Here is a 55,786-nt window from a genome sequence, read left to right on the forward strand (position 1 = left end):
CCCCCATATAACCATATAACCATACCCCAAATCCCCCATATAACCCCATATCCCCCCATACCCCCATATACCCCCATATACCCCATAAAACCCCATATACCCCCCATATAACCCCCATATACCCCCATATAACCCCATATAACCCCATATACCCCCATATAACCCCATATAACCCCATATACCCCCATAATATAACCCCATATCCCCCATATAACCCCATATACCCCCCATATACCCAACCATATACCCATATCCCCATATACCATATACCCCCATATACCCATCCCCATATAACCCCATATACCCCCATAACCCCCATATAACCCCATAACCCATACAACCCCATATAACCCCATATAACCCCATACAACCCCATATAACCCCATATAACCCCATATATCCCATATAACCCCATATAATCCCATATACCCCCATATAACCCCATAAACCCCATATAACCCCATATATCCCCCATATAACCCCATATAACCCCATTACACCCATATAACCCCATATAACCCCATATAACCCCATATACCCCCATATCCCCCCATATAACCCCATATACCCCCCATATAACCCCATATATAACCCCATATAACCCCATATAACCCCATATAACCCCATATATCCCCCATATAACCCCATATAACCCCATTACACCCCTATAACCCCTATATATCCCATATATCCCCCATATAACCCCATATAACCCCATATAACCCCATATATAACCCCATATATAACCCCATATAACCCCCTATAACCCCATATATCCCCTATATCCCCTATATCCCCTATAGGCTCTGGCTCTGGACTCCATTCACTCCCACCATTGGTGTATCTATGGCTGCAGTGCAGTGACGGGGCTCAACCTGTTGCTGGGCATTGATTGGCTGCTGGACGACATCGCGGCCAGGGTCTTTACTGCTGAATGAGACCCCCCACGTGGGACCCCCCACGTGGAGACCCCCCACGTGGAGACCCCCCACATGGGACCCCCCATAATGAGACCCCCCATAATGAGACCCCCCACATGGAGACCCCCCACGTGGAGACCCCCCGTAATGAGACCCCCCACATAGAGACCCCCCCCCACACATTAATTGGGACCCCCCCCCTTTAAACTGAGACCCCCCCCCAAATTAATGGAGACCCCCCATAATGAGACCCCACATAATGAGACTCCCCACATGGAGACCCCCCACATGGGACCCCCCATATTGAGACCCCCCACATGGAGACCCCCCACGTGGGACCCCCCATATTGAGACCCCCCACATGGAGACCCCCCATAATGAGACCCCCATAATGAGACCCCCCACGTGGGACCCCCCACGTGGAGACCCCCCACATGGAGACCCTCCACATGGGACCCCCCATATTGAGACCCCCCACGTGGGACCCCCCACATGGAGACCCCCCACGTGGAGACCCCCCATAATGAGACCCCCCACATGGGACCCCCCACGTGGGACCCTCCACATGGAGACCCCCCACGTGGAGACCCCACACACACACAATGAGGCCCCCCCCCAGAATGGGACCCCCCCCCCACCTTTAAATTAGGACCCCCCCCAAATTGAGACCCCCACACACACAATGAGAACCCCCACCAGAATGGGACCCCCCCCCCAAATTAATTGAGAACCCCCCCCAAATGGGACCCCCCACATGGAGACCCCCCCCCAAATTAATGGAGACCCCCCCCAAATTGAGACACCCCCCCTACCTTTAAAATGGGACCCCCCCACTTTAAACTGAGACCCCCCCCAAATTGAGACCCCCCCCCAAATTAATTGAGACCCCCCCAAATTGAGACCACCCCCCCCTTAAAATCTGGACCCCCCCACCTTTAAACTAGGACCCCCACCCAAATGGGACCCCCCCAAAATGGGACCCCCACCCCCCCCTTTAAACTGAGACCCCTCCCCAAATTGGGACCCCCCCCCAAATGGAACCTGGAAATGGGGGGGGGGCTCATAAAGTGATGGAACCAGCCCAGTGTTGTGTTATTGGGGGGGGGGGTCTTATAGGGGGGAAATAATGGGGTCAAATGGGGGGGGGGAGACCCCATAGAGGGGTATGGGACCCTATAGTGGGATATAGGGACCCCATAGAGGGATATGGGACCCCATAGTGGGATATGGGACCCCATAGAGGGATATAGGGACCCCATAGTGGGATATGGGACCCCATAGAGGGATATGGGACCCCATAGTGGGATATGGGACCCAATAGAGGGATATAGGGACCCCATAGTGGGATATAGGGACCCCATAGAGGGATATAGGGACCCCATAGTGGGATATAGGGACCCTATAGAGGGATATGGGACCCCATAGTGGGATATGGGACCCAATAGAGGGATATAGGGACCCCATAGTGGGATATAGGGACCCCATAGAGGGATATAGGGACCCCATAGTGGGATATGGGACCCCATAGAGGGATATAGGGACCCCATAGAGGGATATAGGGACCCATAGTGGGATATAGGGACCCCGTAGTGGGATATGGGACCCCATAGTGGGATACAGGGACCCCATAGTGGGATATGGGACCCCATAGAGGGATATAGGGACCCCATAGAGGGATATAGGGACCCCATAGTGGGATATGGGACCCCATAGAGGGATATAGGGACCCCATAGTGGGATATGGGACCCCATAGAGGGATATAGGGACCCCATAGTGGGATATGGGACCCCTAGAGGGATATGGGACCCCATAGAGGGATATGGGACCCCATAGTGGGATATAGGGACCCCATAGAGGGATATGGGACCCCATAGTGGGATATGGGACCCCATAGAGAGATATAGGGACCCCATAGTGGGATATAGGGACCCCATAGAGGGATATGGGACCCCATAGTGGGATATGGGACCCCATAGTGGGATATAGGGACCCCATAGAGGGATATGGGACCCCATAGAGGGATATAGGGACCCCATAGTGGGATATGGGACCCCATAGAGGGATATAGGGACCCCATAGTGGGATATAGGGACCCCATAGTGGGATATGGGACCCCATAGAGGGATATAGGGACCCCATAGTGGGATATAGGGACCCCATAGAGGGATATGGGACCCCATAGTGGGATATAGGGACCCCATAGAGGGATATGGGACCCCATAGTGGGATATGGGACCCCATAGAGGGATATGGGACCCCATAGAGGGATATAGGGACCCCATAGTGGGATATGGGACCCCATAGAGGGATATGGGACCCCATAGTGGGATATAGGGACCCCATAGAGGGATATGGGACCCCATAGTGGGATATGGGACCCCATAGTGGGATATAGGGACCCCATAGAGGGATATGGGACCCCATAGTGGGATATGGGACCCCATAGTGGGATATAGGGACCCCATAGAGGGATATGGGACCCCATAGTGGGATATAGGGACCCCATAGAGGGATATAGGGACCCCATAGTGGGATATGGGACCCCATAGTGGGATATAGGGACCCCATAGTGGGATATGGGACCCCATAGTGGGATATGGGACCCCATAGAGGGATATAGGGACCCCATAGAGGGATATAGGGACCCCATAGAGGGATATGGGACCCCATAGAGGGATATGGGACCCCATAGTGGGATATAGGGACCCCATAGAGGGATATGGGACCCCATAGTGGGATATGGGACCCCATAGTGGGATATAGGGACCCCATAGAGGGATATGGGACCCCATAGTGGGATATGGGACCCCATAGTGGGATATAGGGACCCCATAGAGGGATATGGGACCCCATAGTGGGATATAGGGACCCCATAGAGGGATATAGGGACCCCATAGTGGGATATGGGACCCCATAGTGGGATATAGGGACCCCATAGTGGGATATGGGACCCCATAGTGGGATATAGGGACCCCATAGTGGGATATGGGACCCCATAGTGGGATATAGGGACCCCATAGTGGGATATGGGACCCCATAGAGGGATATAGGGACCCCATAGTGGGATATGGGACCCCATAGTGGGATATAGGGACCCCATAGTGGGTTATAGGGTCTTGTGGGGCAGCTCTTTATTGTGGGGTCGGGGGGTCCCTGAAGGCCGGGGGGGGGGGCAGCGGCCCCTCCTCATTGTCCCCATTGTCATCGTGTGGGGTCCGACCCCATGGGGAAATCTGTGGGGTGAACAACAACGTGTGACCCACATCGACCCCATAGAGACCCCATAGAGACCCCATTATCCCCATAGAGACCCCATTGACCCCATAGAGACCCTATTATCCCCATAGAGACCCCACTGACCCCATAGAGACCCCATAGAGATCCCATTATCCCCATAGAGACCCCATTATCCCCATAGATACCCCACTGACCCCATAGAGACCCCACTGTCCCCATAGAGACCCCATAGAGACCCCATTATCCCCATAGAGACCCCATTATCCCCATAGAGACCCCATTATCCCCGTAGAGACCCCATTGTCCCCATAGAGACCCCATTGTCCCCATAGAGACCCCACTGACCCCATAGAGACCCCATTGACCCCATAGAGACCCCACTGACCCCATAGAGACCCAACTGACCCCATAGAGACCCCATTATCCCCATAGAAACCCCACTGTCCCCATAGAGACCCTATTATCCCCATAGAGACCCCACTGACCCCATAGAGACCCCATTATCCCCATAGAGACCCCATTGACCCCATAGAGACCCCATTATCCCCATAGAGACCCCATTATCCCCAGAGACCCCATTATCCCCATAGAGACCCCATTGACCCCATAGAGACCCCATTGACCCCATAGAGACCCTATTATCCCCATAGAGACCCCATTATCCCCATAGAGACCCCATTGACCCCATAGAGACCCTATTATCCCCATAGAGACCCCATTGACCCCATAGAGACCCCATTGACCCCATAGAGACCCTCTTATCCCCATAGAGACCCCATTGACCCCATAGAGACCCCATTATCCCCATAGAGACCCTATTGACCCCATAGAGACCCCATTATCCCCATAGAGACCCCACTGACCCCATAGAGACCCCATTATCCCCATAGAGACCCCATTGACCCCATAGAGACCCCATTATCCCCATAGAGACCCCACTGACCCCATAGAGACCCCATTATCCCCATAGAGACCCCACTGACCCCATAGAGACCCCATTGACCCCATAGAGACCCCATTATCCCCATAGAGACCCCACTGACCCCATAGAGACTCCATAGAGACCCCATTATCCCCATAGAGACCCCATTATCCCCATAGAGACCCCACTGACCCCATAGAGACCCCATAGAGACCCCATTGACCCCACAGAGACCCCATTATCCCCATAGAGACCCCACTGACCCCATAGAGACCCCACTGACCCCATAGAGACCCCATAGAGACCCCATTGTCCCCATAGAGACCCCAATGTCCCCATTGACCCCATTGACCCCAATGTCCCCATTGATCCCATTGACCCCAATAACTCCAATGTCCCCATTGACCCCAATGCCCCCATTGATCCCAATGTCCCCATTGACCCCATTGACCCCATTGACCCCAATGCCCCCATTGCCCCCATTGATCCCATTGACCCCATTGATCCCATTGACCCCATTGACCCCATTGACCCCATTGATCCCATTGCCCCCATTGACCCCATTGATCCCATTGCCCCCATTGACCCCATTGACCCCATTGATCCCATTGACCCCATTGACCCCATTGATCCCATTGCCCCCATTGACCCCATTGATCCCATTGATCCCATTGCTCCCATTGCCCCCATTGTCCCCATTGACCCCATTGACCCCAATGTCCCCATTGACCCCAATGCCCCCATTGACCCCATTGACCCCATTGACCCCAATGTCCCCATTAACCCCATTGACCCCATTGATCCCATTGCCCCCATTGACCCCAATGTCCCCATTAACCCCATTGACCCCATTGATCCCATTGCCCCCACTGACCCCACTGACCCCATTGATCCCATTGCCCCCATTGCCCCCATTGACCCCATAGAGACCCCAATGTCCCCAATGTCCCCATTGCCCCCATTGACCCCATTGATCCCATTGATCCCATTGACCCCATTGCCCCCATTGCCCCCATTGCCCCCATTATCCCCATAGAGACCCCATTGTCCCCATTGACCCCAATAATGTCCCCATTGACCCCATTGATCCCAATGTCCCCATTGACCCCACTGACCCCAATGCCCCCATTGCCCCCATTGCCCCCATTGCCCCCATTGCCCCCATTGACCCCATTGCCCCCATTGACCCCATTGACCCCATAGAGACCCCAATGTCCCCATTGCCCCCATTGACCCCATTGACCCCATTGCCCCCATTGACCCCATTGCCCCCATTGACCCCATTGATCCCATTGCCCCCATTGACCCCATTGCCCCCATTGACCCCATTGATCCCATTGACCCCATTGACCCCATTGATCCCAATGTCCCCATTGACCCCATTGATCCCATTGACCCCATTGACCCCATTGACCCCATTGCCCCCATTGACCCCATTGATCCCATTGATCCCATTGCCCCCATTGCCCCCATTGACCCCAATGCCCCCATTGACCCCATTGCCCCCATTGCCCCCATTGCCCCCATTACCCCCATAGACCCCAATAACCCCCCTCACCTGTGGCCCCATATCCTGCCCCATTTGGGGTCTCCCCATGAAGTGTTGAATGGCCTCAGCCAGACCCTGGGACAGCGCCACCCTCTGGAGGGACACGGCCTGCGCCTATAGGGTCAATATAGGGTCACTAAACCCCATAGGGTCCCCTCAGCCCCATATATGGGACCCCCCCCCTTATAGGGTCACCCCCTTATAGGGTCACCCCTACCAGCCCCTGCAGTCGCTGCTCCAGGACCCGGTTCAGGCGCTGAGAGGCTGCAAAGTCCTCCTGGAGCCTGGGGGATAATGGGGGCGTTATGGGGTCTCTATGGGGTCAATGGGGTCTCTATGGGGTCAATGGGGTTTCTATGGGGCTTTGGGGTCTTTATGGGGTCGTTGGGGTCTCTATGGGGTCAATGGGGTCTCTATGGGGCTTTGGGGTATTTATGGGGTCAATGGGGTCTCTATGGGGTCGTTGGGGTCCCTATGGGGCATTGGGGTCTCTATGGGGTCAATAGGGTCTCTATGGGGTCAATGGGGTCCCTATGGGGTCAATGGGGTCTCTATGGGGTCAGTGGGGTCTCTATGGGGTCAATAGGGTCTCTATGGGGCCAGTGGGGTCTCTATGGGGATAATGGGGTCTCTATGGGGTCAATGGGGTCCCTATGGGGTCAGTGGGGTCTCTATGGGGTCAATGGGGTCTCTATGGGGTCAATGGGGTCTCTATGGGGCTTTGGGGTCCCTATGGGGTCAATGGGGTCTTTATGGGGTCAATAGGGTCTCTATGGGGTCAGTGGGGTTTCTATGGGGCTTTGGGGTCTTTATGGGGTCGTTGGGGTCTCTATGGGGTCAATAGGTCTCTATGGGGTCAATAGGTCTCTATGGGGTCAATGGGGTCTTTATGGGGTCAATGGGGTCTTTATGGGGTCAATGGGGTCTCTATGGGGTCAATGGGGTCTTTATGGGGTCAATGGGGTCTCTATGGGGTCAATGGGGTCTTTATGGGGCACTGGGGTCTCTATGGGGCACTGAGATAACTATAGGGTCAGTAGGGTCTCTATGGGGTCAATGGGGTCTCTATGGGGCACTGAGATCACTATAGGGTCAGTGGGGTCTCTATGGGGTCAATGGGGTCTCTATGGGGATAATGGGGTCTCTATGGGGATAATGGGGTCTTTATGGGGTCAGTGGGATCTCTGTAGGGTCAATGGGGTCTCTATGGGACTTTGGGGTCTCTATGGGGTCAGTGGGGACCCTATGGGGCATTGGGGTCTTTATGGGGTCTATAGGGTCTATGGGTTCTATGGGGTCTCTATGGGTCTCTATGTGTCTCTATGGGTTCTCTATGGGGTCCATAGGGTCTATGGGGTCTCTATGGGGTCTCTATGGGGTCTACAGGGTCTATGGGGTCTCTATGGGTTCTCTATGGGGTCTATAGGGTCTATGGGGTCTCTATGGGGCAGGTAGACCCCATAGTTTCCCCTCACCTCTCCATTTGTTCCCTCAGTTCCTGCAGTTCCCGTTGTGCCGTGGGGGGGCTGTGGGGGGGGGGGGACACAAAGCACTGAGTGACCCCCCCCCCCCCCCCATTTAATCCCCCCCCAAATTGCCCCAAAATCGGCCCTTTTCACCCCAAAAATCCAACTCACCCCCTGGCAGCTGCAGCCGCTTCCGGGTCCTGTTTGAAATGGGGGGGGGGCAACATTAGGCCCCACACGGCCCCATAACCCCCCCACAACCCCATATACCCCCATATCCCCCCATAACACCCCCATATCCCCCCCCATAACCCCATACCCCCCTTGTATCCCCCCCCACAACCCCATATCCCCCCCCATGTCCCCCCCATCCCCCCCACAACCCCATAACTCCCCCATATCTCCCCCCCATACCCCCATATATTCACCCCCCACGACCCCATATCCCCCCCATATCCCCCCATATTCCCCCCCCACAACCCCATATCCCCCCATATCTCCCCCCCACGAACCCATATAGCCCCCATAGCCCCCCATAGCCCCCCATATCCCCCCCCCACGACCCCATATCGGCCCCCCGACCCCATATCTCCCCCATATCCCCCCATATTCCCCCCCACGACCCCATAACCCCCCAATAACCCCATATCCCCCCCTATAACCCCCCATATTCCCCCCATATCCCCCCCATACCTTCCCCCCATGACCCCATATCTCCCCCATATACCCCATATCCCCCCCCACGACCCCATATCCCCCCCTATATCCCCCCTATTACCCCCTATATCCCCCCCCACGACCCCATATGCCCCCCACGACCCCATATAGCCCCCCATAGCCCCCCCCACGACCCCATATCCCCCCCGTACCCCCCCATATTCCCCCCCCACGGCCCCATATCCCCCCCTATATCCCCCCTATCCCCCCATAATCCCCCCCCACGACCCCATAATCCCCCCCCACGACCCCATATCCCCCCATATCCCCCCCCGACCCCATATCTCCCCCCACAACCCCATATCCCCCCCCACGACCCCATATATCCCCCATATCCCCCCCATAACCCCATATCCCCCCCATATCCCCCCCCACGACCCCATAACCCCCCCTACATCCCCCCATAACCCCCCCATATCCCCCCCCACGACCCCATATATCCCCCATATCCCCCCCATAACCCCATATCCCCCCCATATCCCCCCATATCCCCCCCCACGACCCCATATCCCCCCATATCCCCCCCATAACCCCCCATAATCCCCCCCCACGACCCCATATCCCCCCCTATATCCCCCCTATTACCCCCTATATCCCCCCCCCACGACCCCATATCCCCCCCACGACCCCATATAGCCCCCCATATCCCCCCCATAACCCCCCATATCCCCACCCACGACCCCATATCACCCCATATCCCCCCCATAACCCCCCATAACCCTCCCATAACCCCATATCCCCCCCGTACCCCCCCATATTCCCCCCCCACAACCCCATATCCCCCCTGTATCCCCCCATATCTCTCCCCCACAACCCCATATCCCCCCCATAACCCCCCATAACCCTCCCATAACCCCATATTCCCCCCGTACCCCCCCATATCCCCCCCCACGACCCCATATCCCCCCCATATCCCCCCATAACCCCCCATATTCACCCCCCACGACCCCATATCCCCCCCATATCTCCCCCCCATGACCCTATTTCCCCCCCTACGACCCTATATCCCCCCCATATCCCCCCATAACCCCCCTCACGACCCCATAACTCCCCCCATTACCCCCATATCCCCCCATATCCCCCCATAACCCCCCCATATCACCCCCACGACCCCATATCCCCCCCACGACCCCATATAGCCCCCCATAGCCCCCCATATCCCCCCCCACGACCCCATATCCCCCCATATCCCCCCCATATCCCCCCATACCCCCATATATTCACCCCCCACGACCCCATATCCCCCCCATATCCCCCCATATCTCCCCCCCACGAACCCATATAGCCCCCATATCCCCCCATATCCCCCCATAACCCCCCCCCACGACCCCATATCTCCCCATATCCCCCCCAAAACCCCATATCCCCCCATATCCCCCCATATCTCCCCATATCCCCCCATATCCCCCTATATCTCCCCATATCCCCCCATATCCCCCCATATCCCCCCATATCTCCCCATATCCCCCCATATCCCCCCATATCTCCCCCATATCCCCCCATGCCCCCCTATATCCCCCCATATTTCCCCATATAACCCCATACCTCCTCCTCCTCTTCCTCCTCCTCCTCCTCCTCCTCCTCCCTCAGCCCCCCCCGTCGGGTGGGGGTGGCTCTGTCGGCCATATTGGGGGGGGGTCTCTGGGCCATATTGGGGGGGGGTCTCTGGGCCATATTGGGGGGGGGGTCTCTGGGCCATATTGGGGGGGGGGCTCCAGCCCAGCTCCTTTAACTCGGCCGGACTCAACAACCTTTGAGTCAATTCATCCAAGAACCTGGAGAAGCCGCTTCTTTCTTGGGGGGGGGGTCCCCAACATGTCGCCCCCTCCCCATATTTCTCCCCCCCCCCCCCTCCAAACCTGGATCCCTTCTGAGCCCCCCCCCCCCCTTTCATGGGGGTCCCCCCTTTAAGCCCCCCCCCCCCCATTGTTTCCATTGACCTCCATCTCCTCGGGCCCCCCCCCCCCCCATTGAAGCCCCCTCCCCTATTAAACCCCCCCCCCCCATTATACCCCAACCCCTCCTGGCTTCGGCTCTGCCCCCTCCTCAAAGCCCCCCCACCATTTCCCTCCCCCCCCCCCACCTTCCTCCGTTGTTTGGGGGGGGCTTCAGGCCCCATAGCCCCCCCCATAGACCCCCCCGTACCCCCCCCCATAGTCCCCCCTATACCCCCCCCCAGCCCTATAGGCCCCCCTATACCCCCCCCCAGCCCCATAGACCCCCCCATAGACCCCCCCGTACCCCCCCCCATAGTCCCCCCTATACCCCCCCCCAGCCCTATAGGCCCCCCTATACCCCCCCCCAGCCCCATAGACCCCCCTATAGCCCCCCCCATCGACCCCCCTATACCCTCCCCTATAGCCCCCCCCATAGACCCCCCTACACCCCCCCCCAGCCCTATAGCCCCCCCCATAGACCCCCCTGTACCCCCCCCCATAGACCCCCCCATGCCCCCCCCCAGCCCCATAGCCCCCCCTATAGCCCCCCCCCCCATAGACCCCCCTATACCCCCCCCCAGCCCTATAGCCCCCCCCATAGACCCCCCTGTACCCCCCCCTGTATCCCCCCCCATAGCCCCCCCTTTAGGGACCCCATAACTGGGGGGGCTCTGGACCCCATAGGCCCCCATAATGGGGGGGTTGGTGACCCCATAGGCCCCCATAATGTGGGGGGGTCCATGACCCCCCCTCCCACCCCCCCCATCCCCTCCGGGGGTCTCCAAGATGGCGCCCCCCCCCCCTATAGAAGAACCTGACGATGATGATGATGATGATGATGAAGCCGAGGGGGGGGGGGAGGTAAAGAACCGCTCCAGGAGCTGCAGCTTCCCGGGCGGAACCGAACCCGGAACCGACCCCGGTACCGACCCCGGTACCGACCCCCCCCCCCCACCCCGCGACCCCCGGCGCCGCCTCAATGGGGACCCCCGAGGGACCCCCCCACTCATTGTAACCCCCCCCCAACAACAAACGGAACCGGGAAATGGGCCGGTTCTGGTTCCGGTTCGGGATGATGATGGATGGATGGAGGCGGAGCCCAGCTCACGTGGGGCCGGGACGGGGCTGACCCGGTTCGGTTCTGACCCGGTTTGATTCCGATCCGGTTCGGTTCTGACCCGGTTCGGTTCTGAGCTGGTTCTGAGCTGGTTCGGTTCTGATCTGACCCGGTTCTGATCTGGTTCGATTCCGATCCGGTTCTGTTCTGACCCGGTTCGGTTCTGATCCGGTTCTGATCTAAGCCGGTTCTGTTCTGATCTGACCCGGTTCGGTTCTGATCCGGTTCAGTTCTGATCCGGTTCTGTTCTGATCTGACCCGGTTCTGACTTGGTTCTGATCTGACCCGGTTCGGTTCTGATCCGGTTCTGATCTGATCTAGTTCTGTTCTGATCTGACCCGGTTCTGATCCGGTTCTGTTCTGTTCTGACCCGGTTCTGATCTGACCCGGTTCGATTCCAATCCGGTTCTGATCTGATCTGGTTTGATTCCAATCTGGTTCGGTTCTGATCCGGTTCTGATCTGATCTGCTGATCCGGTTCGGTTCTGATCTGGTTCTGTTCTGATCTGACCCGGTTCTGTTCTGACCCGGTTCTGATCTGATCCGGTTCTGATCTGATCTAGTTCTGTTCTGATCTGACCCGGTTCTGACCCGGTTCTGTTCTGAGCCGGTTCGGTTCTGATCTGATCTGCTGACCCGGTTCTAATCTGAGCTGGTTCGGTTCTGATCCGGTTCTGATCTGACCCGGTTCTGTTCTGATCCGGTTCTGTTCTGATCTGACCCAGTTCTGATCCGGTTCTGTTCTGTTCTGACTCGGTTCTGATCTGATCTGGTTCGGTTCTGATCCGGTTCTGATCTGATCTGCTGACCCGGTTCTAATCTGATCTGGTTCTGTTCTGATCTGATCCGGTTCGGTTCTGATCCGGTTCTGATCTGACCCGGTTCGGTTCTGATCCGCTTCTATTCTGTTCTGATCTGATCCGGTTCTGCTCCAATTCAATTCACTTCTGATCCAGTTCTGGTCCCGATCTGGTTCTGTTCTGACCCGGTTCCGACCCGGTTCTGGTCCCGATGTGGTCCTGTCCTGGTCCTGGTCCTGATCTGGTTCTGATCCGGTTCTGTTCTGATTCAGTTCTGATCCGGTTCCGCTCCAATTCAATTCACTCCTGATCCAGTTCTGGTCCCGATCTGGTTCTGTTCTGACCCGGTTCTGACCCGGTTCTGGTCCCGATGTGGTCCAGTCCTGGTCCTGGTTCTGATCCGGTTCTGTTCTGATCTGATCCGGTTCCGCTCCAATTCAATTCACTCCTGACCCGGTTCTGGTCCCGATCTGGTTCCGTTCTGACCCAGTTCTGGTCCTGATGTGGTTCTGTCCTGGTCCGGTTCTGTTCTGATCTGGTTCTGTTCCAACCCGGTTCTGGTCCTGGTTCTGTTCTGATCCGGTTCCGCTCCAATTCAATTCACTCCTGATCCAGTTCTGGTCCTGATCCAGTTCTGTTCCGACCCGGTTCCGACCCGGTTCTGCTCCTGCTCTGGTTCTGATCCGGTTCTGGTTCTGGTTCTGGTTGTGGTTCAGGTTCTGGTTCTGGTTCTGTTTGTCGTTGTCCTGTTTCCCCCTTTGAAGGTCGAATGGGATCAAACCCAAATTCGCCCGCGGGGATTTTCCATTGGAGCCCATAATAGTAACCCCGTAAAGACCATAATAACCCCATAAAGACCATAATAACCCCATAGAGCCCATAATAACCCCATAGAGCCCATAATAACCCCATAACAACCCCATAACTACCCCATACAGCCCCATACACCCCATAGCCACCCCATACAGCCCCATAACCACCCCATAAAGACCATAATAACCCCATAAAGACCATAATAACCCCATAACCACCCCATAAAGCCCATAATAACCCCATAAAGACCATAATAACCCCATAATAACCCCATACAGCCCCATAGCGACCCCATACAGCCCATAATAACCCCATACAACCCCATAATAACCCCATAACCACCCCATAAAGCCCATAATAACCCCATAAAGACCATAATAACCCCATAATAACCCCATACAGCCCCATAACCACCCCATACACCCCATAGCGACCCCATACAGCCCCATAATAACCCCATACAGCCCATAACCACCCCATAGCCACCCCATAGAGCCCCATAATAACCCCATACACCCCATAGCCACCCCATAATAACCCCATACACCCCATAGCGACCCCATACAGCCCCATAATAACCCCATACACCCCATAGCCACCCCATACAGCCCATAGCGACCCCATAATAACCCCATAATAACCCCATAAAGCCCATAATAACCCCATAACCCCATACAGCCCCATAACCACCCCATACACCCCATAGCAACCCCATACAGCCCATAACCCCATACACCCCATAGCCACCCCATAGCGACCCCATACAGCCCATAATAACCCCATAATAACCCCATACAGCCCCATAACCACCCCATAACCACCCCATACACCCCATAGCGACCCCATACAGCCCATAATAACCCCATAATAACCCCATAAAGCCCATAATAACCCCATAATAACCCCATACACCCCATACAGCCCCATAACCACCCCATACACCCCATAGAGACCCCATACAGCCCCATAACCACCCCATAGCCACCCCATACAGCCCCATAATTACCCCATACACCCCATAGCCACCCCATACAGCCCATAGCGACCCCATAATAACCCCATAACCACCCCATAAAGCCCATAATAACCCCATAACCACCCCATACACCCCATAACAACCCCATAATAACCCCATACACCCCATAGCGACCCCATACAGCCCATAATAACCCCATAGAGCCCCATAGAGCCCCATAACCACCCCATAAAGCCCATAATAACCCCATAATAACCCCATTAATAACCCCATACAACCCCATAGCGACCCCATAATAACCCCATAACCACCCCATACAGCCCCATAACCACCCCATACACCCCATAGCCACCCCATACAGCCCATAGAGACCCCATAAAGCCCCATAATAACCCCATACAGCCCATAATAACCCCATACAGCCCCATAACCCCATACAGCCCATAATAACCCCATAACCACCCCATAGCGACCCCATACAGCCCCATAACCACCCCATAACCACCCCATAGCGACCCCATACAGCCCCATAATAACCCCATACACCCCATAACAACCCCATAATAACCCCATACACCCCATAGCGACCCCATACAGCCCATAATAACCCCATACAACCCCATAATAACCCCATACAGCCCCATACAGCCCCATAACCACCCCATAAAGACCATAATAACCCCATACAGCCCCATAACTACCCCATAGCGACCCCATACACCCCATAACCACCCCATACAGCCCCATACAGCCCCATAACCACCCCATACACCCCATAGCCACCCCATACAGCCCATAATAACCCCATAATAACCCCATACAACCCCATACAGCCCCATAACCACCCCATAGCAACCCCATACACCCCATAGCCACCCCATACACCCCATAGCCACCCCATAATAACCCCATACAGCCCATAATAACCCCATAACCACCCCATAGCGACCCCATACAGCCCCATAATAACCCCATACAGCCCATAACAACCCCATAAAGACCATAATAACCCCATAAAGACCATAATAACCCCATACAACCCCATACAGCCCATAATAACCCCATAACCACCCCATAGCGACCCCATACAGCCCCATAATAACCCCATACACCCCATAACAACCCCATAATAACCCCATACACCCCATAGCCACCCCATACAGCCCCATAATAACCCCATACAGCCCCATAATAACCCCATACAGCCCATAATAACCCCATAATAACCCCATAACCACCCCATAGCGACCCCATAGCAACCCCATACAGCCTATAATAACCCCATACACCCCATAATAACCCCATACAGCCCATAGCCACCCCATACACCCCATAGCCACCCCATAATAACCCCATACACCCCACAGCCACCCCATACACCCCATAGCGACCCCATACAGCCCCATAATAACCCCATACAGCCCCATAGCCACCCCATAGCGACCCCATACAGCCCATAGGGCCCCATAGCTACCCCGTAAGGTCCCATTGCCACCCTATAACAGCCCCATAAGGCCCCATTACACCCCATAGGGCCCCATAACCACCCTATAAGGTCCCATTACACCCCATTGCCACCCTATAAGGCCCCATAACCCCCCCATAAGGCCCCATTTCAACCCCATAAGGCCCCATAACCCCCCATAACCCCCCATAAGGCCCCATAACATCCTATTGCCACCCTATAACCCCCCTATAAGGCCCCATTGCCACCCCATAACTACCCCATAAGGCCCCATACCCACCCCATAGGCCCCACAGCTCCCACCCCACAACCCCACACCCCATAGGACGGTTATGGGGCAGCACAAACCACAGCTCCCCATATAGGACAAAATATGCCTTTATTAGGGGGAAGTTATGGGGCTGAGGCCGCTATGGGGCAGCCCCACACATTGTTATGGGGCCGAGGCCGCTATGGGGCAGCCCCACACATTGTTATGGGGCCGAGGCCGCTATGGGGCAGCCCCACACATTGTTATGGGGCTGAGGGCTCTATGGGGCAGCCCCACACATTGTTATGGGGCCGAGGCTGCTATGGGGCAGCCCCACACATTGTTATGGGGCTGAGGCCGCTATGGGGCAGCCCCACACACTGTTATGGGGCTGAGGCCGCTATGGGGCAGCCCCACACATTGTTATGGGGCTGAGGCCGCTATGGGGCCACGTTCTCCGTCCATTGGCAGAACCTATAAAGACAAAGCAGAGCTGTGAGCCCCCGACCCCACAGATCCCATATAGGGGGTCCCAAACCCCATAGCCCTATAGGGCTCCCTAAACCCCATAGCCCTATAGGGCTCCCTAAACCCCATAGCTCTATAGGGCTCCCTAAACCCCATAGCCCTATAGGGCTCCCTAAACCCCATAGCTCTATAGGGCTCCCTAAACCCCATAGCCCTATAGGGCTCCCCAAACCCCATAGCCCTATAGGGCTCCCTAAACCCCATAGCCCTATAGGGCTCCCTAAACCCCATAGCTCTATAGGGCTCCCTAAACCCCATAGCTCTATAGGGCTCCCTAAACCCCATAGCTCTATAGGGCTCCCTAAACCCCATAGCCCTATAGGGCTCCCTAAACCCCATAGCCCTATAGGGCTCCCTAAACCCCATAGCTCTATAGGGCTCCCCATGTCCCTATAGGAGGCCCTATGGGGGTCCCAAACCCCATAACCCTATAGGGCTCCCTAAACCCCATAGACCTATAGGGCTCCCTATGGGGGTCCTTAAGGGGGGGGTCCCAAACCCTATAGCCCTATAGGTCTCTTTATGGGGGTCCTATGGGGGTCCCAAACCCCATAACCCTATAGGGCTCCCTATGGGGGTCCTTAAGGGGGGGGTCCCAAACCCTATAGCCCTATAGGGCTCCCTATAGGGGTCCTATAAGGGTCCCAAACACCACATCCCTATAGGGCTCCGTATAGGATTCCATATGGGCTCCCTAATGGGTCCCAATGGTTCCCTATAGGTTCCATATAGGAACCTATGGGGTTCCTATAGGTCCCAATGGGATCCCTATAGGTTCCTATGAGTCCCAATGGTTCCCTATGGGGTTTCTATGGCTCCCTATGGGTCCCTATAAGTTCCTATGGGATTCCTATAGGTCTAAATGGTTCCCTATGGGATCCTATGGGGTCCCAATGGTTCCTTATAGGATCTTATGGGTCCTTATGGGGGTCCTATGGGTCCCAATGGTTTCCTATGAGTTCCTATGGATCCCAATGGTTCCCTATGGAGTCCCTATAGGGCTCTATGGGTCCCAATGGTTCCCTATACGGCTCTAAGGGTCCGAATGGATCCCTAAAGGGCTCCCTATGGGGTTCCTATAGGTCCCAATGGATCCCAATGGGATCCTATAGGTTCCTATGGGGTCCCTAAGGGTCCCAATGGATCCCTATGGCTCCCAATGGGATCCTATATGTTCCTATAGGTCCCAATGGTTTCCTATGGGGTCCCAATGGTTCCCTATAGGGCTCCCTATGGGCCCCAATGGTCTCCTATGGGTCCCTATAAGTTCCTATGGGATTCCTATAGGTCTAAATGGTTCCCTATGGGATCCTATGGGGTCCCAATGAATCCCTATGGGGTCCCAATGGATGCTTATGGGGTTTCTATGGGTCCCAATGGGGTCCCTATAGGGCTCTATGGGTCCCAACGGATCCCTATGGGATTCCTATAGGCCCCAATGGATCTCTATGGGGTCCCTAAGGGTCCCAATGGTTTCCTATGGATCCCTATGGGGTTCCTATAGGTCCCAATGGATTCCAATGGGGTCCCTATAGGACTCTATGGGTCCCAATGGGTCCCTATAGGGCTCCCTATGGGGTTCCTATGGGTCCCAATGGTTCCCTATGGGGTCCCTAAGGGTCCCAATGGATCCCTATGGCTCCCAATGGGATCCTATACGTTCCTATAGGTCCCAATGGTTTCCTATGGGGTCCCAATGGTTCCCTATGGGTCCCTATAAGTTCCTATGGGATTCCTATAGGTCTAAATGGTTCCCTATGGGTTCCTATGGGGTCCCAATGGTTCCCTATGGGATCCTATGGGGTCCCAATGGTTCCCTATGGGGTTTCTATGGGTCCCAATGGTCCCCTATGGGTCCCTATAAGTTCCTATGGAGACCCAATGGTTCCCTATAGGGCTCCCTATGGGATCCCAATGGGATTCTATAAGTTCCAATGGTTCCCAATGGCTCCCTATGGGGTCCCAATGGTTCCCTATGGGGTCCCAATGAATCCCTATGGGTCCCAATGGGGTTTCTATAGGTCCCAATGGATCCCTATGGGTCCCAGTTGGATCCTATAGGTACCAATGAATCCCTATGGGGTTTCTATGGGTCCCAATGGATCCCAATGGGGTCCCTATAGGGCTCTATGGGTCCCTATGGATCCCTATACAGATCCCTATGGGGTCCCTATAGGATCCTATGGGTCCCAATGGTTCCATATAGGGCTCCCTATGGGTCCCAACGGATCCCAATGGGTCCCTATAGGGCTCTATGGGTGCCAATGGATCCCTATAGGGTTCCTATAGGTCCCAATGGCTCCCTATGAATCCCAATGGATCCCTATGGGCCCCTATAAGTTCCTATGGGATCCTATGGGGTCCCTATAGGTCCCAATGATTCCCTATAGGGCTCCCTATGGGGTTCCTATAGGTCCCAATGGATCCCTATGGGTTCCAATGGATCCCAATGGAATCCTATATGTTCCTATAGGTTCCAATGGATCCCTATGGGGTCCCAATGGTTTCCTATGGGTCCCTATGGGGTTCCTATAGGCCCCAATGGATCTCTATGGGGTCCCTAAGGGTCCCAATGGTTTCCTATGGATCCCAATGGTTTCCTATGGGTCCCAATGGTTCCCTATGAGTCCGAATGATTCCCTATGGGGTTTCTATGGGTCCCAATGGATCCCAATGGGATTCCTATAGGCCCCAATGGTTCCCTATGGGTCCCAATGGTTCCCTATGGGTCCCTATAGGTCCCTATAGCCGCCATGTCCCGGGCCGGGAGGGCAGACGCCGCTTTATACCCGCGGTTACCGAAGACTCGTCCCGGTTCTTTGTTCTCCCTCCTCACATCCAGAACCGGGCACAGACACAGCCCGGCCCCGCCAAGAACCGGAGGAACCGCCGCCATCTTGTTTCCATCCCCCCCCCCCCCCACCCGGTACCCACCGGAACGACGAGCGCAGACAAAATGGCCGCCGTCTCCTCAGGAGAAAGCTTTTATAGCCCTGCTCAGCCAATGGGGTAAGGGGGTGGGGAATGAGAGCCAATCACAGGAGGCGAGAGGGAGGGGGCAGCCAATGGGGTGAGAGAGAGGGCGGGACTAGAGGTGAGGAGCGGAAGTGGGGTGAGCGGAAGTCGGATCGACCGGAAGTGGGGCGAGCGGAAGTTGGATTTACTGGATAGTTGGATTGACCGGAAGTCAGATTGACCGGAAGTTGGACTGACCGGAAGTTGGATCTACAGGAAGTGGGGTGAGCGGAAGTTAGGCTCAACCGGAAGTAAGCACAACCGGAAGCGGCAGATTCGCCATGGGGATCGGCGGAAAAATCAACCGGCCGAAAACGGTTCGTGGCGGGAAAACGGGGAGGGGGGGGATGTTTCCGGTTCCGGTTCCGGTTCCGGTTCCGGTGTCGGTAACGGTTCGGTCCCGTAGGAGCTGCGCCGGAAGTTGTTCAAGAGGCGGCGGGAAAACGGCAAAGCCAAGAGGAGACAGAAATGGTGACGGAAACCCCATAGAAACCAATGGAACCCATAGAAACCAATGGACCCTATAGGCCCCATTGACCCCATAGGCCCCATTGACCCTATAGACCCCATTGACCCTATAGGCCCCATTGACCCCATAGGCCCCATTGACCCTATAGGCCCCATTGACCCCATAGGCCCCATTGACCCTATAGGCCCCATTGACCCTATAGGCCCCATTGACCCTATAGACCCCATAGGAACCAATGGAGCCCATTGACCCTATGGGACCCATTAACCCCATAGACCCCATTGACCCCATAGGCCTCATAGACCCTGTAGGCCCCATAGGCCCTATAGACCCCATAGAAACCAATAGACCCCATAGAAACCAATAGACCCCATAGAAACCAATAGACCCCATTGACCCTATAGACCCCATAGAAACCAATAGACCCCATAGAAACCAATGGAACCCATAGAAACCAATGGACCCTATAGGCCCCATTGACCCTATAGACCCCATAGAAACCAATGGAGCCCATTGACCCTATGGGACCCATTAACCCCATAGACCCCATTGACCCCATAGGCCTCATAGACCCTCCCATAATACACCCCATATATACCCCATATATCCCATAATACCCCCCATAATACCCCATATATCCCATAATACCCCCCATATATCCCATAATACCCCCCATATATCCCATAATATCCCCCATATATCCCATAATCCATCCCATAATACCCCATATATCCCATAATACCCCATATATCCCATAATACCCCCCATATATCCCATAATACCCCCCATATATCCCATAATACCCCCCATATATCTCATAATACCCCATATCTATCCCATAATACCCTATATATCCCATAATACCCCATATATCCCATAATACCCCCCATATATCCCATAATCCATCCCATAATACCCCATATCTATCCCATAATACCCCATATATCCCATAATACCCCCCATATATCCCATAATACCCCCCATATATCCCATAATACCCCCCACATATCCCATAATACCCCCCATATATCCCATAATACCCCATATCTATCCCATAATCCCCCATATATCCCATAATCCATCCCATAATACCCCATATCTATCCCATAATCCCTTGCAGTGTCCCCATTCCGGTTCCATCAGCCAAACGGCGCCGGAAGCTCCTGAAACGCCTCCGACATTCGGCCAATGGTGAGAGAGAGTCATTGTGACGTCACAATGGGGGGCATTGTGATGTCATCATGACGTCATAGATGGGTCACAATGGGGGGCGGGGCTAATGGAGTATTATAGGTTCCTATGGGTTATTATGGGGTCCTATAGGTTCCTATGGGCTCTTATGGGGACTTATAGGTTCCTATGGGGTTCTATGGGGTATTATAGGTTTCTATGGGGTCTTATAGGTTCCTATGGGGTTCTATGGGGTATTATAGGTTTCTATGGGCTCTTATGGGGTCTTATAGGTTCCTATGGGGTTCTATGGGGTATTATAGGTTTCTATGGGGTCTTATGGGGCCCTATAGGTTCCTATGGGCTTTTATGGGGCCTTATGGGGTATTATAGGTTCCTATAGGCCATAAAGGGGTCTTATAGGTTTCTATAGGTTGTTATGGGGTCTTATGGGGTCTTATAGGTTTCTATGGGGTTCTATGGGGTATTATAGGTTCCTATGGGGTTCTATGGGGTATTATAGGTTTCTATGGGGTCTTATGGGGTCTTATAGGTTCCTATGGGGTTCTATGGGGTATTATAGGTTTCTATGGGGTCTTATGGGGTCTTATAGGTTCCTATGGGGTTCTATGGGGTATTATAGGTTTCTATGGGGTCTTATGGGGTCTTATAGGTTCCTATGGGGTTCTATGGGGTATTATAGGTTTCTATGGGGTCTTATGGGGTCTTATAGGTTCCTATGGGGTTCTATGGGGTATTATAGGTTCCTATGGGGTTCTATGGGGTATTATAGGTTCCTATGGGGTTCTATGGGGTATTATAGGTTCCTATGGGGTTCTATGGGGTATTATAGGTTTCTATGGGGTCTTATGGGGTCTTATAGGTTCCTATGGGGTTCTATGGGGTATTATAGGTTTCTATGGGGTCTTATGGGGTCTTATAGGTTCCTATGGGGTTCTATGGGGTCTTATAGGTTCCTATGGGGTTCTATGGGGTATTATAGGTTCCTATGGGGTTCTATGGGGTATTATAGGTTCCCATAGGCCATAATGGGCTCTTATGGGGTCTTATAGCTTTCTATGGGTTCTTATGGGGTTTGGTGGCTTATTATGGTCTGTTTCGACTCCCAAGGTCCCCTTTGTGCTCCCGGGGCCATTTTAGGACCATTCTGGGCCCATTTTGGGGCCATTTTAGCCCATTTTGGGCCATTTTTACCCCCTTTTTACCCTCCCCCCCCCCCCAGGTGTCCCCAAGAAGCCGCAGCCACGTGACGTAGAGATGGCGGAAGCTCCAACCCAAACTGACCAATAAAAACTCTCGCTGCTGTCACGTGTCCGTGTGCTCTTTCATCCCCCCTCGTGTTGTTTCCGCCCGGACTCATTTCACAACCGGAACCATTCGACGAGTCACACTTCCGCATCGGACCTCATTATTTAGAACACTCGCTTCCGGTTCTGGGCGGAAGCGCTCACGCCGCGCATGCGCACTGCCCACCAGCGGCCTACACTCCGCCTTCCGCCATCATGGCCGCGCATGCGCACTGCCCACCTGCGGCCTAGTCCCCGCCTTCCGCCATCATGGCCGCGCTGTGCGACCCCCCCGGTGCGGGCAGCCCCCCCCGGACCCCGATCAGGTACCGACCCCCGGGACCCCCCCACGACCCTCGGGACCCCCATTGAGCCCCATTGACCCCCATTGAGCCCCATTGAACCCCCATTGAGCCCCCATTGAAGCCCCCGGCCGCCATTACCCACTGAGGCCTACCCCCGCCTATGGAGCCTGCTAGGCCTCAACCCACCCTTAATATTAATAATGTTGGGCCTTTTTTAACCGAATTTGGGCTTTTTTACCCCATTTTGGGACCATTTAACCTCCTCTAGGCCCCATTTAACCCCGTTAAAGCCCATTTAGGGCCCATTTAACCCCCTAAAACCCCATTTAGGCCCCATTTTAATCCCCTTTAACCCCATTAAACCCCAGTTTTACCTATTTAACCCCATTTAGGCCCCATTCTCACCCCTTAAACCCCATTAAACCCCATTTAAACCCCATTTAAACCCCATTCTCACCCATTTAACCCCATTTAGGCCTCATTTAGGCCCCATTCTAATCCCTTTAACCCCATTAAACCCCATTTTTACCTATTTAACCCCATTTAGGCCCCATTCTCACCCCTTAGACCCCATTAAACCCCATTTAAACCCCATTCTCACCCATTTAACCCCATTTAGGCCCTATTCTGCCTTTATTTAATCCCATTTAGGCCCAATTCTGCCCCTTTGACCCCATATAGGCCCCATTCTCACCCCTTTGACCCCATTTAAACCCCATTCTCACCCATTTAACCCCATTTAAGCCTCATTTAGGCCCCATTCTAATCCCCTTTAATCCCATTAAACCCCAGTTTTACCTATTTAACCCCATTTAGGCCCCATTCTCACCCCTTTGACCCCATTTAAACCCCATTCTCCCCCATTTAACCCCATTTAAGCCTCATTTAGGCCCCATTCTGCCCCTTCTGACCCCATATAGGCCCCATTTTCACCCCTTTGACCCCATTTAAACCCCATTCTCCCCACTTTAACCCCACTTAGGCCCCATTCTCCCCCCTTAGCCCCCATTTAACCCCATTCTCCCCCATTTAACCCCATTTAAGCCTCATTTAGGCCCCATTCTACCCCTCTAATCCCATTTAAACCCCATTCTCCCCCATTTAACCCCATTTAGGCCCCATTCTGCCCCTATTTAATCCCATTTAGGCCCAATTCTGCCCCTTTGACCCCATATAGGCCCCATTTTCACCCCTTAGACCCCATTAAACCCCATTTAAACCCCATTAAATCCCATTTAAACCCCATTCTCACTTGTTTAACCCCATTTAGGCCCAATTCTCACCCATTTAACCCCATTTAGGCCTCATTTAGGCCCCATTCTAATCCCTTTAACCCCATTAAACCCCATTTTTACCTATTTAACCCCATTTAGGCCCCATTCTCACCCCTTTGACCCCATTTAAACCCCATTCTCCCCACTTTAACCCCATTTAGGCCTCATTTAGACCCCATTCTGCCCCTTTTACCCCATTTAAACCCCATTCTCCCCCATTTAACCCCACTTAGGCCCCATTCTCCCCCCTTAGACCCCATTTAACCCCATTCTCACTCATTTAACCCCATTTAACCCCATTATAATCCCTTTAACCCCACATAGGCCGCATTCTCACCCCTTTGACCCCATTTAAACCCCATTCTCCCCCATTTAACCCCATTTAGGCCCCATTCTCCCCCCCTTAGACCTCATTTAAACCCCATTCTCCCCACTTTAACCCCATTTAAGCCTCATTTAGGCCCCATTCTACCCCTCTAACCCCATTTAAACCTTATTCTCCCCCATTTAACCCCATTTAGGCCTCATTTAGGCCCCATTCTGCCCCTTCTCATCCCATTTAAACCCCATTCTCACCCCTTTGACCCCATTTAAACCCCATTCTCCCCCATTTAACCCCATTTAAGCCTCATTTAGGCCCCATTCTGCCCCTTCTGACCCCATATAGGCCCCATTCTCACCCCTTAGCCCCCATCTAACCCCATTCTCACCTATCACCCCCCTATATTCCAGCCCCCAGGACCTTTCCCATGAGCTCAAGGCCTTCCTTACCGGCTCGGACCCGACTTTAGGCACCCCATTATCCCCCCCTGACCACGCTCGTTGTGCCCTCCGTCTCCTCCGCCGCCTCCCGGCCGCCCGTCACGCCGTCCTCCAACACCTCGCCGGCCTCTTTGACGACCACGTCAGCTCCCACCTCCGCCTCCGCTCCGAGCTCCATCCCCCCCCGGCCCCACAACCCACCCCCCATCTCCCCCCACCTCCATCATCCCCCCCATCAGCCCTGACCGAGGTGATCCACGAAGCCCAACGTCTCCTCTTGGCCTTTATCAAAGCCAAACCCAACGCGTGGGCTCCTCTATTGGCCGCGTGGGCTGTGGAGCTGCTGGGGCAGCTGAGCAGTAAATACTCGAGCCGACACGGAGCTCGTGGGCTCAACGAGCTGCTGCAGCTCTGGATGTCGTGCGAATCCACCCGCACCCTGATGGAGATCTACGCTCAATGCCTGGCTGCTCTTATTGCGACCTGCCCCGACGCATGCGTGGATGCATTGCTGGATACATCGGTGCAACACTCCCCCCATTTCGATTGGGTTGTGGCTCATATCGGGGGGTCTTTTCCTGGTACCATCATCAGCCGGGTTCTGTCCTGCGGCCTCAAGGACTTTTGTGCCCATGGGGACGCAGTGGTTGCAACGGGTGCTGCAGACAAACGCGTCCCCAAACTGGCTTCAGTTGTTGGGATCCTGGGTCACTTGGCGTCTCGACACGGAGCCAGCATCAAACAGGAGCTGCTGCGGATGTTCCACGAGGGTTTAAGCCCAGGGCAGCACAAAGGCACCGTCCCCTTTTTGCTGCAGTTGGCCTTAATGTCCCCCCCATTGCTGGGCACGGTGGCTGCGGAGCTGGTGGAGTCTTTAAAGCCTGCGGTGCTCAACCAGCTGCACCAACGCTTCTCCCCTTTACCAAGGGATGAACTGGAAGCCACCGTGTCCCTCCTGGTCCGTCTCATTTGCCAAACCTCCTGCGGCGCATTCCGCACGTTGCAATTCCTGCTGGATACCGCCATGCCGGCCTCCGTTATCACCCCTCCGGGCTTGGCCCTTCACGACGGCGTCCGCGAGGCCTGCGACCGCCTGGTTGCGTTGCTGCTGCTGCAGCTGCAGAAGCTGGTTCACAACCGACCCGCCCCATCCCTCACCGACGGCCCGCAGCGCTGCATCCCCTTCCTTGAAGCTCTAAGGGGTCGCGTAGGGGAGCTGTGCATTGAGACGCTGCGGCTGGAGAGGAAGCGTTACCTGTGGCTGCATCAGCTGCTGGGGCTGCTGGCTGTGTATGCAGCCCCGCATGGCGCCCCCGAGGCTCTATTCCACCTCTTGGCTGCAGCTAAAGGCCAGGAGGAGCTGGCTCTGGCTGCACAGTTGCATGCGGTGCTGGCTGCGAGCCTGGCCGACCTCCCCGCAGCCACCGCAGCGCTCTGCGTGCGGCAGATCCATGCGGGCGCATTGCCTGCGCCGCAGTTAGCGCGGCTCCTGCGCAACCTGGCTGCGGTGGCTGCGGATGAAGGCGCAGACGAAGCTGCATCGTTGGGTGCTCAGCTGGCACCCGCGTTAGCGTCGCATCTCCCCGAGCTGGCCCGGCTGCTGCTGCACCCTGCACCCGACGCATGCGAAGCCGCTGCATTGCTGCTCTGCTCGCTGCCACCCCCGCGCGGCCTCCGTCCCGCGCAGCTGCATGCGGCTCTGCGTGCAGCCGTGCATCATTTCTTCCTTGCATTACGTCGTGCAGGTTGCGACGGCGGATCCGGGCTATGCAACGCATGCAGGCTGCTGGAGAAACTGAGCTCAGGTTCGCCCAGCGCAGGTCGTGCTGCATTGCAGCTGCTGGTGGAGGGGGCGCTGCGGGGCCGCAATGCGCAGCTGTTTGGCGGCGATGCAGCAGGAGAAGGAGGAGGAGGAGGAGGGGGGGGGGGCAATGAATGCGACGCTGCATCTGCTGCATCGTTATTAGCCACCAACCGGCGCTTTACGGCCGCAGTCGATTTCTCCGCCGGCGTCTGGTCGGTGTTTCACGCCGGCGTCATCGGCCACGGCTTAAAGATGGAATCAGACCCTCCATCATGCAACCAAGACGAGGTGAATCGCAATATATATGTATTTATTAATGTCCTGCTGCGCTGCTGCCGCGCCGCAGAGCCCAACCCCCCCCCACCCCCGTGCATCAGCCCCGATGCAGCCAAAGCCGTTGCATCGGCCTTAGTGGACAGCGTGTGCCCTGCAGCCGCAGCTGCAGCGGGTGGGGAGCTGTGTTGGCCGCCGGAGGAGCAAGCGCGCAGCACGGTGGAGCGCGACCTGCGCATCCTGCGACGCTTCAAGCAGCAGCCATTACTCTTCCCATTGCTGCGGGTGGTCGCAATGGGGCGCCCGGCTCTGTGTTATTGCTCCGTGTTACTTAGGGGGCTGCTGGCCACGCTCATGGCGCATTGGGATGCGTGTCGGCATGCGGATACCGCATCATCTCCGTGGCATCTACATGCGTCGTGTGCATTAGTTGCATGCATGGCTGAGGGTTCATTGCTGCCTCCGGTGCTGGGGGAGGTGCAGGAGTTGTTTCCATGCTTGGCTCCGTTCGAGGTGCGGCTGCTGCTGCTCAGTGTATGGGAGTATCTACGCGAGCACAGCCCCCTGCCCCAGAGATTCAGCTTCCAGCCCCATAGAGGGATGTTCCAAAGGGATTTTGCCAGGGAAGGGGATCCCGCAAAGTATTTGGTGCCGTTGCACAGCGTCCTGCATCGCAACGTGGAACGGCTCGGGCTGCTGGCGGGGAGGTTCCGCACGTGATTGTAAAGGGGGTGGGGGGGGGAATAGGGGGGGATGGGGTTGGTAATGGGGCTGGGAGTGGAACTATTGGGGTCTGGTCTTTATAATGGGGCTGGGAGTGGAAATGGGGGGGTCTGGTCTTTATAAGGGGGTATGGATTGGAATAGGGGGGTCTGGTCTTGATAATGGGGCTGGGATTGGAACTGAAGGGGTCTGGTCTTATAATGGGGTATGGATTGGAATAGGGGGGGTCTGGTCTTATAATGGGGCTGGGATTGGAAATGTGGGGGTCTGGTCTTTATAATGGGGTATGGATTGGAAATGGGGGGGTCTGATCTTGGTAATGGGGCTGAGAGTGGAAATAGGGGGCTCTGGTCTTGGTAATGGGGTGTAACTTGGAACAGGGGGGGTCTGGTCTTTATAATGGGGCTGGGATTGGAAGTAGGAGGGTCTTCTGGTCCTGATAAGGGGGAATGGATTGGAAATGGGGGGCACTTGTGTTAATAGTGGGACTGGAATTGGAATAGGGGGGGTCTGGTCCTGATAATGGGGCTGGAATTGGAATAGGGGGGGTCTGATCTTGGTAATGGGGCTGGGATTGGAAATGGGGGGGTCTGGTCTTTATAATGGGGTATGGATTGGAAATGGGGGGGTCTGGTCCTGATAATGGGGTATGGAATGGAAATGGGGGGGACTTGTGTTAATAATGGGGCTGGGATTGGAATAGGGGGGGTCTGGTCCTGATAATGGGGTGTAACTTGGAACAGGGGGGGTCTGGTCCTGATAATGGGGCAGGGATTGGAATAGGAAGGTTCTGGTCTTGGTAATGGGGCTGGGATTGGAACTGAAGGGGTCTGGTCTTATAATGGGGTATGGAATGGAATAGGGGGGGTCTGATCTTGGTAATGGGGCTGGGATTGGAAATAGGGGGGGTCTGGTCTTTATAATGGGGCTGGGATTGGAACTGGGGGGCTCTGGACCTGATAATGGGGCTGGGATTGGAATAGGGAGGTTCTGGTCTTGGTAATGGGGCATGGAGTAGAATAGGGGGGGTCTGGTCCTGATAATGGGGTGTAACTTGGAACAGGGGGGGTCTGGTCCTGATAAGGGGGTATGGATTGGAATAGGGGGGGGCTGGGGTTGGTAATGGGGCTGGGAGTGGAATAGGGGGGTCTTCTGGTCCTGATAATGGGGAATGGATTGGAAATGGGGGGGACTTGTGTTAATAGTGGGATTGGAATAGGGGGGATCTGGACCTGATAATGGAGCTGAGATTGGAATACAGGGGGTCTGGTCCTGATAAGGGGGCAGGGATTGGAACTGGGGGGGGTCTGGTCTTGGTAATCAGGCTGGGAGTGGAAATGGGGGGGTCTGGTCTTCATAATGGGGTATGGAGTGGAATAGGGAGGTTCTGGTCTTGGTAATGGGTAATGGATTGGAAATGGGGGGGACTTGTGTTAATAGTGGGACTGGGATTGGAATAGGGGGGGTCTGGTCTTTATAAGGGGGTATGGATTGGAAATGGGGGGGAACTGGTCTTGGTAATGGGGCCGGGAGTGGAAATAGGGGGCTCTGGTCCTGATAATGGAGCTGGGATTGGAATAGGGGGGGACTGGTCTTGGTAATGGGGCTGGGAGTGGAAATAGGAGGGTCTTCTGGTCCTCATAATGGGGCTGGGATTGGAACTGGGGGGTCTGGTATTATAATGGGGCATTGAGTGGAATAGGGGGGTCTGGACATGATAATGGGGTATGGAATGGAATAGGAAGGTTCTGGTCTTGGTAATGGGGCTGGGATTGGAAATGGGGGGGTCTGGTCTTATAATGGGGCCAGGAGTGGAAATAGGGGGCTCTGGTCTTGGTAATGGGGTGTAACTTGGAACAGGGGGGTCTGGTCTTGATAATGGAGCTGGGATTGGAAATGGGGGGGACTTGTGTTAATAGTGGGGCTGGGATTGGAATAGGGGGGGTCTGGTCTTATAATGGGGTATGGAATGAAATAGGGGGGTCTGGACATGATAATGGGGTGTGACTTGGAACCAGGAGGGTCTTCTGGTCTTGGTAATGGGGAATGGATTGGAATAGGGGGGGTCTGGTCTTGGTAATGGGGCTGGGATTGGAACTGGGAGGGTCAATAAATGGAATCTAATGGACTTTAATGGCCCCCAATGGGATTTAATGGCGCCCAAGTGGCTTATAGGGGCAATAAATGGCGTCTAATGGACTTTAATGGCCCCCAATGGGATTTAATGGCACCCAATGGGATTTAATGGCACCCAAATGGCTTATAGGGGCAATAAATGGCATCTGGTGGCACCAAAGTGGCATCTAATGGCTCTTAATGGCACCCAATGGGATTTAATGGCCCCCAATGGGATTTAATGGCCCCCAATGGGGTTTAATGGCCCCCAATGGGATTTAATAGCCCCCCAATGGGATTTAATGGCCCCCAATGGGGTTTAATGGCCCCCAATGGGATTTAATGGCCCCCAATGTGGTTTATAATGGCACCCAATGGGATTTAATGGCACCCAATGGGATTTAATGGCCCCCAATGGGACTTAATGGCCCCCAATGTGGTTTATAATGGCACCCAATGGTGGCCGGCTGTCACTGGCTGTCCGCTCTGTCAATCACTCCAGCTCATCCAATCACCGCTCACTTCCTCTCCCCTTATCCCCGCCTATCCCTTTCGCGCACTGCGCGCGCGCAGAGATCACGTGGGTGGCGCCTTGACCAATCAGCGCCGAGCTGGTGGGCGGGGCTTAGAGTCACTTCCGGCTTGGCGGCGGAGCGGCGGCGCGAGGATGTTCTATCACGTGAGCGGCACCGGGAGGAACCGGAAGGGACCGGAAGTGAACGGGGGGAACCGGAAGTGACCCCTGGGGGGCTGTTGGGGGGGTCTGAGTTCAAAGCGGCCCCGAATGGGAACAATGGGAACTAATGGGGGGGGGCAAGATGGCGGCGGGACCGGGAGGAGGAGGGCGGCCTGGTCTACCCATAGAATCCTATTGGAGCCCATTGAATCCTATTGGAGCCCATTGAATCCTATTGGAGCCCATTGAATCCTATTAGAGCCCATTGAATCCTATTAGAGCCCATTGAATCCTATTGGAGCCCATTGAATCCCATTGAATTCCATTATATCCCATTATATCCCATTATATCCCATTACATCCCATTGAATCCCATTACATCCCATTACATCCCATTACATCCCATTATATCCCATTACATCCCATTGAATCCCATTACATCCCATTACATCCCATTACATCCCATTATATCCCATTACATCCCATTACAACCCATTACATCCCATTATATCCCATTGAATCCCATTGAATCCCACTGAATCCCTTTGACTCCCATTACATCCCATTATACCCCATTACATCCCATTACATCCCATTACATCCCATTACATCCCATTACAACCCATTATATCCCATTACATCCCATTACAACCCATTATATCCCATTACAACCCATTACATCCCATTACATCCCATTACAACCCATTATATCCCATTACATCCCATTTTATCCCATTATATCCCATTACACCCCATTACATCCCATTGAATCCCATTAGATCCGATTATATCCCATTACATCCCATTACATCCCATTATATCCCATTGAATCCCATTGAATCCCATTATATCCCATTGAATCCCATTGAATCCCATTATATCCCATTATATCCCATTACAACCCATTACATCCCATTACATCCCATTATATCCCATTGAATCCCATTGAATCCCATTGACTCCCATTGACTCCCATTATATCCCATTGACTCTCATTGAATCCCATTGAATCCCATTGACTCCCATTATATCCCATTGACTCCCATTGAATCCCATTGATTCCCTTTGACTCCCATTGACTCCCATTGACTCCCATTGACTCCCATTGTATCCCATTGAATCCCATTAGATTCCATTACATCCCATTACATCCCATTACATCCCATTTCATCCCATTGATCCCCATTGACTCCCATTGACTCCCATTGAATCCCTTTGACTCCCATTGACTCCCATTGAATCCCATTGACTCCCATTGACTCCCATTAGATCCCATTGATTCCCATTGATTCCCATTGTCTCCCATTAGATCCCATTGACTCCCATTGACTCCCATTGACTCCCATTATATCCCATTGACTCCCATTGACTCCCATTATATCCCATTGAATCCCATTACATCCCATTGACTCCCATTGACTCCCATTGACTCCCATTATATCCCATTGACTCCCATTGATCCCCATTGACTCCCATTGACTCCCATTGACTCCCATTATATCCCATTGATTCCCATTGACTCCCATTATATCCCATTGACTCCCATTGACTCCCATTATATCCCATTGAATCCCATTACATCCCATTGAATCCCATTGACTCCCATTGACTCCCATTATATCCCATTGACTCCCATTGATCCCCATTGACTCCCATTGACTCCCATTGACTCCCATTATATCCCATTGACTCCCATTGACTCCCATTGAATCCCATTACATCCCATTGAATCCCATTATATCCCATTGACTCCCATTGACTCCCATTGACTCCCACTGACTCCCATTATATCCCATTGACTCCCATTGACTCCCATTGAATCCCATTGATCCCCATTGACTCCCATTGACTCCCATTGTCTCCCATTGACTCCCATTGACTCCCATTGAATCCCATTGACCCCCATTGACTCCCATTGACTCCCATTATATCCCATTGACTCCCATTGATCCCCATTGACTCCCATTGACTCCCATTGACTCCCCATTGACTCCCATTATATCCCATTGATCCCCATTGACTCCCATTGACTCCCATTGACTCCCATTGACTCCCATTATATCCCATTGACTCCCATTATATCCCATTGACTCCCATTATATCCCATTGACTCCCATTGACTCCCATTGACTCCCATTGTCTCCCATTGATCCCCATTGATTCCCATTGACTCCCATTGGATCCCATTGAATCCCATTGACTCCCATTGACTCCCATTGACTCCCATTGTCTCCCATTGACTCCCATTGTACCCGTAGATCTCCCTGGAGCACGAGATCCTCCTTCACCCCCGTTACTTCGGGCCCAATTTGCTGAGCACCGTCAAACAGAAACTGTTCACTGAGGTCGAGGGGACCTGCACCGGGAAGTGAGCACCGGAAATAACGGGGGGGGACCGGAAATAACGGGGGGGACCGGAAATAACGGGGGGGACCAAAAATAGGGGGGACCGGAAATAAGGGGGAGCGGAAATAGGGGGGACCGGAAATAGGAAGGACCGGAAGTGGAGGGGACAGGAAATAGAGGGGGACCAAAAATGGGAAAGGACCGGAAGTGGAGGGGACAGGAAATAGGGGGGACCGGAAATGGGAAGGACCGGAAGTGGAGGGGACGGGAAATAGGGGGGACCGGAAATGGGAAGGACCGGAAGTGGAGGGGACAGGAAGTAGGGGGGACCGGAAATGGGAAGGACCGGAAGTGAGGGGGACAGGAAATAGAGGGGGACCGAAAATGGGAAGGACCGGAAGTGGAGGGGACAGGAAATAGGGGGGACCGGAAATGGGAAGGACCGGAAGTGGAGGGGACAGGAAATAGGGGGGACCGGAAATGGGAAGGACCGGAAGTGAGGGGGACAGGAAATAGAGGGGGACCGGAAATGGGAAGGACCGGAAGTGGAGGGGACAGGAAATAGGGAGGACCGGAAATGGGAAGGACCGGAAGTGAGGGGGACAGGAAATAGAGGGGGACCAAAAATGGGAAGGACCGGAAGTGGAGGGGACAGGAAATAGGGGGGGACCAGAAGCAGGAAGTAAGGACCGGAAGTGAAAGGGTGGGTAGCCGGAAGTGAGTGGGAAAGGGTAACCGGAAATGTATGTGAGGGGCAACCGGAAGTGAGTGGGGACAACCGGAAGTGAGTGAGGACAACCGGAAGTGAGTGGGATGGGAGGGGCAACCGGAAGTGATCGGGGGCAACCAGGAAGTGAGTGGGGACAACAGGAAGTGAGTGGGAGGAGGCGGCCGGAAGTGAGTGGGGGCAACCAGGAAGTGAGTGGGAGGGGACAACCGGAAGTGGGAGGAGAAACCGGAAGTGAGGGAAGCCGGAAGTATGTAGACCGGAAGTGCCGGGTTTGAGGCCTAGTTGTGCATGGGCGGGGTTTGCGCCTTGTGTCGGCCATGTTCTTCCGGTCACGTGCTTCCGGTCGCGTGGTTTCGGCCACGTGTTTCCGGTCACGTTGTAGGTACGGGTTCGTGATCGCGGTAACGACCATCGATAACATCGGGGCCGGTGTGATCCAGCCGGGCCGCGGGTTCGTGCTGTACCCGGTGCGGTACAAGGCCATCGTGTTCCGGCCGTTCAAAGGGGAACTGGTCGATGCCGTGGTGACACAGGTCAATAAGGTACAATGGGGGGATATGGGATATATGGGGTTATATGGGGGTATATGGGGTTATATGGGGTTATATGGGGTTATATGGGGGGATATGGGGCTATATGGGGTTATATGGGGGTATATGGGGTTATATGGGGGTATATGGGGTTATATGGGGGGATATGGGGTTATATGGGGGGATATGGGGTTATATGGGGGGATATGGGGTTATATGAGGGAATATATGGGGCTATATAGGGGGTATGGGGTTATATGGGGTTATATGGGGGGATATGGGGTTATATGGAAGGATATGGGGGATAATATGGGGTTATATGGGGGGGATATGGGGTTATATGGGGGGAGATATGGGTTATATGGGGTTATATAGGGTTATATGGTGGGATATGGGGTTATATGGGGGGGATATGGGGTTAAATGGGGGGATATGGGGTTATATGGGGGGATATGGGGGGTATATGGGGTTATATGGGGTTATATGGGATATATGGGGTTATATGGGGTTATATGGTGTTATATGGGGTTATATGGGGGAATAATGGGGTTATGTGGGGTTATATAGGGGAATAATGGGGTTATATGGGGTTATATAGGGGAATAATGGGGTTATATGGGGTTATATAGGGAAATAATGGGGTTATATGGGGGAATAATGGGGTTATATGGGGTTATATAGGGGAATAATGGGGTTATATGGGGTTATATAGGGGAATAATGGGGTTATATGGGGTTATATGGGGGAATAATGGGGTTATATGGGGGTATATAGGGGGATATGGGGGTATATGGGGGATATATAAGGGGATATGGGATATATGGGGTTATATGGGGGATATATGGGGTGATATGGGGGGATATGGGGGGGATATGGGGTTATATGGGGTTATATGGGGGATAATATGGGGTTATATGGGGATATATGGGGTTATATGGGGGGGATGTGGGGTTATATGGGGGGATATGGGGTTATATGGGAGGATATGGGGGATAATATGGGGTTATATGGGGTTGTATGGGTTGTATGGGGGGATATATGGGGTTATATGGGGGGATATGGGGTTATATAGGATGATATAGGGTGATATGGGTTTGTATGAGGGGATATGGGGGGATATAGGGGATATATGGGTTTATATGGGGGGGATTATGGGGGGATATGGGGTGATATGGGGAGGATATGGGGTTATATGGGGGATATGGGGGATAATATGGGGTTATATGGGGGTATATGGGGTTATATGGGGGGATATGGGATATATGGGGGTATATGGGGTTATATGGGGTTATATAGGAGATATATGGGGTTATATGGGGGATATAGGAGGGATACGGGGTTATATGGGGTTATATGGGGGATATGGGGTTATATGGGGGTATATGGGGGGGATATGGGGTTATATGGGGGGTATATGGAGTTATATAGGGATATATGGGGGGATATAGGGGGGATATGGGGTTATATAGGGTTATAAGGGGGGATATGGGGTGATATGGGGGGATATATGGGGTTATATGGGGGGATATGGGGGTATATGGGGGATAATATGGGGTTATATGGGGATATATGGGGTTATATGGGGGGAGATATGGGTTATATGGGGTTATATAGGGTTATATGGTGGGATATGGGGTTATATGGGGGGATATGGGGTTATATGGGGTTATATGGGGGTATATGGGATTATATGGGGGTATATGGGGGATATAGGGGGGATATGGGGTTATATAGGGTTATATGGGGTTATATGGGGGTATATGGGATTATATGGGGGGATATGGGGGGATAATGGGGTTATATGGGGTTATATAGGGGAATAATGGGGTTATATGGGGTTATATAGGGGGATATGGGTGGATATAGGGGGGATATGGGGGATATATGGGGTTATATGGGGGGATATGGTGGGATATGGGATATATAGGGATATATGGGGTTATATGGGGGGATATGGGGGTATATGGGATATATGGGGTTATATAGGGTTATATGGGGGGATATGGGGGTATATGGGATTATATGGGGGTATATGGGGGGATATAGGGGGGATATGGGGTTATATAGGGTTATATGGGGTTATATGGGGTTATATGGGGGATAATATGGGGTTATATGGGGATATATGGGGTTATATGGGGTTATATGGTGGGATATGGGGTTATAGGGGTTTATATGGGATTCTATAGGGTTATATGGGGGTATATGGGATATATGGGGGTAAATAGGGTTATATGGGGCTATACAGGGTTATACGGGATTATATAGGGTTACATGGGGGGATATGGGGTTATATGTGGGGGGATATGGGGTTATATGGGGATATGGGAGGATATGGGGTTATATAGGGTTATATGGGGGATATATGGGGTTATATGGGGGGATATGGGGTTATATGAGGGAATATATGGGGGATAATATGGGGTTATATGGGGGATATGGGAGGATATGGGGTTATATGGGGGATATGGGGTTATATGGGGGGATATGGGGTTATATGGGGGGATATAGGAGGGATATGGGGTTATATGGGGGGATATGGGGGGTATATGGGGGATATATAGGGGGATATGGGGTATATGGGGTTATAGGGGTTATATGGGGGGATATGGGGGGGATATGGGGTTATATGGGGGATATATGGGGTTATATGGGGTTATATGGGGGTATATGGGGTTATATGGGGTTATATGAGGGAATATATGGGGTATATAGGGGGTTATGGGGCTATATAGGGGATATATGGGGTTATATGGGGGATATGGGGTTATATGGGGGGATATATGGGGATATATGGGGGGGATATATGGGGTTATATGGGGGGGATGTGGGGTTTATGGGGGTATATAGGGGGATATGGGATATATGGGGGATATATGGGGTGATATGGGGGGATATGGGGGGGATATGGGGTTATATGGAGTTATATGGGGGATAATATGGGGTTATATAGGGGATATATGGGGTTATATGGTGGATATGGGAGGATATGGGGTTATATAGGGTTATATGGGGGATATATGGGGGGATATATGGGGGGATATGGGATATATGGGATTATATGGGGGGTTATATAGAGTTATATTGTTGGATATGGGGGATTATATGGGGTTATATGGGGGGGATATGGGGGGATATGGGGGATTATATGGGGTTATATGGGGGAATATGGGGTTATATGGGGTTATATGGGGGGATATGGGGTTATATGGGGTTATATAGGGTTATATGGGGGTATATGGGGGGATATGGGGTATATGGGGTATATGGGGTTATATAGGATATATGGGGTTATAGGGGTTTATATGGGATTCTATAGGGTTATATGGGGGTATATGGGGTTAATGGGGTTATATGGGGTTATATGGGGGGATATGGGGTTATATGAGGGGATATAGAGTTATATGGGGGGATATGGGGTTATATGGGGGGATATGGGGTTATATGGGGTTATAAGGGGTGATATGGGGGGATATATGGGGTTATATAGGGTTATATGGGGGGATATGGGGGATTATATGGAGTTATATGGGGGGGATATGGTGGGATATGGGATATATAGGGTTATATAGGGATATATGGGGGGATATAGGGGGGTTATGGGGTTATATAGGGTTATATAGGAGATATATGGGGTTATAGGGGGGGATATGGGGGTTATATAGGGTTATATGGGGCTATATGGGGGGTATGGGGTTATATGGAGGGGGATATAGGGGGGATATTGGGATATATGGGGTTATATGGGGGGGATATGGGGTTATATGGAAGGATATGGGGTTATATGGGGGATAATATGGGATTATATGGGGTTATATGGGGGTATATGGGATATATGGGGGGATATGGGGTATATGGGGGTATATGGGGTTATATGGGGCTATACAGGGTTATACGGGATTATATAGGGTTATATGGGGGGATATAGGAGGGATATGGGGTTATATGGGGGTTATATGGGTTTATATGGGGGGATATGGGGGTATATGGGATATATGGGGTTATATAGGGTTATATGGGGGGATATGGGGGTATATGGGACATATGGGGTTATATAGGGTTATATGGGGGGATATGGGGGTATATGGGATTATATGGGGGTATATGGGGGGATATAGGGGGGATATGGGGTTATATAGGGTTATATGGGGTTATATGGGGTTATATGGGGGATAATATGGGGTTATATGGGGATATATGGGGTTATATGGGGTTATATGGTGGGATATGGGGTTATAGGGGTTTATATGGGATTCTATAGGGTTATATGGGGGTATATGGGATATATGAGGGTAAATAGGGTTATATGGGGCTATACAGGGTTATACGGGATTATATAGGGTTACATGGGGGGATATGGGGTTATATGTGGGGGGATATGGGGTTATATGGGGATATGGGAGGATATGGGGTTATATAGGGTTATATGGGGGATATATGGGGTTATATGGGGGGATATGGGGTTATATGAGGGAATATATGGGGGATAATATGGGGTTATATGGGGGATATGGGAGGATATGGGGTTATATGGGGGATATGGGGTTATATGGGGGGATATGGGGTTATATGGGGGGATATAGGAGGGATATGGGGTTATATGGGGGGATATGGGGGGTATATGGGGGATATATAGGGGGATATGGGGTATATGGGGTTATAGGGGTTATATGGGGGGATATGGGGGGGATATGGGGTTATATGGGGGATATATGGGGTTATATGGGGTTATATGGGGGTATATGGGGTTATATGGGGTTATATGAGGGAATATATGGGGGTATATAGGGGGTTATGGGGCTATATAGGGGATATATGGGGTTATATGGGGGATATGGGGTTATATGGGGGGATATATGGGGATATATGGGGGGGATATATGGGGTTATATGGGGGGGATGTGGGGTTTATGGGGGTATATAGGGGGATATGGGATATATGGGGGATATATGGGGTGATATGGGGGGATATGGGGGGGATATGGGGTTATATGGAGTTATATGGGGGATAATATGGGGTTATATAGGGGATATATGGGGTTATATGGTGGATATGGGAGGATATGGGGTTATATAGGGTTATATGGGGGATATATGGGGGGATATATGGGGGGATATGGGATATATGGGATTATATGGGGGGTTATATAGAGTTATATTGTTGGATATGGGGGATTATATGGGGTTATATGGGGGGGATATGGGGGGATATGGGGGATTATATGGGGTTATATGGGGGAATATGGGGTTATATGGGGTTATATGGGGGGATATGGGGTTATATGGGGTTATATAGGGTTATATGGGGGTATATGGGGGGATATGGGGTATATGGGGTATATGGGGTTATATAGGATATATGGGGTTATAGGGGTTTATATGGGATTCTATAGGGTTATATGGGGGTATATGGGGTTAATGGGGTTATATGGGGTTATATGGGGGGATATGGGGTTATATGAGGGGATATAGAGTTATATGGGGTTATATGGGGTTATAAGGGGTGATATGGGGGGATATATGGGGTTATATAGGGTTATATGGGGGGATATGGGGGATTATATGGGGTTATATGGGGTTGTATGGGGGGATATATGGGGTTATATGGGGGGATATGGGGTTATATAGGGTTATATGGGATATATTGGGTTATATGGGTTTATATAGGGTTATATGGAGGGATATGGGGTATAATATGGGGTTATATGGGGGGGGTATGGGGGGATATGAGGTTATGGGGGGGTATAAGGGGGATAGTATGGGGGGATATGGGGTTATATGGGGTTATATAGGGTTATATAGGGGGATATGGGGGGATATATGGGTTATATGGGGTTATTTCTGTCCCCCAGGTTGGGCTGTTCACTGAGATCGGCCCCATGTCCTGCTTCATCTCCCGCCACGTGAGTGACCCACAGCGCCCCATAGCAGCCCCATATCCCCCCATAGCTGCCCCACAAGTGCCCCCCTCCCCCCCATTGACTCCCATTGATGCTCAGCCCCACATCTCACCCCATATTTTCCCCCTATTTCAGTCCATCCCGTCCGAGATGGAATTCGACCCCAACTCCAACCCGCCCTGCTACAAGACGGTGGATGAGGTCAGTGGGAAACCCCATAGAAACCCCATAGAATCCCATAGAAACCCCATATCCCCCCATATCCTCCCATATCCACCCCATATCCCCCCATATCCACCCCATATCTCCCCATATCCACCCCGTATCTCCCCATATCCACCCCATATCCCCCCATATCCCCCCATATCTCCCCATATCCGCCTCATATCCTTCCATATCCCCCATATCCACCCCATATCCCCCCATATCCACCCCATATCTCCCCATATCCCCCCAATATCACCCCATATTTCCCCATATCCACCCCATATCTCCCCATATCCACCCCATATCCCCCCATATCCACCCCATATCCCCCATACAACCCCATATACGCCCTATATAAACCCTATATCCCCCCAGGACATCGTTATCCAGCAGGACGATGAGATCAGACTGAAGATCGTGGGGACGCGAGTGGACAAGAACGACATCGTGAGACCCATAGAGACCCCATAGAGACCCCATAGACCCCATAGAGACCCCATAGAGACCCATAGAGACCCCATAGAGACCCATAGAGACCCCATAGAGACCCCATTGTGACCCCCATGTCTCCCGTTGCAGTTCGCCATCGGTTCCCTTATGGACGATTACCTGGGTGAGTGCAGCCTCAACTTGTGGGGCTGGGGGTCCACAACGGCCCCACTGCCCCACACTGCCCCACATTGACCCACAATGGACCCCAATATCCCCTTCCCCCCTCCCCCCCCCCCAGGTCTCGTCAGCTGAGCGCCGTGGGACGAGTAGAGCTGGATGTGGGGCTGGATGTGGGGCAGGGGCTGGTTGTGGGGCAGGGGCTGGTTATGGGGCAGGGGCTGGTTATGGGGCAATAAAACACCTTTTATATAAAACACCAAACGTGGGGGGGGGGGTTATAAAATGAGAAGAAATGGGTCTGAAACGAAATATGGGGGGGGGGGGTCCCACCATTATTGGGGGGGGGTCCCATCATTATTTGTGGGGCTCACTGTTATTTGAGTGGGGGTCCCCACTGAGACCTCCCCCCCAAAGAAAAGAACCCTATAAAGTCTTCCTAGTGTTTAAAGGCCTTTATTTGAGGGGGGGGGCCCCATAGATGGGGGGGGATCCCAACACCCACCCGAGAGGGTCAATATTGGGGTCCCAGCACCCATCAATGGGGGGAGTCCATATGGGGGGGGTCCTCAAATGGGGGGGGGGGGGGGGTCCATATTTGGGGGGGTCCCAGCAGCCACCCAAGAGGGTCAGTATTGGGGTGGGGGGGGGTCCCAGCACCCATCAATGGGGGGGGTCCTCACCTGGGTTATTGGGGGGGGGGGTCCCAACACCCGGGTTATGGGGGGGGTGGGGGTGGGGTCCATATTGGGGGTGGTCCCCACCTGGGTTATGGTGGGGGGGGGGGGTTAGGGTCCATATTGGGGGGGGGTCCCCATTTGGGTTATAGGGGGGGGGTGGTTTGGGGGGGGGGGTCTCTCAGCGTCCAGGTCGCAGCGGTTCAACCCCGAGTGGGGGAGGGGGAGGCGATAAATCCCCCCCCCCGAGGCGGCCCCACAACAGCAACAGCCCCAACAACGGCAGCAACAGCAGCAGCACAACGAGGGGGGGGGAGCGGGGACGGCACCTGAGGGATCAATGGGGGTTCATTGGGGTCAATGGGGGTTGGTTGGGATCAATGGGGGTCGGTTGGGATCAATGGGGATCGGTTGGGATCAATGGGGATCGGTTGGGATCAATGGGGTCGATTGGGATCAATGGGGGTCAATTGGGATCAATGGGGGTCAGTTGGGGTCAATGGGGGTCGATTGGGATCAATGGGGGTTGGTTGGGATCAGTGGGGTTTGGTTGGGATCAATGGGGGTCGATTGGGATCAATGGGGGTTCATTGGGATCAATGGGGGTCGGTTGGGATCAATGGGGGTTCATTGGGATCAATGGGGGTCGGTTGGGATCAATGGGGATTGATTGGGGTCAGTGGGGGTTCATTAGGGTCAATGGGGGTCGGTTGGGATCAATGGGGGTTCATTGGGGTCAATGGGGATCAATTGGGATCAATGGGGATCGATTGGGGTCAATGGGGGTCGGTTGGGATCAATGGGGGTCGGTTGGGAACAATGGGGATCGATTGGGATCAATGGGGGTTGGTTGGGATCAATGGGGATCGATTGGGATCAATGGGGGTTGGTTGGGATCAATGGGGGTTGATTGGGATCAATGGGGATTGATTGGGATCAATGGGGTCAGTTGGGATCAATGGGGGTCGGTTGGGATCAATGGGGGTCGATTGGGATCAATGGGGGTTGGTTGGGGTCAATGAAGGTTGGTTGGGATCAATGGGGATCGATTGGGATCAATGGGGATCGATTGGGATCAATGGGGGTTGATTGGGATCAATGGGGGTTGATTGGGATCAATGGGGGTCGGTTGGGATCAATGGGGGTCGGTTGGGATCAATGGGGGTTGGTTGGGATCAATGGGGGTCGGTTGGGATCAATGGGGGTCGATTGGGATCAATGGGGGTTGGTTGGGGTCAATGAAGGTTGGTTGGGATCAATGGGGATCGATTGGGATCAATGGGGATCGATTGGGATCAATGGGGGTTGATTGGGATCAATGGGGGTCGGTTGGGATCAATGGGGGTCAATTGGGATCAATGGGGGTCGATTGGGATCAATGGGGGTCGGTTGGGATCAATGGGGGTCGGTTGGGATCAATGGGGGTTGGTTGGGATCAATGGGGGTCGGTTGGGATCAATTGGGGTCAATGGGGGTCGGTTGGGATCAATGGGGATTGATTGGGATCAATGGGGGTTGGTTGGGGTTAATGGGGGTCGATTGGGATCAATGAGGGTTGATTGAGATCAATGGGGGTCGGTTGGGATCAATGGGGCTCCATTCAACTCAATGGGCCCCCATTCATCCCAATGAACCCCATTACAACTCAACCCCATTCATGTCAATGGGGCCCCATTCATCTCAATGAACCTCACTCAACTCAATGGACCCCATTACAACTCAATGGGCCCCCATTCATCTCAATGAACCCCCATTCATCTCAATGGGCCCCATTCATCTCAATGGACCCCATTCATCTCAATGGGGCTCCATTCATCTCAATGGACCCCCATTCATCCCAATGAACCCCATTATAACTCAACCCCATTCATCTCAATGAGCCCTATTCATGTCAATGAACCCCCATTCATCTCAATGGACCTCCATTCATCTCAATAGACCTCCATTCATCTCAATGAACCCCATTCATCTCAATGGGCCCCCATTCATCTCAATGAACCCCATTACAACTCAATGGACACCATTCATATCAATGAACCTCACTCAACTCAATGGACCCCGTTCATCCCAATGAACTCCATTCATCTCAATGGGCCCCCATTCATCTCAATGGACCCCATTCATCTCAATGAACACCATTCAACTCAATGGGCCCCCATTCATCTCAATGAACCCCATTCATCTCAATGGACCCCATTCATCTCAATGAACCCCATTCATCTCAATGGACCCCACTCATCTCAATGGGCCCCCATTCATCTCAATGGGCCCCCATTCAACTCAATGGGCCCCCATTCAACTCAATGGGCCCCATTACAACTCAATGGACACCATTCATATCAATGAACCTCACTCAACTCAATGGACCCTGTTCATCCCAATGAACTCCATTCATCTCAATGGACCCCCATTCATCTCAATGAACCCCATTCATCTCAATGGACCCCCATTCATCCCAATGAACCCCATTCATCCCAATGAACCCCATTACAACTCAATGGACCCCACTCATCTCAATGGACCCCATTCATCCCAATGAACCCCAGCCCCACATCCCCCCGCAGCCCCCCAGCCCCCCCAGCCCCACATCTACCCCCCCAGCCCCACATCATCTACCCCCCCCACCTGATTCTATGGGGCAGCCCGCCCCCGTGTGGTCGCCGTCGATATTTATCGTCCTCCTGGTTGTTCTGTGGGGGGGGGGTTCGGTTCTCCCGGCCCCACAGCGCCTTCCGTGGGGCAGAGCCTTAAAGGGGGGGGGATAAAGGGGGGCAGAAAGGGGTCAGCCCCATAGCGGGACCCACACATACAGCCGACCCCATAGCACAGCCCCATAGGAGACCCCCTCTGCCCCATAACCATCCCCTGACCCCATAGGAGACCCCCCCAGCCACATAACTCCCATCCACCCCCATAGAAGACCCTCCCTGCCCCATAACCACCCCCTGACCCCATAGGAAAACCCTTTGTCTCATAGCCCCTTCCTCCGCCCCATAGCGACCCCCCTGCCCCATAGCGACCCCCCTGCCCCATAGAAGACCCCCCATACCCCATAACGACCCCCCCCCCACTCACCATGCAGTCCCAGGCTTTCGCCCCCCCCCATGTGGACCACCGTGTGGGTCGAGGGGAGCTCTGGGCTGGGGGGGGGCTCGGGGGCAGCAGGAGGATCTATGGGGGGGGGATATGGGAGATATGGGGTCAGAGGGGGGGATATGGGGTGGGAAATGGGGTGGATATGGGGTAGGGGGGATCCTATGGGGTCTAGGGGGGGCTATGGGGTTGGGGTCCATTTGGGGTCTATTTGGGGTCTATTAGGGTCCATCAGGGTCTATTGGAGTCTATTAGGTTCCATTGGGGTCCATTAGGTTGCATTGGGGTCTATTAGGGTCCATTGAGATCCATTAGGGTCCATTGGGGTCCATTAGGGTCTATTGGGGTCTATTAGGGTCCATTGGGGTCTATTAGGGTCCATTGGGGTCTATTAGGGTTCATTAGGGTCCATTGGGGTGTATTAGGGTCCATTGGGGTCCATTAGGTTCCATTGGGGTCCATTAGGGTCTGTTGGGGTCTATTAGGGTCCATTGGGGTCTATTAGGGTCTACTGGGGTCTATTAGGTTCCATTGGGGTCTATTAGGGTCTGTTGGGGTCTATTAGGGTCCATTGGGGTCTATTAGAGTCTACTGGGGTCCATTGGGGTCTATTAGGGTTCATTAGGGTCCATTGGGGTCTATTAGGGTCCATTGGGGTCTATTAGGGTCTAATAGGTTCCATTGGGGTCTATTAGGGTTCATTAGGGTCCATTGGGGTCTATTAGGGTCCATTGGGGTCTATTAGGGTCTACTGGGGTCCATTAGGTTCCATTGGAATCCATTAGGGTCTATTGGGGTCTATTAGGGTCCATTGGGGTCTATTAGGGTCCATTGGGGTCTATTAGGGTTCATTAGGGTCTATTGGGGTCCATTAGGGTTCATTAGGGTCTGTTGGGGTCCATTAGGGTCTATTGGGGTCTATTAGGGTCTATTGGGGTCCATTAAGTTCTATTAGGGTCTATTAGGGTCTAATAGGTTCCATTGGGTTCTATTGGGGTCCATTCAGTTCTATTGGGGTCTCACCGCTGCTCTCCCCCCATTCACTTCCATCCGATGGTTCGGGTTCAGCGTCGGCGTCTTCGATCTGCAGGTAATTAACATATTAATTAATCAATGAAGTCATTAATTAACGAGGTCATTAATTAACAAGGCAATTAATTAATGAGGTAATGAATTAATGGGGTCATTAATGAAAGGGCTTAGTAATTAATGGGGGAGTTAATGAATGGGGTCATTAATGGGGGGGGTCATTAATGAGGGGGCATTAATGAGGTTCAATTAAGGATAAGTAATTAATGAGGGTAATTAAGGATGGGTTATTAATGAGGGTAATTAAGGAGGATCATTAATTAGGAGGTCATTAAGGATGGGTAATGAATAGGGGGGTAATTAATGAGGATGGGGCTTAATGAGGGGGTAATTAATTAAAATAAATGGTGATTAATGGCGGTTAATTAATCCCTATGGTAATTAATGGGGATTAATTAATCCCAATGGTGGTTAATGGGGGTTCATTAAAACCAATGGGGGTAAATTTATGAATGGGGGTAAATTTATGAATGGGGGGGTGTAAAAGGGGGCGTGTCCCAACCGACCAATGGGAGCCCGAGTCCTGGGCGGGCCCAAGCGACGTTGGCCAATCGGGAGCGAAGGGCGTCGGCCACGGGACCACGTGATTCCGGGGGTGGGAAAAGAGGAGCGTTGCATGATGGGCACCGGAAACCGGAAGGAGCCGTGTGGGGGGGCAACGAGACGTAACGGGTAGAGAGGCAGCGCCAGTGGAACAAGTCTGCAACAGCGACACCCAGCGGCCGGGAGGGGAATTACAACGGGATCCATAGGGGATAATGGGAGCCATTGAGATACATAGGGAGACAATGGGGGACATAGGGAACAGCGACACCCAGCGGATGGGAGGGGAATTACAACGGGATCCATAGGGGATAATGGGAGCCATTGAGATACATAGGGAGCCATAGGGAACAGCGACACCCAGCGGCCGGGAGGGGAATTACAACGGGATCCATAGGGAGCCATTGAAATACATTGGGAGACAATGGGGGACATAGGGAACAGCGACACCCAGCGGATGGGAGGGGAATTACAACCAGATCCATAGGGAATAATGGGAGCCATTGAGATACATAGGGAGACAATGGGGGACACAGGGAACAGCGACACCCAGCGGACAGGAGGGGAATTACAACGGGATCCATAGGGGATAATGGGAGCCATTGAGATACATAGGGAGTCATAGGGAACAGCGACACCCAGTGGACGGGAGGGGAATTGCAACGGGATCCATAGGGAGCCATTGAAATACATTGGGAGCCATTGGGGGACATAGGGAACAGCGACACCCAGCGGATGGGAGGGGAATTGCAACCAGATCCATAGGGGATAATGGGAGCCATTGAGATACATTGGGAGCCATTGGAGGACATAGGGAACAGCGACACCCAGCGGACGGGAGGGGAATTGCAACCAGATCCATAGGGGATAATGGGAGCCATTGAGATACATTGGGAGCCATTGGGGGCCATAGGGAACAGCGACACCCAGCGGATGGGAGGGGAATTGCAACCAGATCCATAGGGGATAATGGGAGCCATTGAGATACATAGGGAGACAATGGGGGACATAGGGAACAGCGACACCCAGCGGATGGGAGGGGAATTACAACGGGATCCATAGGGGATAATGGGGCCATTGAGATACATAGGGAGTCATAGGGAACAGCGACACCCAGTGGTCGGGAGGGGAATTGCAACGGGATCCATAGGGGATAATGGGGCCATTGGGGGACATAGGGAACAGCGACACCCAGCGGCAAGGAGGGGAATTGCAATGCGGCCCATAGGGGATAATGGGAGCCATTGAAACACATAGGGAACAGCGCCACCGTGTGGACGGGAGGGGAATTGCAACCCGGCCCATAGGGGATAATGGGAGCCATTGGGGGCCATAGGGAACAGCGACACCCAGCGGATGGGAGGGGAATTGCAACCAGATCCATAGGGGATAATGGGAGCCATTGAGATACATAGGGAGACAATGGGGGATATAGGGAACAGCGACACCCAGAGGATGGGAGGGGAATTGCAATGCGGCCCATAGGGGATAATGGGAGCCATTGGGAGACATAGGGAACAGCGACACCCAGCGGACGGGAGGGGAATTACAACGGGATCCATAGGGGATAATGGGAGACAATGAGATACATAGGGAGCAATTGGGGGCCATAGGGAACAGCGACACCCAGCGGACGGGAGGGGAATTACAACGGGATCCATAGGGAGCCATTGAAATACATTGGGAGCCATTGGGGGCCATAGGGAACAGCGAGACCCAGCGGATGGGAGGGGAATTACAACGGGATCCATAGGGGATAATGGGAGCCATTGAGATACATAGGGAGCCATAGGGAACAGCGACACCCAGCGGACGGGAGGGGAATTACAACGGGATCCATAGGGAATAATGGGAGCCATTGAGATACATAGGGAGACAATGGGGGACATAGGCAACAGCGACACCCAGCAGCAAGGAGGGGAATTGAAACGAGATCCATAGGGGATAATGGGAGCCATTGAGATACATAGGGAGTCATAGGGAACAGCGACACCCAGCGGATGGGAGGGGAATTGCAACCAGATCCATAGGGGATAATGGGAGCCATTGAGATACATAGGGAGTCATAGGGAACAGCGACACCCAGTGGACGGGAGGGGAATTACAACGGTACATAGGGGGATATAGGGAGACAATGGGGGATATAGGGAACAGCGGCACCCAGCGGATGGGAGGGGAATTGCAACCAGATCCATAGGGGATAATGGGGCCATTGGGGGACATAGGGAACAGCGACACCCAGCGGATGGGAGGGGAATTACAACGGGATCCATAGGGAGCCATTGAAATACATTGGGAGCCATTGGGGGCCATAGGGAACAGCGACACCCAGCGGATGGGAGGGGAATTACAACCAGATCCATAGGGGATAATGGGAGCCATTGAGATACATAGGGAGTCATAGGGAACAGCGACACCCAGCGGCAAGGAGGGGAATTGCAATGCGGACCATAGTGGATAATGGGAGCCATTGAAACACATAGGGAACAGCGACACCGTGTGGACGGGAGGGGAATTGCAACCCGGCCCATAGGGGATAATGGGAGCCATTGGGGGATATAGGGAACAGCGACACCCAGCGGCCAGGAGGGGAATTACAACGGTACATAGGGGGATATAGGGAGACAATGGGGGATATAGGGAACAGCGACACCCAGCGGATGGGAGGGGAATTGCAACCAGATCCATAGGGGATAATGGGAGCCATTGAGATACATAGGGAGACAATGGGGGACATAGGGAACAGCGACACCCAGCGGATGGGAGGGGAATTGCAACCAGATCCATAGGGAGTCATTGAGATACATTGAGAGCCATTGGGGGCCATAGGGAACAGCGACACCCAGCGGCTGGGAGGGGAATTACAACGGGATCCATAGGGAGCCATTGAAATACATTGGGAGCCATATCTACCCCATATCCGCCCATAACCACCCCATATCCACCCCACACTCCCCATATCCCCCTTTAACTACCCCATTACCCCCCTATATCCCCCCATACCCCCCATATCCACCCCATATCCCCCTTTAACCACCCCATTACCTCCCATATCCGCCCCCTATCACCCCATATCCCCCCATATCCCCCATATCCACCCCATATCCCCCTTTAACCACCCCATTACCCCCCATATCCGCCCCATATCCCCCCATATCACCCCATATCCGCCCTCTATCACCCCATATCCACCCCATATCACCCCATATCCGCCCCATATCCCCCCATATCTGCCCCATATCACCCCATATCCACCCCATATCCCCCCATATCCGCCCCATATCTGCCCCATATCCCCCCATATAACCCTATATCCGCCCCATATCTGCCCCATATCACCCCATAACCACCCCATATCTGCCCCATATAACCCCATATCCGCCCCATATCCCCCCATATCCCCCCATATCCGCCCCATATCCCCCCATATCTGCCCCATATCACCCCATATCCGCCCCATATCCCCCCATATCCCCCCATATCACCCCATATCCCCCATATCCTCCCATATCCCCCCATATCCCCCCATATCCCCCATATCCTCCCATATCCCCCCATATCCCCCCATATCCCCCCCATATCCCCCCATATCCGCCCCATATCCCCCCATATCTGCCCCATATCCCCCCATATCTGCCCCATATCACCCCATATCCCCCCATGTCCCCCCATATCCGCCCCATATCACCCCATATCCCCCCATGTCCCCCCATATCCCCCCATATCCACCCCATATCCCCCCATATCCCCCCTATATCCCCCCATATCCCCCCATATAACCCCATATCCGCCCCATATCTGCCCCATATCTGCCCCATATCCCCCCATATCCCCCCATAACCCCCCATAACCCCCCATATCCACCCCATATCCCCCCATATCCGCCCCATATCTGCCCCATATCCCCCCATATCCGCCCCCTATCCGCCCCATATCCCCCCATAACCCCCCTCACCATAACAGACCAGCCTGACGGTGTCCCCCGCCCTGAGCTCCCTGTTACACAGGGGGCAGTTGGGTTCGTAGTCGCTGTCCTGCAGCCACCGCAGGTAGGACTGTACCACGCACTGCAAATAGGGGGGATCAGTGGGGCAGACCCACAACCAGACCATATGGGGCGGCCCCATATCAGCCCCATAGGACATATCCACCTTATAGATCCCATATCCACCCCATAGATCCCATATCCACCTTATAGATCCCATATCCTCCCCATAGATCCCATATCCACCCCATAGATCCCATAGACTCCCCATAGATCCCATATCCGCCCCATAGACCCCATATCAGCCCCATAGACCCCATATCTGCCCCACAGATCCCATATCCGCCCCACAGATCCCATATCCACCACATAGGCCCCATATCCGCCCCCCATATCGCCATATCTGCCCCCATAGACCCCATATCCGCCCCCCATACCCCCATATCCGCCCCAAATCCACCCCATAACCACCCCATAGGCCCCATATCCAGCCCCCATACCCCCATATCTGCCCCATTGGCCCCATATCTTCCCCGTATCCGCCCCATATCTGCCCCATAACCACCCCATAGGCCCCATAACCACCCCATATCTGCCCCATATCCACCCCACAGGCCCCATAACCGCCCCATATCTGCCCCATAACCACCCCATAGGCCCCATATCCACCCCATAGGCCCCATATCTTCCCCATATCCGCCCCGTATCTGTCCCATAGACCCCATATCCGCCCCATATCCACCCCACAGGCCCCATATCTGCCCCATAGACCCCATATCCGCCCCATAACCCCCCCACAGGCCCCATATCTGCCCCATAGACCCCATATCTGCCCCATATCCGCCCCATAGACCCCATATCTGCCCCATATCCGCCCCATAACCGCCCCATATCCGCCCCACATGGGCACCTTGGGGTGGTTGCTGAGCATGCAGCTCTCGCAGACGTTGACTCGATGCTCGAAGCAGAACAGCGGCGTCACGCGGCGCCGGGGGCACTTACACAGCCCCATAGATCTGTGGGGCAGACCCACAACCTCAGCCCCATAGCGACCCCTTATAGCCCCATAGGGAACCCCTTAGCGCCCCATAGAGACCCATAGACCCCCATAGAGCCCCATAGACCCCCGTTGAGCCCCATTATCGCCTCATAGAGCCCCATACATCCCCCATAGACCCCCCATAGAGACCCATAGACCCACCATAGACCCCCATAGATCCCCATAGCCCCCCATAGGTCCCCATAGACACCCTATAGACCCCCCATATCACCCCATAGAGCCCCATAGACCCCCTATATTACCCCACAGAGCCCCATAGCCCCCCATAGACACCCCATAGAGCTCCATATCCTCTCATATCCCCCCATAGACCCCCATTATCCCTCCATATCCCCTCATATCCCCCCATAGACCCCCATTATCCCTCCATAGACCCCCCATAGAGCCCCATAGACCCCCATAGAGCCACATAGACCCCCATAGAGCCCCATAGACCCCCATAGAGCCCCATAGACCCCCATAGAGCCACACAGACCCCCATAGAGCCCCATAGACCCCCGTTGAGCCCCATTATCGCCTCATAGAGCCCCATACATCCCCCATAGACCCCCCATAGAGACCCATAGACCCCCATAGATCCCCATAGATCCCCATAGCCCCCCATAGGTCCCCATAGACACCCTATAGACCCCCCATATCACCCCATAGAGCCCCATAGACCCCCTATATTACCCCACAGAGCCCCATAGCCCCCCATAGACACCCCATAGAGCTCCATATCCTCTCATATCCCCCCATAGACCCCCATTATCCCTCCATAGACCCCCCATAGAGCCCCATAGACCCCCATAGAGCCACATAGACCCCCATAGAGCCCCATAGACCCCTGTTGAGCCCCATTATCGCCTCATAGAGCCCTATACATCCCCCATAGACCCCCCATAGAGACCCATAGACCCACCATAGACCCCCATAGACCCCCATAGATCCACATAGACCCCCATAGCCCCACATAGGTCCCCATAGACACCCTATAGACCCCCCATATCACCCCATAGAGCCCCATAGACCCCCTATATTACCCCATAGAGCCCCATATGCCCCCATAGACCCCAATGAGACCCCATAGACCCCCCATAGACCCCCATAGCCCCCATAGATCCCCATAGATCCACATAGACCCCCATAGGTCCCCATAGACACCCTATAGACCCCCCATATCACCCCATAGAGCCCCATAGACCCCCTATATTACCCCATAGAGCCCCATAGCCCCCATAGACACCCCATAGAGCTCCATATCCCCTCATATCCCCCCATAGACCCCATTATCCCTCCATAGACCCCCCATAGAGCCCCATATGACCCCATAGAGCCCCCATATCCACCAATAGACCCCCATAGAGCCCATAGCGCCCCATATCCCTCCATAGACCCCCATAGAGACCCCATATCCCACCATAGACCCCCATAGATCCCATAGACCCCCATAGGTCCCCATAGACACCCTATAGAGACCCCATATCCCCCCATAGAGCCCCATAGAGACCCTATATCCCTCCATATCCCCCCCATAGAGACCCCATATCCCCCATAGACCCCCTATATCCCCCCATAGACCCCCATAGACCCCCATAGAGACCCCATATCCCCCCATAGAGCCCCATAGAGACCCTATATCCCCCCATAGACCCCCATAGAGACCCTATATCCCCCCATAGACCCCCATAGAGACCCCATATCCCCCCATAGACCCCCCATAGAGACCCCATATCCCTCCATAGACCCCCATAGAGACCCCATATCCCCCATAGAGCCCCATAGAGACCCTATATTCCCCCATAGACCCCCATAGAGACCCCCATATCCCCCCATAGAGCCCCATAGAGACCCCATATCCCCCCATAGAGCCCCATAGAGACCCTATATCCCCCCATAGACCCCCATAGAGACCCCATATCCCTCCATAGACCCCTATAGAGACCCCATATCCCCCCATAGAGCCCCATAGAGACCCCATATCCCTCCATAGACCCCCATAGAGACCCCATATCCCCCCATAGACCCCCATAGAGACCCCATATCCCCCCACAGAGACCCATAGAGACCCCTATATCCCCCCATAGACCCCCATAGAGACCCCATATCCCCCCATAGACCCCCATAGAGACCCCATATCCCCCCATAGAGCCCCATAGAGACCCCATATCCCCCCATAGAGACCCCATATCCCCCCATAGACCCCCATAGAGACCCCATATCCCTCCATAGACCCCCATAGAGACCCCATATCCCCCCATAGAGCCCCATAGAGACCCCATATCCCCCCATAGAGACCCCATATCCCCCCATAGACCCCCATAGAGACCCCATATCCCTCCATAGACCCCCATAGAGACCCCCATATCCCCCCATAGAGCCCCATAGAGACCCCATATCCCCCCATAGAGACCCCATATCCCCCCATAGACCCCCATAGAGACCCCATATCCCTCCATAGACCCCCATAGAGACCCCATATCCCCCCATAGAGCCCCATAGAGACCCCATATCCCCCCATAGAGACCCCATATCCCCCCATAGACCCCCATAGAGACCCCATATCCCTCCATAGAGCCCCATAGAGACCCCATATCCCCCCATAGACCCCCATAGAGACCCCATATCCCTCCATAGAGCCCCATAGAGACCCCATATCCCCCATAGACCCCCTATATTCCCCCATAGACCCCTATATACCCGGCTCTCCTATGGCGACACGCTCCTGCCCCGTTGGCGCGGCACTTCCGGGGTCGCCGGTTGATGGCGTCACTTCCGCCACGGAAGTGGATTCCCGCCTGACGTCACTTCCGGCGGTTCGAAAGATGGCGGGAAGCGAGAGGAAGGGTAATGGGGGGGGGGGGAATATGGGGTTATATAGGGGGATATAGGGGATATAGGGGGATATAGGGGATATAGGGGATATAAGGGGGGATATGGGGTTATATAGGGGGATATAGGGTTATATGGGGGGATATAGGGGGGATATGGGGGGGATATGGGGGGATATGGGGCGTTATAGGGGCTCTATAGTGGGTCTATGGGGCTCTATGGGTCCCTATGGGGGTCTATGGGGCTCTATGGGTCTCTATGGGGGTCTATGGGGTGTCTATAGGACTCTATGGGGTCTCTATGGGTCCCTATGGGACTCTATGGGGGCTCTATGGGACTCTATGGGGCTCTATGGGGGTCTATGGGGCTCTATGGGTCCCTATGGGGTCTCTATGGGGGTCTATGGGTCTCTATGGGGGTCTATGGGGTTTCTATGGGTCTCTATGGGGGTCTATGGGTCTCTATGGGGGTCTATGGGGTGTCTATAGGGCTCTATGGGGTCTCTATGGGGGTCTATGGGGTTTCTGTGGGGCTCTGTGGGTCTCTATGGGGCTCTATGGGGGTCTTTGGGGTGTCTATAGGGCTCTATGGGGTCTCTATGGGTCCCTATGGCGGTCTATGGGTCTCTATGGGTCCCTATAGGGCTCTATGGGGTCTCTATGGGGGTCTATGGGACTCTATGGGGTCCCTATGGGGGTCTATGGGTCTCTATGGGTCCCTATGGGGGTCTATGGGACTCTATGGGGTCCTATGGGGCTCTATGGGGCTCTATGGGGCTCTATGGGGCTCTATGGGACTCTATGGGGGTCTATGGGGTCTCTATGGGGTCCCTATAGGGCTCTATGGGTCCCTATAGGGCTCTATGGGACTCTATGGGGTCTCTATGGGTCACTATGGGGGTCTATGGGGCTCTATGGGTCACTATGGGGTTTCTATGGGTCTCTATGGGACTCTATGGGGGTCTATGGGACTGTATGGGGTCTCTATGGGTCCCTATGGGGGTCTATGGGACTCTATGGGGCTCTATGGGGGTCTGTGGGACTCTATGGGTCTCTATGGGGGTCTATGGGGGTCTATTGGTCTCTATGGGGGTCTATGGGGTTTCTATAGGGCTCTATGGGGGTCTATGGGACTCTATGGGGTCTGTATGGGGGGTCTATGGGACTCTATAGGGGGTCTATGGGGGCCTATGGGGGTCTATGGGACTCTGTGGGGCTCTATGGGGTTCTATGGGGCTCTATGGGACTCTATGGGGGCTCTATGGGGTCCCTATGGGGGTCTATGGGGCTCTATGGGTCCCTATGGGGGTCTATAGGGCTCTATGGGGCTCTATGGGACTGTATGGTGTCTCTATGGGTCCCTATGGGACTCTATGGGACTCTATGGGTTTCTATGGGGTCTCTATGGGTCCCTATGGGGGTCTATGGGGTCTCTATAGGGCTCTATGGGGACTCTATGGGGTCCCTATGGGGGTCTATGGGGACTCTATGGGGGTCTATGGGGTCCCTATGGGGGTCTATGGGGTCTCTATGGGTCCCTATGGGACTCTATGGGGTCTCTATGGGGCCGGGGGGCTCAATGTTGTCACTTATGGGTCTGACCCCCCCCCCCCATAT

The 55,786-nt window shown here is 53.8% G+C and overlaps 4 protein-coding genes, 1 long non-coding RNA gene and 1 other non-coding gene across 9 annotated transcripts; 2 read left to right on the plus strand and 4 right to left on the minus strand.

Moving 5' to 3' along the window:
- Nucleotides 1-4,030: 4,030 nt before the first annotated feature.
- Nucleotides 4,031-10,454, minus strand: LOC146751012 (uncharacterized). 2 transcript variants are annotated; one of them, XM_085535796.1, is made up of 6 exons: nt 10,358-10,454; nt 8,267-8,295; nt 8,105-8,155; nt 6,847-6,913; nt 6,639-6,743; nt 4,031-4,154 (listed from the first exon to the last, which is right to left on the minus strand). In XM_085535796.1, exons 1-6 carry the CDS (start codon nt 10,436-10,438, stop codon nt 4,053-4,055), a joined length of 435 nt encoding a protein of 144 aa, XP_085391922.1. In that variant the 5' UTR covers nt 10,439-10,454; the 3' UTR covers nt 4,031-4,052. The 2 variants fall into 2 exon arrangements, with proteins under 2 accessions (XP_085391922.1, XP_085391923.1); XM_085535797.1 differs by lacking the exon at nt 8,105-8,155.
- Nucleotides 10,455-16,282: 5,828 nt separating this feature from the next.
- On the minus strand, nt 16,283-19,657 carry LOC146751013 (uncharacterized). 2 transcript variants are annotated; one of them, XR_014941968.1, is made up of 2 exons: nt 19,498-19,657; nt 16,283-16,644 (listed from the first exon to the last, which is right to left on the minus strand). It is a non-coding gene; the product is annotated as an uncharacterized LOC146751013 (long non-coding RNA). The 2 variants fall into 2 exon arrangements; XR_014941967.1 differs by having other exon boundaries at nt 19,488-19,657.
- On the minus strand, nt 19,450-19,582 carry LOC116652713 (small nucleolar RNA SNORA57). The gene has a single exon (XR_004305857.1). It is a non-coding gene; the product is annotated as a small nucleolar RNA SNORA57 (small nucleolar RNA).
- A 299-nt stretch (nt 19,658-19,956) lies between the features above and the next one.
- On the plus strand, nt 19,957-27,863 carry INTS5 (integrator complex subunit 5). Its single transcript, XM_085535798.1, has 5 exons — nt 19,957-20,030; nt 20,120-20,184; nt 21,303-21,373; nt 22,596-22,985; nt 24,971-27,863. The coding sequence occupies exons 4-5, from the start codon at nt 22,930-22,932 to the stop codon at nt 27,795-27,797; spliced, it is 2,883 nt and encodes a 960-aa protein (XP_085391924.1). The 5' UTR covers nt 19,957-20,030; nt 20,120-20,184; nt 21,303-21,373; nt 22,596-22,929; the 3' UTR covers nt 27,798-27,863.
- A 2,660-nt stretch (nt 27,864-30,523) lies between these two features.
- POLR2G (RNA polymerase II subunit G) lies at nt 30,524-41,350 on the plus strand. Its single transcript, XM_085535800.1, has 8 exons — nt 30,524-30,594; nt 32,850-32,959; nt 34,050-34,209; nt 40,049-40,099; nt 40,232-40,297; nt 40,679-40,750; nt 40,883-40,916; nt 41,034-41,350. Exons 1-8 carry the CDS (start codon nt 30,583-30,585, stop codon nt 41,045-41,047), a joined length of 519 nt encoding a protein of 172 aa, XP_085391926.1. The 5' UTR covers nt 30,524-30,582; the 3' UTR covers nt 41,048-41,350.
- A 373-nt stretch (nt 41,351-41,723) lies between these two features.
- Nucleotides 41,724-54,188, minus strand: LOC146751014 (zinc finger protein-like 1). Of its 2 annotated transcripts, XM_085535801.1 has the most exons (8): nt 54,039-54,188; nt 51,210-51,315; nt 50,270-50,381; nt 46,278-46,471; nt 45,706-45,766; nt 44,665-44,760; nt 44,215-44,335; nt 41,725-41,918 (listed from the first exon to the last, which is right to left on the minus strand). In XM_085535801.1, exons 2-8 carry the CDS (start codon nt 51,309-51,311, stop codon nt 41,771-41,773), a joined length of 834 nt encoding a protein of 277 aa, XP_085391927.1. In that variant the 5' UTR covers nt 51,312-51,315; nt 54,039-54,188; the 3' UTR covers nt 41,725-41,770. The 2 variants fall into 2 exon arrangements, with proteins under 2 accessions (XP_085391928.1, XP_085391927.1); XM_085535802.1 differs by lacking the exon at nt 44,665-44,760 and having other exon boundaries at nt 41,724-41,918.
- Nucleotides 54,189-55,786: the final 1,598 nt, after the last annotated feature.

The sequence above is a fragment of the Coturnix japonica genome, unplaced genomic scaffold (assembly GCF_054131305.1).
Source record: "Coturnix japonica strain WE unplaced genomic scaffold, WE-NBRP24 Scf182, whole genome shotgun sequence".
Taxonomy (NCBI): Eukaryota; Metazoa; Chordata; class Aves; order Galliformes; family Phasianidae; genus Coturnix; species Coturnix japonica.

Excerpts from the sequence above, each read along its gene's own strand:
- INTS5 (XM_085535798.1), top strand. The coding sequence starts at position 22,930 with ATGGCCGCGCTGTGCGACCCCCCCGGTGCGGGCAGCCCCCCCCGGACC. Across the intron at positions 22,986-24,970 it reads CCCCCCCGGACCCCGATCAG|CCCCCAGGACCTTTCCCATG; the intron begins GTACCGACCCCC and ends CCTATATTCCAG.
- POLR2G (XM_085535800.1), top strand. Across the intron at positions 34,210-40,048 it reads TGGTGACACAGGTCAATAAG|GTTGGGCTGTTCACTGAGAT; the intron begins GTACAATGGGGG and ends TCTGTCCCCCAG. Across the intron at positions 40,298-40,678 it reads GCTACAAGACGGTGGATGAG|GACATCGTTATCCAGCAGGA; the intron begins GTCAGTGGGAAA and ends ATATCCCCCCAG.
- LOC146751012 (XM_085535796.1), bottom strand. The coding sequence starts at position 10,438 with ATGGCCGACAGAGCCACCCCCACCCGACGGGGGGGGCTGAGGGAGGAG. Across the intron at positions 8,296-10,357 it reads AGGAGGAAGAGGAGGAGGAG|GACCCGGAAGCGGCTGCAGC; the intron begins GTATGGGGTTAT and ends CATTTCAAACAG. Across the intron at positions 4,155-6,638 it reads GGCAGGATATGGGGCCACAG|ATTTCCCCATGGGGTCGGAC; the intron begins GTGAGGGGGGTT and ends TTCACCCCACAG.
- LOC146751014 (XM_085535801.1), bottom strand. The coding sequence starts at position 51,311 with ATGGGGCTGTGTAAGTGCCCCCGGCGCCGCGTGACGCCGCTGTTCTGC. Across the intron at positions 46,472-50,269 it reads CGTCAGGCTGGTCTGTTATG|ACTTGTTCCACTGGCGCTGC; the intron begins GTGAGGGGGGTT and ends TCGCTGTTGCAG. Across the intron at positions 45,767-46,277 it reads CAGGACTCGGGCTCCCATTG|ATCGAAGACGCCGACGCTGA; the intron begins GTCGGTTGGGAC and ends AATTACCTGCAG.